At 47.7% G+C, this 60,948-nt stretch overlaps 1 protein-coding gene across 1 annotated transcript; it reads right to left on the bottom strand.

Annotated features, from left to right (window-relative positions):
• Positions 1-567: 567 nt before the first annotated feature.
• LRPAP1 (LDL receptor related protein associated protein 1) lies at positions 568-55,549 on the bottom strand. The gene is made up of 8 exons (XM_063924215.1): positions 55,280-55,549; positions 21,596-21,740; positions 9,222-9,346; positions 7,997-8,117; positions 6,005-6,160; positions 5,802-5,884; positions 4,831-5,007; positions 568-1,029 (listed from the first exon to the last, which is right to left on the bottom strand). Exons 1-8 carry the CDS (start codon positions 55,535-55,537, stop codon positions 961-963), a joined length of 1,134 nt encoding a protein of 377 aa, XP_063780285.1. The 5' UTR covers positions 55,538-55,549; the 3' UTR covers positions 568-960.
• Between the last annotated feature and the right edge of the window lie 5,399 nt (positions 55,550-60,948).

Genomic DNA, 60,948 nt, shown 5'->3' with positions numbered 1-60,948 from the left:
TTTCTGTACGTAGGGCCCCCATAAATTAGTTTTCCTGGGATCCCCACAAACTTTAATCTGTCCAGGTCCAGTTCATGGTGATAAAGATTATTCAATATGGAAGATTCTATTATTTTATTAATAAACAATCATAGTGATATGTTATATGTAGTTAATATTATACGAGTCATTCAAGCCAGTTCTTTGAAATAAAATAAGTTAATATAAGTTATATGCGTCCGCAATTTAAATTGTGGACGCTTCGTTTTAAGGTTGACCCCCTACCAGCACAGCCTGGCTGAGGGCCCACCGCAATTTTTTATTTTTTATCAGTGCAGCTGCATGTGACGTCACGCAGCTGCCCCTAAAATGCTCCTGGCACGCCCCCGTTTGGCACACCATGCCAACAAAATGCTGTGTCGCCGACCCACCTAATACCAGCCACTGCCAATCATGATGTAATGTGAATGACTGCACAGGCGCGATGTATGGCAAACTGTGATGAAGCCGCATTAGCGGCCAACTCTGAATGAGGTCCTAGGTTCCCGAAAGGCGGATTATTACAGAAATCTATCACATCAACCAGGCTTGTTCTGTTTCATAGAAAATATTTATTTAATCTCAATCAACCAATCTCTAAAGGCAAAATAAAGTCAACGGCCTCCAATTATACACAAAACACAGTGTAATAAATGAATATATGACAAAACAGTAGAATTCCCAGCGATACGGAATGCGGCGAGTGATGCTCATCGATTTGGGCGAACTCTACAGACACTAGCAGAATTAGCTGATAAAAAAAAATATCTACACGTGCTATGGACAGATTAGACCATTAGACCAACAGCAGACATGGGACGCAACAGGATGAACACATCTGCCGTGGAGAGACGACTCTGGCCCGGGGCGATGCCAGGTTGTTTTTAGAGCAGCTGCAGAGCACATTTGGAGAAAATGTCTATGATCTTACATCCTGTGTCCTCAGAGCTCATTGTGTGACAGTCCATCTTTGGATACGCGGCTCGTTAGGTCTTGAAGATGTTTCTTCACCTAAATGAAATGAGAACAATAACAGATACATATAAAGTGTTATTCTGCTTTATAACCTACACAACACGTCATAGCCAGGTAGATAACGGTGCATCAGTGCACGTTTTATAAATAACTCCCGTCTCTGAAACGGTCAGATAATTGGTTGTCTACAGAATGTGCAGGAGAGGTCAGAACGGGAACGAGCTGTGAGAAAGCTAAGAGCGGAATGTACCAGACATGATAAAAGGAGGACACAAGGGCACGGGAAAGCATGTAGTAGGAGAATATGGGGAGGGCAGTGACAATCAACTTACAACAAAGAAAAACATTTGCTGGTAAATGGTTAGATGACGGGATAAAGAAACACTTTGCGGTAATGTAATAATTGCTGAAACAGAACTTCCGCTTATGATGAATCTCCTTTAAAAATGAAGTCCGGAGAGGAAAACACCTGGGGCAGTCTCCAGTCTACTCCAAGACCAGAATAGGGACTCACTTTCAGATACCTGGAGGGGGAGCGTGCGCAACACCCCCCCCCCCCCCCCCCCCACACACACACACACCTTCTGCCGATGGGAAAGGTAACAAAGATTATGGGTTCTGACACAATGCTAGAGTCTTTACTATCATTCTGAATATATCACAGGGAAGATCACCCCGCTGGCAGATTACATGGGGGGAGGGGTTTGTTTTGGGTGCAAGATGTGTGGTTTGGGGTCCAATGACTTAGGGACCTGTATGCACCACACCACACAGCCTGCACCCATTATAGATATACCACTGGACTCATTCCCTATTGCTAACGATCTGCATGCTAGAATACTCACGCTCTGATCACAGTAGGAGGCCAACATAAATCACAAGCCGGTAGATAGGAGATTTGTACTTGTGAAATAAAAGTGTGACCCATTTTAATGTAAAGTATTTTAATTTATAGGCCTAAGGGGTACATTTACTAAGCAGTAATAAGAGCAGAGAAGTGAGCCAGTGGAGAAATTTCCCCCTCAACCAATCAGCAGCTATGTATGATTTTATAGTATGCAAATTATAGATGTTACTTCAGTGCCGATTGGTTGCCATGGGCAACTTCTCCACTCTTATCACTGCTTAGTAAATGTCCCCCTTAAACTATAATGCATTCATGCAAATAAAAATACACAAAAAAAAAAAAAAACTACTCACCTGGGAAGTGGCTGCAATGCATAAGCCGTCATACACTATTTTATAGAACTTTTACTGTAGTAAATATTTAGTATATAATAAAAGGCATATGGCCTGATGTAGATGTGGTTGGAGGTGCTATCACTTCCTTGGAAGCAGCAGTGATAGAGCTGTATGGTAATGCAGAAGAAGGCATCTATTAAACGCAGACTCCTCCAGCTGCAGTAGTGATCCGATGCTGCATCGGATCACTGCAACACAATCGTCCGGCTTACAGCACCCATGGTGACACACAAGCCAACCGTCGCACAGCTCTGGAAATCTCCGTGCAGCCGCGGAGGTCCCTGGCCTCTTCTTTTCCCTTCCGTTTAGAGAAACGGAGGCCGTCGCCGCCCCCAAACAGCATGAGACTGGCAATCACGAATAACCCCCATAGTCTACTCTTACATGTTAATAAATAGAAAGTCAGGGAATCTGGTCCCACTTGTTAGAAAATAAAATAACTTCTCACAAACATGTTTTTTCTTTACCACCATAGGATTAAAGGATAACATAACACGCTGGCACACATTTTTGTCACATAAGTAAACTACACTAACATGCATAATAGGGAATATTTCATTTAGCGCAGCCCTGGCCAACCTGCAGTTCTCCAGATGTTGTGAAACTACACATCCCAGCATGCCCTGCCACACTTTCAGCATTCCCTAATAGCAAAACTGTTGCAGGGCATCCTGGGACTTGTAGTTTCACAACAGCTGGAGAGCCACTGGTTGGCCAGGCATGATTTAGAGCAGGGATGGGGAACCTTCGGCCCTCCAGCTGTTGTTGAACTACACATCCCAGAATGCCCTGCCACAGTTTTAGCATTCCCTAATAGCAAAACGGTTGCAGGGCATCCTGGGACTTGTAGTTTCACAACAGCTGGAGAGCCACAGGTTGGCCAGGCCTGATTTAGAGCATGCTCCACAGCCTTTCATGTCCTCACTTCATAAGCCATTCCCAGCAGGTTAGAGATGTTATTTATAGCAGCACAGAAGTAAAATTATTTTAAAACAGAAATGCTTAAATATGAAATAGACAAAAATACTATTTTGTCTATTATAGTACAGTAGCCAATAGCAACATCATTTGCTTATATCTGTGACAAAACAGCAAAAGACAAAATATATGAGCAGTTTATGACTAAAGACCTATACAGAAAAAGTACAATGAATAATAAATTGCTCTCTCGTACTCCACTGATAAACAGCATTTTTACCGGCATTATGGAGGATCTGCCATTAGGATGAAAATGTTAAAATAACCCAAGACAATTTTCAAGCAAAACCAGCAACACGATGTCGATCACGAAGCAGGGAGATTTTAATGCATAAAGCCCATCACAAATTTTAATTTCATAATGGCAGCTGCCCTTTATATTACAGTGCTGATGTCAAAATAAATCCAGAACATCAATAACTCTGGTCCTTTAAGGCAAATCAAAACCCATCAGACAAATGTCAGGAGGCGCACAGCATCTCACTGCTGCTGAATACAGATGTTGTTCTCCCAAGATTACAAATACTCATAAAAAGGTAAGGACACACAAGTATTCCTCCCTCCGGCAAACACCTGTTGTATATACTCAGCTGAACCTACAGATGATGTAACAGGGAATAACGAAGGTATTATAGATCCACGCTGGTACTTGCGGGATATGGCTGGACAAAATGACCACTGGAACCAATAGAGGCAATGTACCAGGGAACGTCTGTCTGCTGGGGTGCTGTAATCTCAGAGTGATCCAGTGTAACCTGGATCTAACAGTCACTTAACCACCTGCATGGCGACCACAGGGCTTTCCCTGACATAGTCGCATCTGATGCAACCTATCAGAAAGCCTAATGTGCGGCTGCAGGAAGAGAATCTTTCTGCAGCTGCCGCCATCAGTGACCTCATGGTCACTCCGCTTCTTGGTTCCCTCCCCCACGTACCTTCCATGCTGCCAATCACTGCTGATCGGTCAGCCCGGCAGCAACCCCCACCCCGCAGCTGCAAACGTTTTTTTATATACAGTATAAAATTGTAATGGGCATATTGTAAACTCTACATTTGGTGGGGAAGAAAGAAAACAAATGACAGTTGAATATGACCTGCGGTCTGTGAATAACTAGAGGAAGAATTATGGCACAATGTCATTCTTTTCACAGTCCTTTTTGAAATAAAATAAAATGTATGTCACTATCCTAACTACAGTAAGACCCATCCATCCCTCTGCACCAAAGCCAAAACAACGTTAAACAGATCAGGTTACATAAACTGTTTTTATTTAAATTGCATCAGTTTAGCCGATAAATAGGCAAACTGTGTGATGGGTTAGGAGGAGGAGGAGGAGGAGGATTAGGAGGAGGAGGAGGAGGATTCGGAGGAGGATTCGGAGTCGGAGAATTCGGAGTAGGAAGAAGAGAGAGAGAGAGAGAGAGAGAGAGAGAGAGAGAGAGAGAGAGAGAGAGAGAGAGAGAGAGAGAGAGAGAAGAAAAAGAAAAGAAAAAAGGAGAAAAAAACAGAGCAGAAGAGAAAGAAAGAGAAGAAGGAGAAGGTCAGCAGGACTAGGACATGCAGCTTGCTCATATTAATATAAGAGATAACTGAGTAAATACGGCTGCGTGCACTCACCTTGTACCCCAGCTCCTTGATCTTCTGTGTCAGGGTGTTATACTTCTCTTTGCTTTTCATAATGTGCTCCTTGTCCCCGCTTTCCGCAATGTGCTTCAGCTTCTCCTGTGAGATCTCCAGCTGCTTCTGATAATGTTGGTGTTTCTCAATTTTTGTTTCAAAATGTTTTAATTCCTCCTTCAGGACACGGGGCGAGAGCAAGAGAAAGAGAGAAGAGCATGAAGAGAACACGGGTCAATACAATTACCAACCCAGCCCAGAACAAACATTGATCTGATCGATATATTAATGCTATTCCAGCAAGCTCTAAGCAACATCATCTCTAGGGATAAATGTCAGGATACTATTAATACTGGAAGTTGTTTAAAGGGCAACTAAACAGAACATTTCCAGAAATGAACAATGAAAGTAAATTACATTGCTTAGCGTCACGTGGTTGCACAGTTACTGAAAACACACGGATGGTTCAACAGGTTCAAGGTATAACTTTTAGAAACTCAACTTTGATCTAGGGGACGCTGCATAAAACCCACAGTGTGTAATAGTCAACAGGATAAACGTTCTTCCAGATTGTAACGGGATAATTCCGTGAATCAGCCATCCCCATAATGTCCCGCCTGCTAATTATAGCCAGATCTCATTTATTTTATAACAGGGATCCAATCCTTTATAATATCCAGTTTATGAATTTGCCATCATCACTTAAGGTGATAAACAACTGCGGAGTTTAACCACCCTTACTGTAAAGAACCCTTCCTATGCAGATGGTTAAACTTTATCTTTAACCTCCCATCTTTGGTTCAGTTGTAACATATTCGCACCAGTATAGACAGCTGAAGCCCCTCTCACGGCAATAAGGTTTTCACTAAAAGCACCCACCATCCCATCAGGGGATATGCCAGATAAAAAAAGTGATCTGTACTAGGACTGGTAGTAGTATTATTATTATTATTATTATGTTCCTTTCTTACCTTGAATGATTCCAGTTCGTCATCAGAAAAGTTTGCCACTTTTGCCAAATCCCACAAGTCATTTACTCGAGGCTCATTAAATTCTGAAATGAGTATATTCAACAAACAGAGTGAGCATTAAACCACCTATCACACACACAACTATGACAAATTTGCACCCATCCTGAAAACACTGAACTCAACGACAGATAACAGGGACGTACCTCTCCCCCCCGTGTAACCTTCATGACTGATCTTCCGCAGGCGTTCCATCCCTTGGTTGATGCTTCGCAGCTTCTCTTTGAGATCTCCGTGCTTGCTGTGCAGATCTCCTGCCTTCAGCTCGTGCTCATCCGGGTCGATAACATTTTTGTGAATTTCTGTTAATAACAAATGAAAAGCGTTAAAAACCGGAGAAGGGTTTAGCTGCAGCACATTTACTTCTAAAACTCCTGAGAATATAATACAGGAGTGCAATGGCCTCCCTCCCCCTCAGTTACGCCAGCAATAAGACAGAAATAATTACTCGCACTGCCTGCCTTTGTGGGGGCTCACAGAGATTTGTCCTCCCCCTCTGCCCCCTCACATGCCCTTTCCCACTGGATTTCTCGCTCATTGCTTGCCCACTGTTATTCTTTATCTGCCACCTCACTAAGCACCCACCCTCTCCATCTATGGCCAATCCTCTTCTCTTGAGACCACATAAACACCAGCACAGTCCGTATATACACATATACAAACATATAAGGAAACTGTTTTAGAGATTTCAAGACATCAACACAAACTGTGACATCAGAAGAGCGTACGGTAAGTTTGTTCTGACTTCACGTTACCATTTTTTGTCCATTCCGCTATAAAACAAATGTCAGTTAAGGTTGAGGATTAAAACTTCCAAGATTCATTTGCCAGCGGCTTATCCCAAACCCCTAGGCTCCTTTACTTTGCTGTCATCACCTGCACTTCGCCCTGCAAAGAGCCAGTATTATTTTCTGAAATCCTCCTGCAAATAACAGGAACGCATTACACTTGTTCTAAGCCCTTAGCGGTTCCACGCTGCCTCTGGCACAGTGTCTCATCTGTCCACAAAGGCTTTCTATTCGCTTTAATTGTTTCTGTACCGAAACATATCTCAGCTCTTGTCCGTTATTTACACAAAGAAAAAAAAAAGAAAAAAAGAAAAAAAAAAACACCTTATATGTTCAATCTGATTGTCCTAAAATACAATTCCACCCTCCAGAGCTGATCATTTCAATGGAGGGACAACTAATTATTATATTCGAAAGGTAAAACACAAGAAGTGAATGCAGCAATAGCGGCACTGAAATGAATATATGCTTAATAAGCTTTAAAGTCACATCTTAAGATCTTAAAAACAGGTTTAAAATGATTATAAGAAAGCAACTGGATATAGGACTTTTCTGTCATACAGAGAGGTCATTGTCACCACAACATCAGGCATCAGCGCCTCACAAAATTACTCTGTGCCGCTGGGGGCCCTGCACATTCCACTGTGTAACTCTCAGTCTATGGCCTCCTGCTTACTACAATCCACCACCCATTTCATGTTACTGCCCCAGACCGATCACTTAGGGGTCAATTCATGAAGCAGTGAAAAGTGTGGAGAAGTGAGCCATTGGAGAACCTGCCCATTGCAACCAATCAGCATTGAAGTAACATTTCTAATTTGCATACTATACAATTGTACGAAGCAGCTGATTGGTTGCCATGGGCAACTTCTCCACACTTTTCACTGCTTCATGAATAGACGCCTCAGTCATTACCACCTCTCCAGAGTAATGCAAGACAATGAGTAGTTCAAGTGGTAACTCAAGATTCCAGTGCACCTCTGTTAAAAACATAAAAGTTGAAATAACTATTTCTGGGGCACGTGCATGCACACACACAGCAACAGCCATCCCTAGAGTGTTTGACCAGTGCATGGCGAGCACCTTATAATGGACACTCAGCTGACTGGCCACATTTTCAAAGAGGGCAATGGTGATGCATTGTAAATGGCTGGCGGACGTTTTGCGACATAACTCTGAAACAAAGCAACCTATCACAGCACCAATATAATCCTGCACACCTATGGACCAAGAGCTTTAGTTTGGTATATGATGTGTCCTGCTGAGACAACGGCATCGTAGTCACTCATGAAAATCGTCCTTATGCTATTAAATATAGATAACGGATAATTGGTATAAGGGGGATTGTACCTTCTGTCCTGCTCACAGTGTCCAGGAGAATGTTGTACTCATTTGTCTTCTCCTTCTGATGGAGGAACTCCCGCCACAGGTTATCCAGCTCGTCTTCTGAGAATTTCCCAGAACTCTTTGCCTACAGGAAGAAAAATACAATGATGTAATGCGCAACAGACTGACCTAAAAAATAAAATGCAAATAGAAGACTCGTTCAGCTTCCGGTTGCTCTATACTATAAAGGTCTTCACCCTCACAGCATGTTCACACCCATCTGCTGTAAATTGAAAATAAATGGTTTCTAAGGGGCTATTCACAAGCTGAAAGATACCAGGGAGGGCCCTGTGCTAGTGTGGACCAGTCATACCGACATTCTTCCTAGTAGACTAAGCCATATACTTAGGGGTAAGTTTACTGAAGCTTCTAAAACAGAGAATTGGTAATGTTGTCCATATCAGATTCTGTCTATCATTTCTCTACTACCTTTTAGAAAATGATAGACAACATCTAATTGGTTCTCTGTTTTAGAAGATTTAGTAAATTTACCCATAAGTATGCTACTGTTTGGTCAATCTAATTTGCACATTTGGGATCGTCTCCTAACTAGAATGAGACTAATGGTATTAAGAACTGAAGGAAGGAGAGGGGGCAACCTACACAAGATGGCTGGTTCCAGGTTTACTCAGGACAAAGCTGCCATTTTAGCACAGTACATTGTATAACTCCAGCATTGCACCAAATCTCCAGTATGTATCCTCAGCAGGTTAGCACAGTGGTCCACTATGCTTCCCAGGCCACAGGTGTACCAAAGGAGGTCGTCCAAGTTAATTACTTGTCTGGAGCAATAGGCAGAAGAGTATGACCATGTCTTCCCTAGAAGAGGGAAAAAGTTGGAATCTGCAGGGTACTTTATAGGTAGTAAAGCAAATCACTTGTAAAGGTCCAAATGCTACATTTAATGTCCACACACTCATGGCAATAACAGTGTGGCCTTTTCATTCTCTAGTAATTGCATACAGCCAAAGGGAGGAATGGTACCAAAGCACAAAAGTACCGAAACTGGGGGAACACAGTACAGCAACTATCAAATCGGTATCTCCCTTTCATAATACACTCTTGCGATACACATCGTAGACACTGCCCCAGAGGCTGCTGCCTGGACCGTAAGCAGCCCCCGCGGAGTTATTCCAACTGACAGGACGTCGTCTTCTTCTTCTAGCCAACTGTGACATTTAACTCTTACCTTGTTCCACAGCTTCTCCAAACGTGGATCGTTTAATGCATCATTTTCTGAGCCATCTTTTATAAAGTTACTGTCTTCTGTCTGTGTTTTCTTTTTGCCATCCAAACCATACTTGGTCATTATAACTATTGGGAAAGAGCCATAAAACCATACATTATGGAATGGACTGTGTTGTGTATAGACCACAGGTTTTAATACTATGGATTCAGTTATTCTAGATCACCTCACACTACTACCATTAAGCCAAAATAAGCTTATAAATATTCCTAATGAAATGTAGACTCTCTGAGCACACGGTCATCAGTGCAAAAATCAGCTTTGGATCTGCCACGTGCCTTGATTTGCGCAACTGCGTCTAGATTCCAGCCTACGCCCACATAGCTTGGAGATGGCGATCTTATACTTTTAAGTGCAAAATCAGAGGCGCAAAGCGAGTCCCGTTATATGATAAAAATAAGAATTTACTCACCGGTAATTCTATTTCTCGTAGTCCGTAGTGGATGCTGGGGACTCCGTAAGGACCATGGGGAATAGACAGGCTCCGCAGGAGACTGGGCACACTATAAGAAAGATTTGGTACTACCTGGTGTGCACTGGCTCCTCCCTCTATGCCCCTCCTCCAGACCTCAGTTAGGATACTGTGCCCGGAAGAGCTGACACAATAAGGAAGGATTTTGAATCCCGGGTAAGACTCATACCAGCCACACCAATCACACCGTATAACTCGTGATATTAAACCCAGTTAACAGTATGAAATATAACTGAGCCTCTCAACAGATGGCTCAACAATAACCCTTTAGTTAGGCAATAACTATATACAAGTATTGCAGACAATCCGCACTTGGGATGGGCGCCCAGCATCCACTACGGACTACGAGAAATAGAATTACCGGTGAGTAAATTCTTATTTTCTCTGACGTCCTAGTGGATGCTGGGGACTCCGTAAGGACCATGGGGATTATACCAAAGTTTCCAAACGGGCGGGAGAGTGCGGATGACTCTGCAGCACCGAATGAGAGAACTCAAGGTCCTCCTCAGCCAGGGTATCAAATTTGTAGAATCTAGCAAACGTGTTTGCCCCTGACCAAGTTGCAGCTCGGCAAAGTTGTAAAGCAGAGACCCCTCGGACAGCCGCCCAAGATGAGCCCACCTACCTCGTGGAATGGGCTTTCACTGATTTAGGATGCGGCAATCCAGCCGCAGAATGCGCCAGCTGAATTGTGCTACAAATCCAGCGAGCAATAGTCTGCTTAGAAGCAGGAGCACCTATTTTGTTGGGTGCATACAGGATAAAAAGCGAGTCAGTTTTCCTGACTCCAGCCGTCCTGGAAACATAAATTTTCAAGGCCCTGACTACGTCCAGTAACTTGGAATCCTCCAAGTCCCTAGTAGCCGCAGGCACCACAATAGGTTGGTTCAAGTGAAAAGCTGATACCACCTTAGGGAGAAACTGGGGACGAGTCCTCAATTCTGCCCTATCCATATGGAAAATCAGATAAGGGCTTTTACATGACAAAGCCGCCAATTCTGACACACGCCTGGCCGAAGCCAAGGCCAATAACATGACCACTTTCCACGTGAGATATTTCAGATCCACGGTTTTAAGTGGTTCAAACCAATGTGATTTTAGGAAACTCAACACCACATTCAGATCCCAAGGTGCCACAGGAGGCACAAAAGGGGGCTGAATATGAAGCACTCCCTTTACAAAAGTCTGAACTTCAGGCAGTGAAGCCAGTTCTTTCTGGAAGAAAATCGACAGAGCCGAAATCTGGACCTTAATGGAACCCAATTTTAGGCCCATAGTCACTCCTGACTGTAGGAAGTGCAGAAAACGACCCAGCTGAAATTCCTCTGTAGGGGCCATCCTGGCCTCACACCACGCAACATATTTTCGCCAAATGCGGTGATAATGGTTTGCGGTTACTTCTTTCCTGGCTTTTATCAGCGTAGGAATGACTTCCTCCGGAATGCCCTTTTCCTTTAGGATCCGGAATTCAACCGCCATGCCGTCAAACGCAGCAGCGGTAAGTCTTGGAACAGACAGGGTCCCTGCTGTAGCAGATCCTGTCTGAGCGGTAGAGGCCATGGGTCCTCTGATAACATTTCTTGAAGTTCCGGGTACCAAGCTCTTCTTGGCCAATCCGGAACCACGAGTATCGTTCTTACTCCTCGCCTTCTTATTATTCTCAGTACCTTTGGTATGAGAGGCAGAGGAGGGAACACATAAACCGACTGGTACACCCACGGTGTCACTAGAGCGTCCACAGCTATCGCCTGAGGGTCCCTTGACCTGGCGCAATATCTCTTTAGCTTTTTGTTGAGGCGGGACGCCATCATGTCCACCTGTGGCCTTTCCCAACGGTTTACTAACAGTAGGAAGACTTCTGGATGAAGTCCCCACTCTCCCGGGTGTAGGTCGTGTCTACTGAGGAAGTCTGCTTCCCAGTTGTCCACTCCCGGAATGAACACTGCTGACAGTGCTAGTACGTGATTTTCCGCCCATCGGAGAATCCTTGTGGCTTCTGCCATCGCCACCCTGCTTCTTGTGCCGCCCTGTCGGTTTACATGGGCGACTGCCGTGATGTTGTCTGATTGGATCAGAACCGGCTTGTTTTGAAGCAGGGGCCTTGCCTGACTTAGGGCATTGTAAATGGCCCTCAGTTCCAGAATGTTTATGTGTAGGGACGACTCCTGACTTGACCAAAGTCCCTGGAAATTTCTTCCCTGTGTGAATGCGCCCCAGCCCCGAAGGCTGGCATCCGTGGTCACCAGGACCCAGTCCTGTATGCCGAATCTGCGGCCCTCTAGAAGATGAGCACTCAGCAGCCACCACAGTAGAGACACCCTGGTCCTTGGAGACAGGGTTATCAGTTGATGCATCTGAAGATGCGATCCCGACCACTTGTCCAAAAGGTCCCACTGGAAGGTCCTTGCATGGAACCTGCCGAATGGAATTGCTTCGTATGAAGCCACCATTTTTCCCCAGGACTCGTGTGCAGTGATGCACCGATACCAGTTTTGGTTTTAGGAGGTCTCTGACTAGAGATGACAGCTCCTTGGCTTTCTCCTGCGGGAGAAACACTTTTTTCTGTTCTGTGTCCAGAATCATCCCCAGGAACAGTAAGCGTGTGGAAGGAACCAGTTGTGACTTTGGAATGTTTAGAATCCAGCCATGCTGTTGTAGCACTTCCCGAGATAGTGCTACTCCGACCAGTAACTGCTCCCTGGACCTCGCCTTTATTAGGAGATCGTCCAAATACGGGATAATTAAAACTCCCTTTTTTCGAAGGAGTATCATCATTTCTGCCATTACCTTGGTAAACACCCTCGGTGCCGTGGACAGTCCAAACGGTAGTGTCTGGAATTGGTAATGGCAATCCTGTACCACAAATCTGAGGTACTCCTGATGAGGAAGGTAAATTGGGACATGCAGGTAAGCATCCTTGATGTCCAGGGATACCATGTAATCCCCCTCGTCCAGGCTTGCAATAACCGCCCTGAGCGATTCCATCTTGAACTTGAATCTTTTTATGTATGTGTTCAAGGATTTCAAATTTAAAATGGTCTCACCGAACCGTCCGGTTTCGGTACCACAAACAGTGTGGAATAGTAACCCCGTCCTTGTTGAAGTAGGGGTACTTTGACTATCACCTGCTGGGAATACAGCTTGTGAATTGCCTCTAGTACAGCCTCCCTGCCCGAGGGAGTTGTCGGTAAGGCTGATTTGAGGAAACGGCGGGGGGGAGGCGCCTCGAATTCCAGCTTGTACCCCTGAGATACTACTTGAAGGATCCAGGGATCCACCCGTGAGCGAACCCACTGATCGCTGAAATTTTTGAGGCGGCCCCCCACCGTACCTGGCTCCGCCTGTGGAGCCTCACCGTCATGCGGCGGATTTGGAAGAAGCGGGGGAGGACTTTTGTTCCTGGGAACCTGCTGCGTGGTGCAGCTTTTCCCCCCTTCCTCTGCCTCTAGACAGAAAGGACCCGCCTTTTCCCCGCCTATTTTTCTGGGGTCGAAAGGACTGTACCTGATAATACGGTGCTTTCTTAGGCTGTGAGGGGACATGGGGTAAAAATGCTGACTTCCCAGCTGTTGCTGTGGAAACAAGGTCTGAGAGACCATCCCCGAATAACTCCTCACCCTTATAAGGCAAAACTTCCATGTGCCTTTTAGAATCTGCATCCCCTGTCCACTGCCGAGTCCATAAGCCTCTCCTAGCAGAAATGGACAATGCACTTATTCTAGATGCCAGCCGGCAGATCTCCCTCTGTGCATCTCTCATGTACAAGACTGAGTCTTTTATATGCTCTACGGTTAGCAATATAGTGTCCCTGTCCAGGGTGTCAATATTTTCTGACAGGGAATCTGACCAAGCAGCAGCAGCACTGCACATCCACGCTGAAGCAATAGCTGGTCTCAGTATAACACCAGTGTGTGTATATATATATATAGACTTTAGGATAGCCTCCTGCTTTCTATCAGCAGGTTCCTTTAGGGCGGCCGTATCCGGAGACGGTAGTGCCACCTTTTTAGACAAACGTGTGAGCGCTTTATCCACCCTAGGGGGAGTTTCCCAACGTGACCTATCCTCTGGCGAGAAAGGGAACGCCATTAGTAATTTTTTTGAAATCACCAATTTTTTATCAGGAAAAGTCCACGCTTCTTCACACACTTCATTTAATTCTTCAGATGGGGGAAAAACTATTGGCAGTTTTTTCTCCCCAAACATAATACCCTTTTTTGAGGTACCTGGGTTTATATCAGAAATGTGTAAAACCTCTTTCATTGCCTCAATCATGCAACGAATGGCCCTAGTGGACATTAAATTTGACTCATCGTCGTCGACACTGGTATCAGTATCCGTGTCGACATCTGTGTCTGCCATCTGAGGTAGTGGGCGTTTTAGAGCCCCTGATGGCCTTTGAATTGCCTGGGCAGGCACGAGCTGAGAAGCCGGCTGTCCCGCATTTGGCATGTCGTCAAATTTTTTATGTAAGGAGTCGACACTTGCACGTAATTCCTTCCATAAGTCCATCCACTCAGGTGTCTGCCCCACAGGGGGTGACATCACATTTATAGGCATCTGCTCCGCCTCCACATAAGTCTCCTCATCAAACATGTCGACACAGCCGTACCGACACACCGCACACACACACAGGGAATGCTCTTAAAGGAGACAGGACCCCACAAAAGCCCTTTGGGGAGACAGAGAGAGAGTATGCCAGCACACACCAGAGCGCTATATAATGCAGGGACTAACTGAATTATGTCCCCTATAGCTGCTATCATATTTACTGCGCCTCAAATTTGTGCCCCCCCTCTCTTTTTTACCCTTTTCTGTAGTGTAGACTGCAGGGGAGAGTCAGGGAGCTTCCTTCCAGCGGAACCGTGAGGGAGAAATGGCGCCAGTGTGCTGAGAGAGATGACTCCGCCCCTTTTTCGGCAGACTTTTCTCCCGCTTTTTTCTGTATTCTGGCAGGGGTAATTACCACATATATAGCCTCTGGGGCTATATATTGTGGTTATTTTGCCAGCCAAGGTGATTTTATTGCTGCTCAGGGCGCCCCCCCCCAGCGCCCTGCACCCTCAGTGATCGGAGTGTGAAGTGTGTATGAGGAGCAATGGCGCACAGCTGCAGTGCTGTGCGCTACCTTGGTGAAGACTGAAGTCTTCTGCCGCCGATTTTCCGGACCATCTTCTTGCGTCTGGCTCTGTAAGGGGGACGGCGGCGCGGCTCCGGGAACGAACACCAAGGACGGGTCCTGCGGTCGATCCCTCTGGAGCTAATGGTGTCCAGTAGCCTAAGAAGCCCAAGCTAGCTGCAAGCAGGTAGGTTCGCTTCTTCTCCCCTTAGTCCCTCGTTGCAGTGAGCCTGTTGCCAGCAGGTCTCACTGTAAAATAAAAAACCTAACATATACTTTCTTTCTAGGAGCTCAGGAGAGGCCCTAGTGTGCATCCAGCTCGGCCGGGCACAGAAATCTAACTGAGGTCTAGAGGAGGGGCATAGAGGGAGGAGCCAGTGCACACCAGGTAGTACCAAATCTTTCTTATAGTGTGCCCAGTCTCCTGCGGAGCCCGTCTATTCCCCATGGTCCTTACGGAGTCCCCAGCATCCACTAGGACGTCAGAGAAATAGGATTTTGGTACTTACCGATAAATCCTCTTCTCCTAGTCTGTAGAGGATGCTGGGGACACCAAAAGGACCATGGGGTATAGACGGGATCCGCAGGAGCTTGGGCACACTAAAAAGACTTAATCTGGGAGTGAACTGGCTCCTCCCTCTATGCCCCTCCTCCAGACCTCAGTTATAGGAATTGTGCCCAGGAGAGACGGACATTTCAAGGAAAAGATTTTTGTTTAAACTAAGGGCTACAAACCGACCAGCCCACACCACAAACATACTGTACCACCGGAGTAACTTTAAACCAGATAACAGTATGCATTAACACCAGCAACAAGCTGAAACAAAACAATACACAACCCGTGTATAAACTAATTTAACCAGCAAGAAAACACTGCAAGTAATAGTCCGCACCGGGACGGGCGCCCAGCATCCTCTACGGACTAGGAGAAAAGGATTTATCGGTAAGTACCAAAACCCTATTTTCTCTTACGTCCTAGAGGATGCTGGGGACACCAAAAGGACCATGGGGATTATACCAAAGCTCCAGAACGGGCAGGAGAGTGCGGACGACTCTGCAGCACCGACTGAGCAAACGCCAGGTCCTCATCGGCCAGGGTATCAAACTTATAGAATTTAGCAAACGTGTTAGAACCCGACCAAGTAGCTGCTCGGCAAAGTTGTAACGCCAAAACGCCTCGGGCAGCAGCCCAAGATGAGCCCACTTTCCTGGTAGAATAGGCTTTCACCGACTTCGGCACGGTAGTCCGACCGAAGAATGAGCCTGCTGGATCGTACTACAAATCCAGCGTGCAATAGTCTGTTTTGAAGCAGGATGACCAATCTTGTTGGCAGCATACAAGACAAACAACTCCTCAGTCTTCCTAGCAACAGCTGTCCTAGTGACGTAGATCTTCAACGCTCTTACAACATCCAGAGATTTTGGAATCGCCACCGCTTCCGTAGCCACCGAAACCACAATAGGTTGGTTAATGTAAAATGAAGAAACCACCTTCGGCAGAAATTGTTGACGAGTCCTCAATTCTGCCCTATCAGAATGAAAAATCAAGTACGGGCTCTTATGAGATAAAGCCGCCAACTCTGACACCCGCCTGGCAGACGCCAGCGCCAAAAGCATAACTACCTTCCAAGTGAGAAACTTCAACTCAACCTTATGCAAAGGTTCAAACCAGGAAGACATGAGAAACCGTAAGACCACATCAAGGTCCCATGGAGCTACGGGAGGCACAAACGGAGGATTGATATGCATTACTCCTTTCACAAAAGTCTGAACCTTTGGGAGGGCAGCTAACTATTTTTGAAAGAAAATAGACAAAGCCGAAATTCTGCACTTTGATGGAACCCAATTTTAGGCCTGCATATACCCCTGCCTGTAAAAAGTGGAGAAAGCGACCCAAGTGAAAATCTTCCGCAGGAGCCATTTTAGACTCACACCAGGAAACATACTTCCTCCAAATACGGTGATAATGTTTCGCCGTAACCTCCTTCCTAGCCTTAATGAGAGTTGGAATGACTTCCCTGGGAATACCCTTACAAGCTAAGATCTGGCGCTCAACCTCCATGCCGTCAAACGCAGCCGCGGTAAGTCTGGAAACACGCATGGCCCCTGCAACAACATATCCTCTCTTAGAGGAAGTGGCCAAGGATCTTCCATCAGTAAGTCCTGAAGATCCGGGTACCAGGCCCTTCTTGGCCAGTCTGGAACGACGAGAATCGCCTGAACCCTTGCTCGTCGAATGATCCCCAGTACCTTTGGAATGAGAGGAAGTGGAGGGAACACATACACCGACTGGAACACCCACGGAGACACCAGGGCGTCCACTGCAGTGGCTTGGGGGTCCCTTGACCTGGAACAATACCTTGGGAGCTTCTTGTTGAGACGAGACGCCATCATGTCGATCAACGGAATTCCCCAGCGTTCTGTCACCTCTGCAAAAACCTCTTGGTGAAGAGCCCACTCTCCCGGATGGAGATCGTGTCTGCTGAGGAAATCTGCTTCCCAGTTGTCCACTCCTGGTAGGAAGACCACTGATAGGGCGCACACGTGTTGTTCTGCCCAGCGAAGGATTCTTGTGGACTCCTCCATTGCCGCTCTGCTCCTCGTTCCGCCTTGACGGTTTATATGCGCCACCGCTGTGATGTTGTCTGACTGCACCAGGACAGGTCGACCCTGAAGAAGGCTTCTTGCTTGCAGCAGGCCGTTGTAAATGGCTCTTAACTCGAGGACATTTATGTGGAGACAGGCTTCCTGAAGCGACCATTTCCCCTGGAAGTTTCTTCCTTGGGTGACTGCGCCCCAGCCCCGGAGACTTGCATCTGTTGTTAGAAGTACCCAATCCTGGATACCGAATCGGCGTCCCCCTAGGAGGTGATGACCTTGTAGCCACCGCAGGAGAGAAATTCTGGCTCTGGGAGATAAATTTATCTTCCGGTGAATGTGCAGGTGAGACCCGGACCATTTGCTCAGCAAGTCCCACTGAAACACTCGGGCGTGAAACCTGCCGAATGGGATGGCTTCGTACGCCGCAACCATCTTCCCCAGAACCCGAGTACATTGATGGATCGACACACTCGTCTGCAGTTCCAGAGCCTTTTCTTCTGGAAGAAATACCTTCTGTAATTCCGTGTCCAGAATCATGCCCAGAAAAGGAAGCCGAGTGGTCGGAATCAACTGGGATTTTGGCAAATTGAGCACCCAACCGTGCTGTCGCAGAACCGACAGTGACAACTCTACACTTCTCAGCAACCGTTCCTTGGACCTCGCCTTTATCAGGAGATCGTCCAAGTACGGGATAATTGTAACCCCTTGTTTGCGAAGGAGAACCATCATTTCCGCCATGACTTTGGTGAAAATCCTCGGAGCCGTGGAAAGCCCAAACGGCAACGTCTGAAATTGGTAATGAGAATCCTGTATCGCAAACCTGAGAAAGGCCTGATGTGAAGGATATATCGGGACATGTAAGTAGGCATCCTTGATGTCGACTGACACCATAAACTCCCCCCTTCCAGGCTGGCAATCACTGCTCGAAGAGATTCCATCTTGAACTTGAAAACTTTCAAGTATGGATTGAGGGATTTTAGATTTAGAATTGGTCTGACCGAACTGTCCAGTTTCGGCACAACAAAGAGGCTCTAGTAGAACCCCTCCCCCCGCTGGGACGAGGGAACGGGAATAATGACCCTCTGTATACACAGTTTTAGAATCGCTGCTAGCACCACCTCCCTGTCCGGAAGAACTACTGGTAATGCCGAAATGAAGAACCGGTGAGGGGGCATCTCCTGAAACTCCAGTTTGTATCCCTGAAACACGATCTCTAGTACCCAAGGATCCAGGCCTGATTGAATCCAGACCTGACTGAAAATTCGTAGACGGCCCCCCACCGGTTCGGACTCCCCCATGGAAGCCCCAGCGTCATGCGGTGGACTTGGTAGCAGCAGGGGAGGACTTTTGGTCCTGGGCGCCTGAACCTGCAGGAGGTTTCCTTCCCCTTCCTCTACCCTTTGAAGCGAGGAAGGACGAGCCTTTTCCACGCCTGTATTATTGTGACGAAAGGACTGCATTTGCGGATGTGGTGCCTTTTTCTGTTGTGTGGGAACATTAGGAAGAAAAGAGGACTTACCCGCAGTCGCGGTCAGGTCAGCCAAGCCGTCCCCAAACAAGACAGTACCTTTGAAGGGTAGCGCTTCCATAGCCCTCTTGGAGTCGGCATCAGCATTCCATTGATGGATCCACCGCGCCCTCCTGGCTGATATCGACAGACGTCCCTCGCCGCGTCTTTTATGTAATCTGCAGCGTCCTTAATATAACCGAGAGTTAGAAGGACATTATCTTTATCAAGAGTATCCATATCATTAGCTAAATTCTCAGCCCACTTAGCAATAGCACCTCTCACCCATACCGACGCCACAGCGGGTCTGAGCAATGCACCCGAATTAGCTAAAATGGACTTCAGAGACGTCTCCAGTTTGCGATCCGCCGGATCTTTGAGAGCTGCCGTGTCAGGAGACGGAAGTGCCACTTTCTTAGACAAACGAGATAGAGCTTTGTCAACATTTGGAGATGCCTCCCATTTTTCCCTGTCATCAGAGGGGAAAGGATACGCCATGTAAATCCTCTTGGGAATCTGCCATTTCTTATCCAGCGACTCCCAAGCCTTTTCACAAAGAGTATTCATTTCATGAGAGGGGAGAAATTTCACCTCAGGTTTTTTTCCCTTGAACAAGCAAATCCTTGTTTCCTGTACCGCAGGTTCATCAGAAATGTGTAAAACGTCTTTTATAGCTACAATCATGTACTGAATACTCTTAACTAACCGTGGATGTAACGCTGCCTCAGTGAAATCGACCTCGGATTTAGAGTCCGTGTCGGTATCAGTATCTACCACTTGAGTAAATGGCCTCTTTTGCGACCCGGATGGGGTCTGCACCTGAGACAAAGCTTCTTCCATGGACTTTTTCCACACCTGGGTCTGTGCCTCAGACTTATCTAACCTCTTTGATAAGGAAGCTACATTCGAGTTTATCGTACTTAGCAATGCTAGCAAATCAGGTGTCGGCTGCGTCGACAGTCCCAACTCTAGCCCCGCATCCACTCCCCCAATAACCTCCTCCGGTGAATAACCTTCAGCCTCAGACATGCTGACACGGAGTACCGACACACCACAACACACAGAACGTCCCAGCTAGGTGAAAGGCCCACAATAAAGCCCAGATAGAGGACACAGAGGGAGTATGCCAGCTCACACCCCAGCGCCCATATATCGCAAGAAACGATATATGTACCCAGCGCTGCCTTATGTTACTATTAAGCACCACACTGCGGCCCCCCTCTGAAAATGCCCCCCCCCCCGTTACTTGGGAGAGAAGCGTGGAGGTCCCGGCAGCGTCTATCCCTCAGCCGCGTGTTGCAGGGAGAATGGCGCCCGTGAGCTGCGGGACGAAGCTCCGCCCCCTCCCCGGCGCGCTTCGGCCCGCCAATTTCAAATCTGTAAAAAAATGCCGGCGGGGGTCTGTAAACGGTGCACCCACAATCTTTTTGTCGCCCAAACAACCTCCAGTAACATGCTGCCCAGGGAGCACCCCCCCCCCAGCGCCCTGCACCCAGTGAAAACCGTTGGTGATGTGCGTTACCGCTGTGCTGTACCTTCCGTTACTGAAGTCTTCTGCCGTCCTGAAGTCTTCTGATCTTCTCATACACACCCGACTTCTGTCTTCTATGAGGGGGTGACTGCGTGGCTCCGGGAATAAGCAGCTAGGGCGCACCAAGTGATCGAACCCTCTGGAGCTAATGGTGTCCAGTAGCCGAGAAGCAGAGCCCTTAACTAAGAAGAAGAAGTAGGTCTGCTCCTCTCCCCTCACTCCCACGCTGCAGGAAGCCTGTAGCCAGCGGGTCTCCCTGAAAATAAAAAACCTAACATAAAGTCTTTTCTAGAAAAACTCAGGAGAGCTCCCCTAGTGTGCATCCAGTCACTCCTGGGCACAAAGTCTAACTGAGGTCTGGAGGAGGGGCATAGAGGGAGGAGCCAGTTCACACCCAGATTAAGTATTTTTAGTGTGCCCAAGCTCCTGCGGATCCCGTCTATACCCCATGGTCCTTTTGGTGTCCCCAGCATCCTCTAGGACGTAAGAGAAAGTGCATTTACACTATAGTTCCACATGTAATAAATACAGCCCCTCTTTCTCATAACCGACATAAGAAATAAATGAGACTATACAGAGGAAGAAGACGATGAAGAGGCCTACTTACTAGAACGAAAAAATGAATGGAGGAAGAAGAGGCAAGCATTCCCATTACCATAGACCCCCCACCCCCCTCCCCTCCAAGGTATATAATTCAGTCTGTGATAAGTACAAAGTATGATTAGAATGATGCTTGTGGCTACATATAAAAGTATTTTAGAATAATCAGTTCTCATTTCATGGATGTAGGTCCACTTTAACTCCTGTTCATCCAATATTCAGTCTCCTGGTTATTAATCCTCTCCAGGTTGGTGGAACTGATTGTCTGGCTATGACATAATGATCTCTGGAAGCGGACCGCGATTGCTGAATAACCAGAGGACTGCAGGCTACATTTTATGGGAGATTAGCTGGGTGAGTGCACTGAGGCTCATGCATGCTAATGGGCCTGATCCAACTAAATCATCCCTGGAAGAGGCACATTCCACAAGAGGATTAGGGTAAAGGTTAAGAAAATTGATACTTGTAATCATAACAAGCTATTTACCATTGAGAGATCGCCTGAGCTTAGCTTCTTTTTCTCCGTCATCATCTAACCCTTCCGCCTTCAGCTTCTTCCAGTTTAGTTCGTCCTTTTCCTGCATCTTTAGATCGCTGTGGAGCTCTGCGGCTTTTACAGCAGAAAGCTGGAGCTAAATAAATTACAGTGAGAAGGTGAGAAGATGGTGACATGTTTTCAGAGACCAAACCAGCCAAGTAAAAATGAAGGTCTCTACACTCTACCACCACCTGCCGAACAGCTATTATTTCTCTCTCATTCATTTCTAAGCCCACAATAAGCAGTAGGGATGAGCATCGAAGAGCGACCTTTCAAACAGATCATTCTTCCACCCAGACTTATCAGGATTTCTGGATAGATCCTAAAATCCCAATGCTTGTGCCAATCTTACCTGTTCCCCGGGCATCTCTCCACTGCGCATGTGGGACCTTTCCCTAACTCCCCAAATACGTATGTGCAAGAAAAAAATAAAAATAAAGCAAAAATCCCATTGCACTGGTTACATTCTTATATCACTAACATATAACCAATTATTCCATAAATTAGTTAATGTTATGACCCATCAATTAAAATCTCCAAAACGTTGATATATCTCTAGTTAAGGGGTGCTACTACAGATACAACGGAGATCATTTACAAGAAAAAGACATGTCCATCGCAGGTGCACTATTTTAAAATTTAACTTATAATTTTAAGTTTAAAATACTATTCAATGTGTAGCTTGTCAGCAAAATATTAAAATGTAAAGCAAGGGGTGTGAAAAGAAACGTACAGAAGTGAATAATAAAAGATTATCTAAAACCGCGTTCCTTATTTGTCTTTTACTCCGTCATACACGCTATATAAGTGGGATATGCAAGAAATCTTATTTCATTAGGTGTTCAAATGACCTTTATCTAAGGGAGATCAAAAGGTCAAATATTCCTTACTGTATCTCCATTGATAGTGAAATCTGTGTTGGTGTGAATAATTGTTCATAGAACTCTCTTCAAGATATACGGTCACATTTATATTCCCTTATAAGTCTTAGCTAGTCATACGTCTCCATTTATTGACCTATGTGAGAACTTCTGCACATTTTCGTTACTACACTATATAATTAGCAGGTAATGAATATCATGTAATTAGTAACTTATTCCACTTCCAATAAATATCCTGCATAACATGTAGTTCCCAGTGCGATTAGTCAGTTGCCGAACATCATTCACCCTCTAATGAATTATATCTGATATATAATAAGATTTTACTTACCGATAAATCTATTTCTCGTAGTCCGTAGTGGATGCTGGGGACTCCGTCAGGACCATGGGGATTAGCGGCTCCGCAGGAGACAGGGCACAAAAATAAAGCTTTAGGATCAGGTGGTGTGCACTGGCTCCTCCCCCTATGACCCTCCTCCAAGCCTCAGTTAGGATACTGTGCCCGGACGAGCGTACACAATAAGGAAGGATTTTGAATCCCGGGTAAGACTCATACCAGCCACACCAATCACACCGTACAACTTGTGATCTGAACCCAGTTAACAGTATGACAACGTAGGAGCCTCTGAACAGACGGCTCACAACAATAACAACCCGATTTCTTTGTAACAATAACTATGTACAAGTATTGCAGACAATCCGCACTTGGGATGGGCGCCCAGCATCCACTACGGACTACGAGAAATAGATTTATCGGTAAGTAAAATCTTATTTTCTCTAACGTCCTAGTGGATGCTGGGGACTCCGTCAGGACCATGGGGATTATACCAAAGCTCCCAAACGGGCGGGAGAGTGCGGATGACTCTGCAGCACCGAATGAGAGAACTCCAGGTCCTCTTTAGCCAGGGTATCAAATTTGTAGAATTTTACAAACGTGTTCTCCCCCGACCACGTAGCTGCTCGGCAGAGTTGTAATGCCGAGACCCCTCGGGCAGCCGCCCAGGATGAGCCCACCTTCCTTGTGGAATGGGCCTTGACAGATTTAGGCTGTGGCAGGCCTGCCACAGAATGTGCAAGTTGAATTGTGCTACAAATCCAACGAGCAACCGTCTGCTTAGAAGCAGGAGCACCCAGCTTGTTGGGTGCATACAGTATAAACAGCGAGTCAGATTTTCTGACTCCAGCCGTCCTTGAAATATATATATTTTCAATGCCCTGACAACGTCCAGCAACTTGGAATCCTCCAAATCGCTAGTAGCCGCAGGCACCACAATAGGCTGGTTCAGGTGAAACGCTGACACCACCTTAGGCAGAAAATGAGGACGCGTCCGCAGTTCTGCCCTGTCCGAATGGAAAATCAGATATGGGCTTTTATACGATAAAGCCGCCAATTCTGACACTCTCCTGGCTGAAGCCAGGGCCAGTAGCATGGTTACTTTCCATGTAAGATATTTCAAATCCACCGATTTGAGTGGCTCAAACCAATGGGATTTGAGAAAATCCAAAACTACATTAAGGTCCCACGGTGCCACTAGGGGCACAACCGGGGGCTGTATATGTAGTACTCCTTTTACAAAAGTCTGGACTTCAGGAACTGAAGCCAATTCTTTCTGGAAGAAAATCGACAGGGCCGAAATTTGAACCTTAATGGACCCCAACTTGAGGCCCATAGACAATCCTGTTTGCAGGAAATGTAGGAATCGACCCAATTGAAATTCCTCCGTGGGGGCCTTCCTGGCCTCACACCACGCAACATATTTTCTCCAAATGCGGTGATAATGTTGTGCAGTCACCTCCTTCCTGGCTTTTACCAGTGTAGGAATGACCTCTTCCGGAATGCCTTTTTCCCTTAGAATTCGGCGTTCAACCGCCATGCCGTCAAACGCAGCCGCGGTAAGTCTTGGAATAGACACGGTCCCTGCTGAAGCAGGTCCCGTCTTAGAGGTAGAGGCCACGGATCTTCCGTGAGCATCTCCTGAAGTTCCGGGTACCAAGTTCTTCTTGGCCAATCCGGAGCCACGAGTATCGTTCTTACTCCCCTTTGCCGTATAATTCTCAGTACTTTTGGTATGAGAGGCAGAGGAGGAAACACATACACTGACTGGAACACCCACGGCGTTACCAGAGCGTCCACAGCTATTGCCTGAGGGTCTCTTGACCTGGCGCAATACCTGTCCAGTTTTTTGTTGAGGCGAGACGCCATCATCATGTCCACCTTTGGTTTTTCCCAACGGTTCACAATCATGTGGAAGACTTCTGGATGAAGTCCCCACTCTCCCGGGTGTAGATCGTGTCTGCTGAGGAAGTCTGCTTCCCAGTTGTCCACTCCCGGAATGAACACTGCTGACAGTGCTATCACATGATCTTCCGCCCAGCGAAGAATCCTTGCAGCTTCTGCCATTGCTCTCCTGCTTCTTGTGCCGCCCTGTCTGTTTACGTGGGCGACTGCCGTGATGTTGTCCGACTGGATCAACACCGGCTGACCCTGAAGCAGGGGTTTTGTCAGGCTTAGAGCATTGTAAATCGCTCTTAGCTCCAGTATATTTATGTGAAGAGACATCTCCAGGTTTGACCATACTCCCTGGAAGTTTCTTCCCTGTGTGACCGCTCCCCAGCCTCTCAGACTGGCATCCGTGGTCACCAGGACCCAGTCCTGTATGCCGAATCTGCGGCCCTCTAACAGATGAGCACTCTGCAACCACCACAGAAGAGACACCCTTGTCCGTGGCGACAAGGTTATCCGCTGATGCATCTGCAGATGCGATCCGGACCATTTGTCCAGCAGATCCCACTGAAAAGTTCGTGCGTGGAATCTGCCGAATGGAATCGCTTCGTAAGAAGCCACCATCTTTCCCAGGACTCTTGTGCATTGATGCACAGACACTTTCCCTGGTTTTAGGAGGTTCCTGACAAGTTCGGATAACTCCTTGGCTTTCTCCTCCGGAAGAAACACCTTTTTCTGAACCGTGTCCAGAATCATTCCCAGGAACAGCAGACGTGTCGTCGGGGTCATTTGAGATTTTGGAAAATTCAGAATCCACCCGTGCTGTTGCAGCACTATTTGGGTTAGTGCTACTACGTCCCCCAGCTGTTCCCTGGACCATGCCCTTATCAGGAGATCGTCCAAGTAAGGGATAATCAATACGCCTTTTCTTCGTAGAAGAAACATCATTTCGGCCATTACCTTGGTAAAGACCCGAGGTGCCGTGGACAATCCAAACGGCAGCGTCTGAAACTGATGACAGTTTTGCACCACGAACCTGAGGTACCCTTGATGTGAAGGGCAAATTGGGACATGCAGGTAAGCATCCTTGATGTCCAGGGACACCATAAAGTCCCCTTCTTCCAGATTCGCTATCACTGCTCTGAGTGACTCCATCTTGAACTTGAATTTTTGTATGTACAGGTTCAAAGATTTCAGATTTAGAATAGGTCTTACCGAGCCGTCCGGCTTCGGTACCACAAATAGTGTGGAATAATACCCCTTTCCCTGTTGTAGGAGGGGTACCTTGACTATCACCTGCTGAGAATACAGCTTGGGAATGGCTTCCAATACCGTCGCCCTGTCTGAGGGAGACGTTGGCAGAGCAGACTTTAGGAACCGGCGAGGGGGAGACTTCTCGAATTCCAACCTGTAACCCTGAGATATTATCTGCAGGATCCAGGGGTCCACCTGTGAGTGAGCCCACTGTGCGCTGAAATTCTTGAGTCGACCCCCCACCGCCCTTGAGTCCGCTTGTAAAGCCCCAACGTCATGCTGAGGGCTTTGCAGAAGCCGGGGGGGGGGGGGGGCTTCTGCTCCTGGGAAGAAGCTGCTTGGTGCACTCTCTTACCCTTTCCTTTGCCTCGGGGCAAATATGACTGTCCTTTCGCCCGATTGTTCCTATAGAAACGAAAGGACTGCGGCTGAAAAGATGGTGTCTTTTTCTGTTGGGAGGGGACCTGAGGTAAAAAGGTGGATTTCCCGGCTCTTGCCGTGGCCACCAAATCCGATAGACCGACCCCAAATAATTCCTCCCCCTTATACGGCAATACTTCCATATGCCGTTTGGAATCCGCATCACCTGACCATTGTCGCGTCCATAAACTTCTTCTGGCAGATATGGACATCGCACTTACTCTCGATGCCAGAGTGCAAATATCCCTCTGTGCATCTCGCATATATAGAAATGCATCCTTTAAATGCTCTATAGTCAGTAAAATACTGTCCCTATCCAGGGTATCAATATTTTCAGTCAGGGAATCCGACCAAACCACCCCAGCACTGCACATCCATGCAGAGGCGATGGCTGGTCGCAGTATAACACCAGTATGAGTGTATATACTTTTCAGGGTAGTTTCCAGCCTCCTATCTGCTGGATCCTTGAGGGCGGCCGTTTCAGGAGACGGTAACGCCACTTGTTTTGATAAGCGTGTGAGCGCCTTATCCACCCTAGGGGGTGTTTCCCAGCGCGCCCTAACCTCTGGCGGGAAAGGATATAATGCCAATAACTTCTTTGAAATTAGCAGTTTTCTATCGGGGTTAACCCACGCTTCATCACACACTTCATTCAATTCGTCTGATTCAGGAAAAACTACAGGTAGTTTTTTCAGACCCCACATAATACCCCTTTTTGTGGTACATGCAGTATCAGAGATATGTAAAGCCTCCTTCATTGCCGTGATCATATAACGTGTGGCCCTACTGGAAAATACGTTTGTTTCTTCACCGTCGACACTAGATTCGGTGTCCGTGTCTGGGTCTGTGTCGACCGACTGAGGTAAAGGGCGTTTTACAGCCCCTGACGGTGTCTGAGACGCCTGTACAGGTACTAACTGGTTTTCCGGCCGTCTCATGTCGTCAACTGATTTTTGTAATGTGCTGACATTATCACGTAATTCCATAAATAAAGCCATCCATTCCGGTGTCGACTCCCTAGGGGGTGACATCACCATTACCGGCAATTGCTCCGCCTCCACACCAACATCGTCCTCATACATGTCGACACACACGTACCGACACACAGCAGACACACAGGGAATGCTCTTATCGAAGACAGGACCCCACTAGCCCTTTGGGGAGACAGAGGGAGAGTTTGCCAGCACACACCCAAGCGCTATAAATATATAGGAACAACCCTATAGAAGTGTTGTCTCCCTTATAGCAGCTTAATATATATCAAAAACGCCAAAAAAAAGTGCCCCCCCCCTCTCTTTTTTACCCTGTTTCTGTAGTGCAGTGCAGGGGAGAGTCCTGGGAGCCTTCCTCGCAGCGGAGCTGAGCAGGAAAATGGCGCTGTGTGCTGAGGAGATAGGCCCCGCCCCCTATTTCGGCGGGCTCTTCTCCGGAGTTTGTGAGACCTGGCAGGGGTTAAATACATCCATATAGCCCCAAGGGCTATATGTGATGTATTTTTTAGCCAGAACAAGGTATTCTCATTGCTGCCCAGGGCGCCCCCTGCAGCGCCCTGCACCCTCCGTGACCGCTGGTGTGAAGTGTGTGACAACAATGGCGCACAGCTGCAGTGCTGTGCGCTACCTCATGAAGACTGAAAAGTCTTCTGCCGCCGGTTTCTGGACCTCTTCGCTTTTCGGCATCTGTAAGGGGGTCGGCGGCGCGGCTCCGGGACCGGACTCCATGGCTGGGCCTGTGTTCGATCCCTCTGGAGCTAATGGTGTCCAGTAGCCTAAGAAGCCAATCCATCCTGCACGCAGGTGAGTTCACTTCTTCTCCCCTAAGTCCCTCGTTGCAGTGAGCCTGTTGCCAGCAGGACTCACTGAAAATAAAAAACCTAAAAACTTTTTCTAAGCAGCTCTTTAGGAGAGCCACCTAGATTGCACCCTGCTCGGACGGGCACAAAAACCTAACTGAGGCTTGGAGGAGGGTCATAGGGGGAGGAGCCAGTGCACACCACCTGATCCTAAAGCTTTATTTTTGTGCCCTGTCTCCTGCGGAGCCGCTAATCCCCATGGTCCTGACGGAGTCCCCAGCATCCACTAGGACGTTAGAGAAATAAATTATATATATATATATATATATATATATATATATATATATATATATATATATATATATATATATATATATATATATAGAGAGAGAGAGAGAGAGAGAGAGAGAGAGAGAGAGAGAGAGAGAGAGAGAGAGAGAGAGAGAGAGAGAGAGAGAGAGAAATAATCGGGTAGTAAATACCATATTAAACCCCACTTGTGAGCCTGTAGTCTTTTAATGTTAACAGGATTCAATACCTAATAATCTTTATCCTTATATTGGAGATCAATAAGTGGTCAGACACCTATTTTGATACACTTGTTGCTCTCCCAATAGTTCTCAGTGACTTGAGTTAGTATTTGTAACTTAATGTAGCTAACTACTGTAGTTGCTAGTAAAGTAGCTAACTATCATCCAAAATGAAACCTATAAATATTATTACTTGTGCTGGGCATACATGCTACAATTATCTGCCCGATTCGCCCTTTATCAGCGAATCACACATATAATTGCAACGTGTATGTGGCGATCGGTCAGGCATGCCGTATTGTCCAGCACGACCTTCCAATGCAATATTTTTAAGCGTCATGTTGGGCGTATCATGCAGTGTATGCCCTACAGTGACCAACCGACGCACATTTCCCTGTTTCTTCACATGGGAAGGAATGGGGAAATGTTTCCACCTCAGGGACGGAGCACCAATATCCTGTGACACGCAATGTGAGAGATCTCATATGGGAAGGAATAGGGAAATGTCTCCTCCCCGGGGGCGGAGCACCAATATCCTGTGACACGCACTGTGAGAAATCTCATATGAAAAGGAATGGGGAAATGTCTCCTCCCCGGGGGCACGCCACGTGATATACAATATGAGAGATCTGACAGTGTATGGCAGCACAGAGACCAAAGGTAACCCTGAAGGAGCTGCAGAGTTCCACAGCAGAGACTGGTGTATCTGCGCATGTGACCACAATAAGCCGTACACTCCATAGAGCTGGGCTTTATGGAAGAGTGGCCAGAAAAAAACACAGTGTTAAAAATAAGAAGGCACGTTCTGAGTTTGCCAAAAGGCATGTGGACGACTCCCCAAATGTATGGAGGAAGGTGCTCTGGTCAGATGAGACTAAAATTGAACTTTTTGGCCACCAAGGAAAACGCTATGTCTGGCGCAAACCCAACACATCCCATCACCCCAAGAACACCATCCCCACAGAGAAACATGGTGGTGGCAGCATCATGCTGTGGGGATGTTTTTCAGCAGCAGGAACTGGGAAACTGTTTCGAGTCGAGGGAAAGATGGATGGTGCTAAATACAGGGATATTCTTGAGCAAAACCTGTTTTAGTCTGCCTGTGATTTGAGACTGGGACGGAGGTTCACCTTCCAGCAGGACAACGACCCGAAGCATACTGCTAAAGCAACACTCAACTGGTTTAAGGGGAAACATTTAAATGTGTTGGAATGGCCTAGTCAAAGCCCAGCTCTCAATCCAATTGAGAAGCGGAAACCATCCAACATGAAGGAGCTAGAGCAGTTTTGCCTTGAGGAATGGGCAAAAATCCCAGTGGTAAGATGTGGCAAGCTCATAGAGACTTATCCAAAGCGACTTGCAGCTGTAATTGCCACAAAAGGTGGCTCTACAAAGTACTGACTTTAGGGGAGTGAATAGTTGTGCACAATTAAGTTTTCTGTTATTTTGTCCTATTTGTTCTTTGCTTCACAACAAAATTTAAAAAATCTTCAAAGTTGTAGCCATGTTCTGTGAATGAAATGATGCAAACCTTCAAACAATCCATTTTAGTTCCAGGTTGTGAGGCAACAAAACATGAAAAATGCAAAGGGGGGTGAATACTTTAGCAAGGCACTGTACAGAGATGCTGATCCCATATTGATCCAGAAGAGCAATACAGAAACGCTGATTGGTGATCCTTAATTAGCAGGGCCCTTGATGCTCTGTGTCCAGGACGACCACAGATTGGCTGCTACAGTACTTACCCCTCCTTGTCACTGCCACTAAGATTACTGATGCTGAGTGAATTACTTATTGTTTTCTTTGAAATAGTTGTACCTGCTAATTCCATGGTCTTTATGAAGCACTCCACAAGTGGTCCTTGGCTCACGGGCAACTCTTCTGATTCTTTTCACTCCTCTGTCAGAAATCTTGTGAGGAGCACCTGGTCGTGCCTGGATTATGGTGAAATTACGTTCTTTCCACTTCCGGATTATGGCCCCAACAGTGCTCACTGGAACATTCAGAAGTTTAGAAATCCTTCTGTAACCAATGCCATCAGTATGGCATTGGGTCACAAATGTCTTGAGAGAGCTCTTTGCTTTTACCCTTCATGAGATGTTTCTTGTTTAACACCTTGGTACTGAGACACCTTTTTATAGGCCATCAGTTGGGACTGAACCAGTTTATATTAATTTGCACTGACAAGGGGCAGGATTGCTTTGTAATTACCAATAGATTTTAGCTGGTATCTTGGCTTTCCATGCCTTTTGGCAACTCCCTTTCTTCAAATTTTTCCCTGTGTCATGTCCCATTATTACACATAAAACTTTCATGTAACAGCCAAGCACAGTAATTCCAACAGAAAATCCCTCCACACCACCCACGTCACTAGATGATACAGGTGATGCTTGTGTCACTGACAAGCTGCAGCCACTTCCCCCTTCCGCAGGTTCTGGCAGCTCCATGGTGCTATTCCACCTGCGGCCCACCTCTTCTGGTACTCGCACACTTACTCACTGTGTCTGTCTGTTGGCATCCTTCTCCTGAACAGCATAGGTGAGGTCATGTCATCACCGACAAGATGAGAGGGGGCTGGAGGGACACAGAGAAGCTGCTGGAGGTACACAGGGCATGGAGCTGCTGGAGGGACACAGGCAGTGAGCTGCTGGAGGGACACAGGCAGTGAGCTGCTGGAGGGACACAGGCAGTGAGCTGCTGGAGGGACACAGGCAGTGAGCTGCTGGAGGGACACAGGCAGTGAGCTGCTGGAGGGACACAGGCAGTGAGCTGCTGGAGGGACACAGGCAGTGAGCTGCTGGAGGGACACAGGCAGTGAGCTGCTGGAGGGACACAGGCAGTGAGCTGCTGGAGGGACACAGGCAGTGAGCTGCTGGAGGGACACAGGCAGTGAGCTGCTGGAGGGACACAGGCAGTGAGCTGCTGGAGGGACACAGGCAGTGAGCTGCTGGAGGGACACAGGCAGTGAGCTGCTGGAGGGACACAGGCAGTGAGCTGCTGGAGGGACACAGGCAGTGAGCTGCTGGAGGGACACAGGCAGTGAGCTGCTGGAGGGACACAGGCAGTGAGCTGCTGGAGGGACACAGGCAGTGAGCTGCTGGAGGGACACAGGCAGTGAGCTGCTGGAGGGACACAGGCAGTGAGCTGCTGGAGGACACAGGCAGTGAGCTGCTGGAGGGACAGAGGCAGAGATGTGTTCATGGGCAACTACAACTGTGGGCATTATGTGTATCAACGGCACTCATATGCGCATTAAGTGTAAGGGGCACTACTACTGTGGGCATTGTGTGTAAGAGGCACTACTATTGTGGGCATTATGTGTAAGGGGCACTACTGTGTGACATAATATGTATAAGGGGTGTACTGTCTAGCGTAAGGTGAATAAGGGGCACTACTGAGTGACGTAACATGAATAAGAGGCACTATTATGTGGTGTAACATGAATAAGGGGCACTACTGAGTGACGTAACATGAATAACAGGCACTATTATGTGGTGCAATATGAACCAGGGGCACTACGTTCGGTGTAATGTGAATAAGATTGCGCTACTGTGTGGCGTAATTTGAATTGGGGCTACTTTTGTGTGGCCACACCCCTTTATCAGGTCCCCCACCAGAGATATAAGAGGTCAATTTAGGTGAAAAACAAGCAGTTAAAGTGCTCTAATAAAAATAAAAAAAATAGACACGATAGAGAACTCAAAATTTGTTTGGCAAATCTTTGTGTGTATATAACTATTCCCAAACAAAATTACAGTTCCGAAATGCTATTCCTTCCCACTGAAATATAATCCAAAAAACAGCTTTTTTTTTTAAATCTGACAATTAACGGTGTCTTTTAATTTCAGTCATAAGGAAGTGAGGTAGGGAAAAATGACAAAACTGTAGCTTGAAATGTGCATAAAAGAAACGTTTTTTTATCCCAGCTTTCCATGACTTTCTGAGCCGAGATACTGCATTTACCCCAAATGTCCGCAACAGTGAGAAATGTCATAAACCATGATACAAAAAATAAGAATTTACTTACCGATAATTCTATTTCTCATAGTCCGTAGTGGATGCTGGGACTCCGTCAGGACCATGGGGAATAGCGGGCTCCGCAGGAGACAGGGCACATCTAAAAAAGCTTTTAGGTCACATGGTGCGTACTGGCTCCTCCCCCTATGACCCTCCTCCAAGCCTCAGTTAGGTACTGTGCCCGGACGAGCGTACACAATAAGGAAGGATCTTGAATCCCGGGTAAGACTCATACCAGCCACACCAATCACACCGTACAACTTGTGATCTGAACCCAGTTAACAGTATGATAACACAAACGAAGTAGCCTCTGAACAGATGGCTCACAACAACAGTAATAACCCGATTTTTGTAACAATAACTATGTACAAGCATTGCAGACAATCCGCACTTGGGATGGGCGCCCAGCATCCACTACGGACTATGAGAAATAGAATTATCGGTAAGTAAATTCTTATTTTCTCTAACGTCCTAGTGGATGCTGGGACTCCGTCAGGACCATGGGGATTATACCAAAGCTCCCAAACGGGCGGGAGAGTGCGGATGACTCTGCAGCACCGAATGAGAGAACTCCAGGTCCTCTTTAGCCAGAGTATCAAATTTGTAAAATTTTACAAACGTGTTCTCCCCTGACCACGTAGCTGCTCGGCAAAGTTGTAATGCCGAGACTCCTCGGGCAGCCGCCCAGGATGAGCCCACTTTCCTTGTGGAATGGGCCTTTACAGATTTAGGCTGTGGCAGGCCTGCCACAGAATGTGCAAGTTGGATTGTACTACATATCCAACGTGCAATCGTCTGTTTAGACGCAGGAGCACCCAACTTGTTGGGTGCATACAATGTAAACAACGAGTCAGATTTTCTGACTCCAGCTGTCCTTGAAATATATATTTTTAATGCTCTGACAACGTCCAGTAACTTGGAGTCCTCCAAGTCGCTAGTAGCCGCAGGCACCACAATAGGCTGGTTCAAGTGAAATGCCGAAACCACCTTAGGGAGAAATTGAGGACGTGTCCTCAATTCTGCCCTGTCCGAATGGAATATCAGATATGGGCTTTTGTATGACAAAGCTGCCAACTCCGAAACTCTCCTGGCTGAAGCCAGGGCCAACAGCATGGTTACCTTCCATGTAAGGTATTTTAAATCTACCGATTTTAAAGGCTCAAACCAATGAGATTTGAGAAAATTTAGAACCACGTTCAAATCCCACGGTGCCACTGGAGGCACTATTGGGGGTTGTATATGTAGTACACCTTTGACAAAAGTTTGTACTTCAGGCACTGACGCCAATTCCTTCTGGAAGAAAATTGATAAGGCCGAAATTTGAACTTTAATGGACCCCAATTTGAGGCCCATAGACAATCCTGCTTGCAGGAAATGTAAGAATCGACCCAATTGAAATTCTTCCGTTGGAGCCTTCTTGGCCTCACACCACGCAACATATTTTCTCCAAATGCGGTGATAATGTTGTGCGGTCACTTCTTTCCTGGCTTTAATTAAAGTAGGAATAACTTCCTCAGGAATGCCCTTCTCTTTTAGAATCCGGCGTTCAACCGCCATGCCGTCAAACGCAGCCGCGGTAAGTCTTGGAACATACAAGGTCCCTGCTGAAGCAGATCCCTTCTTAGAGGTAGAGGCCACGGATCCTCCGTGAGCATCTCTTGAAGTTCCGGATACCAAGTTCTTCTTGGCCAGTCCGGAGCTACCAGTATTGTTCTTACTCCTCTTTTCCGTATAATTCTCAGTACCTTTGGTATGAGAGGCAGAGGAGGGAACACATACACTGACTGGTACACCCACGGTGTTACCAGAGCGTCCACAGCTATTGCCTGAGGGTCTCTTGACCTGGCGCAATACCTGTCCAATTTTTTGTTGAGGCGAGACGCCATCATGTCCACCTTTGGTTTTTCCCAACGGTTCACAATCATGTGGAAAACTTCTGGATGAAGTCCCCACTCTCCCGGGTGAAGGTCGTGTCTGCTGAGGAAATCTGCTTCCCAGTTGTCCACTCCCGGGATGAACACTGCTGACAGTGCTACGACATGATTCTCCGCCCAGCGCAGAATCCTTGCAGCTTCTGCCATTGCACTCCTGCTTCTCGTGCCGCCTTGTCGGTTTACGTGGGCGACTGCCGTGATGTTGTCGGACTGGATCAACACCGGCTGACCCTGAAGCAGCGATTTTGCCAGGCTTAGAGCATTGTAGATCGCTCTTAGCTCCAGTATATTTATGTGAAGAGACGTCTCCAGGTTTGACCACACGCCCTGGAAGTTTCTTCCCTTTGTGACTGCTCCCCAACCTCGTAGGCTGGCATCCGTAGTCACCAGGACCCAGTCCTGTATGCCGAATCTGCGGCCCACTAACAGATGGGCAGTCTGCAACCACCACAGGAGAGACAACCTTGTTCTCGGTGACAGTGTTATCCGCTGATGCATGTGCAGATGCGATCCGGACCATTTGTCCAGCAGATCCCACTGAAATGTTCGTGCATGGAATCTGCCGAATGGTGTACTGACACAGTTCCTGGTTTTAGGAGGTTCTTGACAAGTTCGGATAACTCCCTTGCTTTCTCTTCCGGGAGAAATACCTTTTTCTGAACCGTGTCCAGAATCATGCCCAGGAACAGCAGATGTGTTGTCGGGGTCAATTGAGATTTTGGAAGATTTAGAATCCACCCGTGTTGCTGAAGCACTACTTGCGTTAGCGCTACACCGACTTCCAGCTGTTCTCTGGACTTTGCCCTTATCAGGAGATCGTCCAAGTAAGGGATAATTAATACGCCTTTTCTTCGTAGAAGAACCATCATTTCGGTCATTACCTTGGTAAAGACCCGAGGGGCCGTGGACAACCCAAACGGCAGCGTTTGAAACTGATAATGACAGTCTTGTCTCACGAACCTGAGATACCCTTGGTGTGAGGGGTAAATCGGGACATGTAGATAAGCATCTTTTATGTCCAAGGACACCATGAAGTCTCCTTCTTCCAGATTCGCTATCACTGCTCTGAGTGACTCCATCTTGAACTTGAATTTCTTTATGTACAGGTTCAAGGATTTCAGATTTAGAATAGGCCTTACCGAACCGTCCGGTTTCGGTACCACAAATAGTGTGGAATAATACCCCTTTCCCTGTTGTAGGAGGGGTACCTTGACTATCACCTGCTGAGAATACAGCTTGTGAATGGCTTCCAAAACCGACGTCCTTTCTGAGGGAGACGTTGGTAAAGCAGACTTTAGGAACCGGCGAGGGGGAGACCTTTCGAACTCCAGCATGTAACCCTGAGATACTATCTGCAGGACCCACGGGTCCACTTGTGAGTGAACCCATTGATTGCTGAAAATCTTGAGTCGACCCCCCACCGTTCCTGAGTCCGCTTGTAAAGCCCCAGCGTCATGCTGATGGCTTTGTAGAAGCCGGGGCGGGCTTCTGTTCCTGGGCAGGGGCTGCTTGCTGCCCTTTCTTACCCTTTCCTCTGCCTCGCGGCAGATAAGACTGTCCTTTTGGTCGCTTTTTATAGGAGCGAAAGGACTGCGGCTGAAAAGACGGTGTCTTTTTCTGTTGGGAGGGGGTCTGAGGTAAAAAAGTGGATTTGCCGGCAGTTGCCGTGGCCACCAGGTCCGAAAGACCGACCCCAAACAATTCCTCTCCTTTATATGGCAATACTTCCATATGCCTCTTGGAATCCGCATCACCTGACCACTGTCGCGTCCATAAACTTCTTCTGGCAGATATGGACATCGCGCTTACTCTTGATGCTAGAGTACAAACATCCCTCTGAGCATCTCGCATATAAAGGAAAGCATCCTTTAATTGCTCTAGAGTCAATAAAATACTGTCCCTATCCAGGGTATCAATATTTTCAGTCAGAGAATCCAACCACACTACCCCAGCACTGCACATCCAGGCTGAGGCTATTGCCGGTCGCAGTATAACACCAGTATGTGTGTATATACTCTTCAGTGTAGTTTCCAGCCTCCTATCTGCTGGATCCTTGAGGGCGGCCGTATCGGGAGACGGCAACGCCACTTGCTTTGATAAACGTGTGAGCGCCTTATCCACCCTAGGGGGTGTTTCCCAGCGCGCCCTAACCTCTGGTGGGAAAGGGTATAATGCCAATAACTTCTTGGAAATTAGCAGTTTTCTATCGGGGTTAACCCACGCTTCATCACACACGTCATTCAATTCCTCTGATTCTGGAAAAAATACAGGTAGTTTTTTCACCCCCCACATAATACCCCTTTTTGAGGTACCAGCAGTATCAGAGATCTGCAAAGCCTCCTTCATTGCCGTGATCATATAACGTGTGGCCCTATTGGAAAATACGTTTGTTTCTTCACCGTCGACACTAGATTCATCTGTGTCGGTACCCGTGTCGACTGACTGAGGTAAAGGACGTTTTAAAGCCCCTGACGGTGTCTGAGACGCCTGAACCGGTACTAACTGGTTTGCCGGGCGTCTTATTTCGTCAACTGACTTTTGTAATGTGCTGACATTATCACGTAATTCCATAACTAAAGCCATCCATTCCGGTGTCGACTCCCTAGGGGGTGACATTACCATCATCGGCAATTGCTCTGCCTCCACACCAACATCGTCCTCATACATGTCGACACACACGTACCGACACACAGCAGCCACACAGGGAATGCTCTAATCGAAGACAGGACCCCCTAGCCCTTTGGGGAGACAGAGGGAGAGTTTGCCAGCACACACCAAAAGCGCTATAAATGTATATAAACAACCCTAGAAGGTGTTGTTTACTATATATGCGCTCTTAATATATAAATATCGCCAATTTATGCCCCCCTTCTCTTTGTTACCCTGTTTCTGTAGTGCAGTGCAGGGGAGAGACCTGGGAGCCTTCCTCACCAGCGGAGCTGAGCAGGAAAATGGCGCTGAGTGCTGAGGAGAATAAGCTCCGCCCCTTTTTCGGCGGGCTTTTCCCCGGTTTTTAAGAAACTGGCCTGGGTTAAAATACATACATATAGCCTTAATGGCTATATGTGATGTATTTATTTTGCCACTAAAGGTAATTATATTGCTGCCCAGGGCGCCCCCAGCAGCGCCCTGCACCCTCCGTGACTGAGTCAGTGAGCCGTGTGACAACAATGGCGCACAGCTGCCGTGCTGTGCGCTACCTTCAAGAAGACTGAGGAGTCTTCTGCCGCCTGCTTTCCGGACCTCCGTTCTGTCGTCTCTTCAGCGTCTGTAAGGGGGATCGGCGGCGCGGCTCCGGGACGAACCCCAGGCTGACCTGTGTTCCGACTCCCTCTGGAGCTAAGTGTCCAGTAGCCTAAGACTCCAATCCATCCTGCACGCAGGTGAGTTGGAAATCTCTCCCCTAAGTCCCTCGATGCAGTGATCCTGTTGCCAGCAGGAATCACTGAGATTGAAACCTAAAAAAAAACTTTTCTAAACAGCTCTTTAGGAGAGCCACCTAGATTGCACCCTCTCGGACGGGCACAAAAACCTAACTGAGGCTTGGAGGAGGGTCATAGGGGGAGGAGCCAGTACGCACCATGTGACCTAAAAGCTTTTTTAGATGTGCCCTGTCTCCTGCGGAGCCCGCTATTCCCCATGGTCCTGACGGAGTCCCAGCATCCACTAGGACGTTAGAGAAATGGCCACCATCTTCATATGAAGGAAAAGTCATCACACACACAAAAAACATAAAATAATGGTCAAGCAAGCAGGGCTGGACCACTCCACATGGATTGACCCATAAACCCTGCCTTAGGCAGTGCTCCTCCCAAGACCCTGTCACTGCTGGTACTTGGTAGAGATTATGGGCCTAATTCAGAGTTGATTGCAGCAGCAAATCTATTAGCAGTTGGGCATAACCATGTGCACTGGGTGGGAGAGAGTTAGATTTGGGTGGGGTGCAGAGAGAGTTAGATTTTGGTGGAGTGTGTTCAAACTGAAATCTAAATTGCAGTGTAAATACAAAGCAGCCGGTATTTACAGAAACAAAATGACCCACCCAAAGTGCACACGGTTTTGCCCAACTGCTAACAAATTTACTGCTGCGATCAACTCTGAATTACCCACTATGGGGGTCATTCCGACTCGTTCACACGCAGCGGTTTATCGCTGCAGTGCGAACGGTTGCGGAATGCGTGACATTGCCCGGCGACAGGGGTCGCCGGGTTACGTCGCGTCTAGAGAAGGAAGCGGTCGCACAGCGGACCGCAAAGAAGATTGACAGGAAGAAGGCGGACCTGGGCGGATCCGGAGCGTTGAAGACAGTTTTCGGGGAGTGGTGAGGAAAACGCAGGCGTGTCCAGCAGAACGGAGGGCGGATGTCTGACGTCAGAGCCGGCTCCAGCATCACTGAGATCGTCGCACAGGGTAAGTATGTCCAGGGCTGGTCTACATCTGCTTGAAATTTGTTTTAGGTTAGCAGGGCTGCACAAGCGATCGCAGCCCTGCTAAGCTAAAATACACTCCCCCATAGGCGTGGACTAGTTGATCGCAGCAGCAGCAAAAAGTTGCTGGCTGCGATCAACTCGGAATGACCACCTATGTACCCAGCATAGTACGGTACAGCTAGAAGACTTTAATTTGCATACATTTTCAGTCGTGACCACTGAAAGCTTTTATATTATGTAATAGGATCCCCTATCAGAGACAGCAAAGCCTGAAGAATGGACAGTATCAGAGATCATTATTTATGTCTGCAGCAAATTCTGTTCAGTTGAACATTGACTTCAAATCTGATCGAAGCAAGTAGTCGTGGGGATATTCAAAGCGAAAAACAACAACTTCATAGGAATGTTAGATGATATTTCAAGAGCATTTTAAGAAGGAGTTGGGAGGACGGCAGCCCATTTACTCTGCCGTGTGCTGGGGCTGAAGAACGGCTGGGGATACAAAGCAAAATACCACCTGCAAACACTTGTCAAACTACCTATAAGTGTGGAATGAGGCCAAAACGGGATGGTATAGGGATCCCAGTGCTTGGGACGCCAGTAGTTAGAAGACTGACAGCGGCATCCCGACACGCAGAATCCCTAGACCTGCTAGATAAGTATTCTAACCCTCCCCCGCTACCCCCATGACCCTCCCTCCCCACAGCCTAATTCTAACCATCCCCCCTTAGTGCCCAACCCTTAACCTCCCTCCCCGCAGCCTAACAGCACCATCCGCCGCAGCCGAACCCTAACCCTCCATTTAGTTCCTTAACCTAACCCCAACCCTCCCCACTTAGTGCCTAACCCTCCCCGCAGCCTAACTCTAACCCTGCCCCCTTAGTGCCCAACCCGTACCCTCCCTCCCCGCAGCCCCCCCTTTAGTTCCTTAACATAAACCTTACCTTCTGCGTCATAACTACGATCAGGATGCTGCCAGGATTCCGAGGCCGACATTGTGATCAATGCTGAGATCCCGGTGTCAGTCTTCTGACCAGTGTCGGGATTCCGGCGTCCGGATTCCAACTGCAGGCATCCTGAACGCTAGTATGCTAACCGGCCTGTCCACCACCACATAACTGACCCTAAGGGTGACATGTAAGCACAATTTATTTAACTAGATATTTTTGTTCCAAATTGATCAATAAAAAAAACTTTTAGTCTAGGGTTGCCGTGAAAAAAATGTCGATACTCTAGGGTGCAGGGATTCAGGAAAGTTTGGGAGAGAAAAAAACAAAACAAAACAAACACCTGGTCCTGCGGGACATACTTTGGCCAATCAGCAGCACACCGTCATCAGCTGGCAATGAGGCTGCTAACACGGACTGGCCATTGACTCAGCAGGAGGAGGAGACTGGGGGCTGTGCTCCCCTCTGATTCACAGGATTTAGTGCATACTCCTGCAGTAACAGAGTGCTTCTGGGCAGAGGAAGTTGGATGCCATATGAATTGCATATGGGGGTGTTTGATAGGCATTATTAAGGGGCATGTGGGGCGCTCTAATGGACTATACAGTATTACAAATGTTATGCACCCCATTTCCAGCCTAAGTTAGCCAATTCCCCAGGAGTCCACTAATTGCTATGCTTAGGGTAGACTCTGGGCTGACGGACAACTAACAAATAAAGCATAGTTCAGTGATGGGGAACCTTTGGCACTGTAGCTGTTGTTGAACTATACATCCCAGCATGCCCTGCTACAGTTTTAGCATGGCCAAATAGCAAAACTGTAGCAGGGCATGCTGGGATGTGTAGTTCGACAACAGCTGGAGTGCCAAAGGTTCCCCATCACTGGCATAGCTTATGTTTAAAATCTGTGTACTATCTAGCGTGGCAGGAAGCAGAGTATGGTCATGTTCTCAGAGTGTAGGAATGATCAGAACACTGACACAGTTGACGGCTAGAACTTTATGTAATATGTTGAAATAACGTTCCCTGATTTAGGGGGACATTTACCAAGCAGTGATAAGAGCGGAGAAGTGAGCCAGTGGAGAAGTTGCCCCATCAACCAATCAGCACTGAAGTAACATCTATAATTTGCATACTATAAATTTATACAGAGCTGCTGATTGGTTGATGGGGCAACTTCTCCGCTCTTATCACTGCTTAGTAAATGTCCCCCTAAAAATGGAAAACAATTTGGATAGTAATAGGTGAGTGGCGAGCACATTATTTACAGGTTGAGTATCCAAAATGCTTGGGACCAGAAGTATTCTGAATATTGTCTGTTTCCGTATTTTGGAGTATTGCATGGCATACTGAGAGATATGGTGGGAATGGGACTCAGGCCTAAACATAAAATGCATATACACCTTATACACACAGCCTGAAGGTCATTTTATACAATATTTTTAATAATTTTGTGCATCAAACAAAGTCTGTGTACCTTGAACCATCACAAAACAAAAGGTGTCACTATCTCCGTCGCACTCAAAGGTGGGAATTAAATTGTTTTTCCCCGGGGCTGCCACTAGATGGTGCCCAACGTTTCAATTACATTTTTGCTCCATTTGGGTGAGATTATCCGCTGGGAGACACATTTCAGCTCACAGCCCCCCGTGCTGGCGAGCAGGAATAGGCGAAAAGTGACCCATTTGGACTCCCAAATGGCACTTTTCGCATTGCACTCACCATTTTAGGGGTCTATTTACTAAGCCTTGGAAGGAGATAAAGTCAACGGAGATAAAGTACCACCACAGACTGGGTTTGAAAAATGAGTTAGGAACTGATTGGCTGGTACTTCATCTCTGTTGAATTTATTTCCATCCAAGGCTTAGTAAATAGACCCCTTAGTCAGGTTTAGCTGCTTCATGCGGCTAAACCTAACATTTCTGGGCTGCTCCCTGGTCTCCCTTTACTTTATACGGGAGATCGGGCATGATAAAACAACAGAATCGCCACCAAATGATTCTGCATTTCGTAGTTTTGGATATAGGAGATTCAACCCGTATACTGTTTGTGATAAATACTGTACATAGCAGCAATTAGGGTGGCACACTTCCAGCTCACACTAGTGTGCCTCCAATGTTTCAGATGTTTATTACACCTTTCATCAGGGAGTGCACCCAGGTACTATACTTCTGGAAGTATGCTGGAACCTACATTTTTGTAATGTCTAAAATGAAGGGTCCCTGGAAGCCACAGCATTAAAAGCTCTGTGCAATCACTGCAAAAGACTGAGCTTCGGGGTTCATTCCGAGATGATCGCTCGCCAGCAGTTTTTAGCAGCCGTGCAAATGCATTGTCGCCGCCCACCGGGGAGTGTATTTTCACTTTGCAGAAGTGCGAACGCCTGCAAAAAATTTTTGTGCAAAACAAGACCAGCCCTGCCTGTATTTACTTATCCTGTGCGATAATTGTAACGTTGGTGGGTTGGCTTTTGACGTCACACACCCGCCCAGCGTGCGGCCAGCCACGCCTGCATTTTTATAAGCACTCCCTGAAAACGGTCAGTTGACACCCTGTCAATCTTCTTGCGGCCGCCAGTGCGAATGAAAACGTCGCTAAAACCTGTGCAAAACCACAAAGGCCTTTGTACCCATACATCGCGCGTGCGCATTGCGGTGCATGCGCAGAAATGCTGATTTTTTAGCCTGATTGCTGCGCTGCGAACAACGGCAGCTAGCGATCAACTCGGAATGACCCCCTATGTTTGAAGGTAATATATACACTGATGAAGAGAAAGCTCTTTCCTAACAGGAAAGGTCACACAACCACTGTTCTACTTGGGGATATGAAGCCAAACCTTGAGAGATAGTCTAACCACTGTAATATTTCTAAGCGTAGGTATCATTATCAACTGTGTGACGGGAGGAATTCCACACCACCAAACACTAATCAGTAACCAATAGAACAGCGTAGGGAATGTGGAGTGGGATAATTGATGACAGATCTCTAATTAACCACTGAGTAATTATCGCTCTTGTGCTCCCCTCATCACTATAACAGATTTTGTTTGACCTTTAACGAAAAGTGCAGCCTGACAAAGTTTCTGCTATAGTGACTTCCCTGCGCTTTGCCTGTTTATCTAATAATGGAGGTTATATAACAGGGGGGAGATGAGAGACAGGATTGAAAACTATATAACCTGGGGCTAAATTTACAGGAATTAAATTGTTACTGAAACAAGAGGAAAATGAAAAAAGATAGAGATTATATCCATTTGTGTTGCTTTTTTAAAGCTGGTATTGTTTCCCACTGGAAATAATGTACTTTGCCAGGTTTGACGAGAGAGGGAATAAAATAAGCCGTATGTGACACTATTAATAAGCAGGAGAAATGAGAACAAATTTTAGGGAGAAGTTTAAAGCAGACTTGTCACCAGACCCTAGGGGGTGTGGATCATAGGGTCGACAGTGTCTAGGTCGACACAGTCATTAGCTCGACATGGAAAAGGTCGACATGAGTTTTTTTTGGTGTCGCTTTCTGCGTAAAGTGACCTGGAACCCCAATTAGTGCACCGTGTCCCCTTGCATAGCTCGCTCACTATGCTTCAGGCACGGAGCCTCGCTCTGCTACCGCTGCACCCGGCACAGGTTACTATTCCCAATCGTAGTCCACGAGGATCGTAAAGTATGAAAAAGTCGGATTTTTATTTTTAAATATGAAAAAAAAAAACCTCACGGCAACCGCTTCATGTGTCGACCGTGGCCATGTCGACCAACAGTTGTCGACCCAAGCACCAGATACAGTCCTAGAATGTAAATAATTTTATTTTTACTACATTTGTCCTTATGATACGGTCAGGATCCCGGTAGTCAAAATACAGATGTAGGAATCCAGACACCCCTCGGATTGCCGGCGTCCCAAATGAGATCACATTCCTGGCGCCGACATCCTGTCACAGATGAAAGCCACGCGCAGCGGTGGGGGGTTAGGTTTAGCTTGTGGGTGGAGGTCTAGATTTAAGCTGCAGGGACGGGGAAGGGGGGGGAAGTTAGGTCTGGGCTGCGGGAAGGTTGCGCGGGGCTAGTTTTAGCCACCACAGGGGAGGGTTAAGATTAGGTTGCAGCAAGGGAGGGTTGGGGGGGGGGGGGGGGGGTTGGAGTGTAAGCAATACTCAGGATTCTAACCATCTGAATGCCGCAATGGGTATTCTGCCCGCCGGCATCCCAAAAGCCGACACTTCAGTCCCAACCCATGTCTTTGTTCAGGGACCCTGTTCAGCCAGGAGAGTGCATCTTACCCAGCACCCTGATACTCTATGTAGAGTGATCCTAGTTTTATTGTATATCTTGCTAACAATATAGTGCACACAGATGGTTTGTTGATAGGTCAAACGTTTCACTGGAAACCCACATACAGTATACCCGCAGTGGTTTCACAATAAAAATAAAGAATTGCTTCATCTCACAGCTGCAGTGTCTCAATGACTTATAATGGCCAAAGACAATAGTATGAAAGAATCATACTGACTGCAAGAGGAAAACTGACCCCAGATTAAACAGAAGGATAGTGAAAATAGAAAAAATTACAAAATAATAATTAAAAACAAAACAAACAAACAAACAAAAACCACACAACTTCCAAAAGGGATTACAAGCAGAACTCTAAGGCCATGGGCGACCCCGACAGTCAAAATACAGACGCCAGAATCCTGACACCACTCGGACTGCTGACACCAGCATCCCGAACAGGGTCACAAGCCTGGCGCTGAAATCCCAACCGCAGGGATCCCGAACGAGTAAATGCCGGAACGTCTGACAGGTACGCCACGGGGGAGGGGTGTTAGGTGTAGGCTTGGGGGGTGTGTTTCAGGTTTAGGCACCCCCAGGGAGGGTTAGGGTTAAGCTGCGGGGAGTGGGATAGTTTTAGGCTGCGGGAAGGGGGGGGGGGGTTTGGAGGGGTTGGGCTTACTGACCGACAGGATTTCCTATCACACCCACACATACAATGTATTTGCCTTAGGGTGTGTACACACGGTGAGATCCTTGCTATGCCCGATTTTCACTTGCGATTTCCCTTGAACTCCCTGGAGCCCAGCACCACTGATTTTGACTAACTTTTCTTGAGATATGGACTATGTGTGCTTACAATTTTGGCTTATGCGAGATGTCATTGACATGTGAGATGAACTAGATAGTACACCGATCTAGCAAGGATTGACTTGCCTGCACAGACCATCTTTTCTTGCGATGCCGCCCTGGCGGGACCGCGCATCGGGATCGCAAGGTGACTTTCACCTTGCGATCTGCACTAACTTTTCTTGCGATTTTGACTATATAGTCAAAATCGAAAGAAAATATCTCACCGTGTGTACACACCCTAAGTTTTCAAATTGGTAATTAGACATAAGAGAAAGCCAAATTATTAATGAGTATGCATATATGTGTATAGGACTTGTTACATTCAGCAGATGTATAATATGATGGAATACTATTATCACCATGCTAAGTACAAGGCTACATCTTTACCACATGCCACACTGCAACTTAAAATGTCCCTAAGATCTGTCACGTGCCTTCTTTAGCCTCTACCTATTAAATGCAAAATAATTTACTGAATACGTTATGGACACAGAAACATTGGACACTTACTAGGCACAGGATGCCTTTTACACATTCAAGTCTTTGGTTAATAAGTTACTTGTCTCTACTTTAAAAGACAGTTGGGGGAAGGGACAGTCGTGCTTCTGACTGTCCACGTGTTTTATGATTGGCAGCCACCAGCACTGGTTTTACCTATCACTTTGACCATAAATAATTTGATTGGTCCTGGGCCACCATCCCGAGGAACCCCTGCAAGAGCCTTGCAGCACCCCAGGGTGCCTAGCACGCCGGTTGAGAACCACTGTTCTAGAGTATACATCCTACCTAATAGAAGGCTAACGCTGCTCCTCAGCTCTATGGGGGGAAATTCAAGTGTACTGCGCATCGGCGGCCACTAGATGGCTCCTGACGGACCAATTGAAGTGTTGCTCCATTCGGCCACGCACACGCCGCCAGCGCTGACATTACTGTTATTTTGTGCCATCATGTTGGCAGGCTGGTAACTAGTGGATTATAATATGGATGATGCCTCACATAGGTTGCAGATTAGTGACTGCTGCATTCATATTCCATCACCTGTTTAATAAACATCATGTAACATGGGGATCAATACTCCCTATGCTTGCATCATATCGAGCTGCTTGCTCAACAGATGAACTTCCAGAGTTCCAGGGAGAATCTGCCCAAAGTCATAGCAATGATTTAACATAAAATAGGGGTTACTCAGTACACACGGGGTATTTGCTGGGGTGACATCTTGTTCATATTGCCCTTTCTATGTACATCATGTTTCTGCCCTATTGTTAATAATGCTACTTGGTATCATTGGGTACAATAAAACACTGGCCGGGTGGTAACCATAGAACAGTAATGGGTAACACTTGTAAACTCCAGCTCCTACCTGCTTTGTTGTAGGGATGGCCATTGGTGGGTTATCCATTGATGTATAACCTCGGTGGGGTAAAACCATCTGGAAGGGATCCATCAATGGTTTTACCCATCGATGGTCATCCCTGCATTACTGTGTAATGAAATGCAGGCCAATCACAGTGTGGGGGCGTGGCTTTGCAGGTGTCAGGGGGCGGGGTTAAGCTCAGTTCTCTGACACTTTAAAAACGAAAAAATTCAGTTGCACTGAACCATCGGTGGCGGGAAACCATCTTGTTCTCACCCATCAATGGTAAAAGTATTCAACATCAGCCACAGACCATCAATGATTTTGAATCATCGACGGTCGATGGCCATCCCTACTTTGTTATCATATTTGTTTTTTTTATAGCCATACTTGCCCAGACCTATTTTCTTCCCTCCAGCAGAGTGCCCGGATGGAAGGATGCATCCGCTGATGGGGTGGGGAAGGCCAGTTGTTGTCATTTGGAGAATCCCCTTGCAGCATTATGGTGTGAACTGCAGGTTAAAATGAGGCAATTCTCATAGAACTGCATCACATTTGCCCTGCCCATCCCCATGGGCTCACAATTTAAGGTAATATACTGCACTGCCCGTCCTGCCCATTTTGCTATGAAGTGGGAGGTTAAACCACTCTGCCAGATGTTTCTTCGGAGCAGGTGAGTCAAGTTATAGCTTGTAACACTTGTCTAGTAGGCCTGCTGGTATGTTACTACAGAAAGGTGTCAATGTTATTGATTAAATGCTTCAATTTAACTTACTAATGATATGAAGAGTAATGTGTGGCACTTTTAAAGGTTAAGGGGCCATGTGATGCAGCCCACAAAGCTTATGGCACTAGGTGGCTGCCCAGCACCGACACAGATACTTGAAGAGGGCAGGGGATTAAAACTCCAGAGGGTAGAGGAGATGTATAGAATCTCAGCTTCTGTCTATCTAGTGGTCTATAAAATGACAAGTATACAGGGCAAGTCAGCGCCACTAGGGAGGCCAGTGCCAGGATCGGCGGGATCCCAGGATTTAGGCCAAAAAATGGCCGGGATTGGATCTTGCAGGGCTTACCTTCCCCATTGTTTTTTTTAGTGCCAAGCAGCGTTGATGTCCTCAGAAGGCACAGACACTACCCAGCTCCCTCCTTCGAGCTCCCCCAGCAGTGCGGACTGTGCAGCGTGACATGATGTCAGAGATAACGCTGCACAGTCTGACGCCAGCCACCCGGACTGAACCTCACTGCCTGCAGCCCGCAAGCCCTCCCATCCACTATGGTGAGTCCGACGCCAGGACCACACCTCGCTGCCCACCCACGATTATTATTACTATTATTAGTATCCTTTATATGGCGCCACAAGGGATCCGAATCGCCCACTACACAGTACATAATCAAATGAGCAAACAAGAAAATGGTATTTGTGTGGGCTGGGCGGGTCTTCAACCCAATAACGGGAATCCCAGGATTTACCTTTTTTCAATCCAGATACCTGGGATTGCAAAAAAGGATTGGGACTGGCCTCCCTAAGCGCCAGCTAAGTCCCGCCTTGGTGTGAAAGGGTCGACCCAGGTTGTGCATCCTGGGTCCGTCCCAGGTTCTCGATCTGGACTTTGAGCAGGTTATTCCAGAGTCAGACTAAAAGGCTGCTGCTTGCGGCCTCAAGAGCACTAGGAGATGACGTCATGTGTCCTGTGTGAGAGGTGACGAACCAGGACCATCAGGTGGTGTGAAAGGGGTAAGTATATCTGAAGCCCAAGCTCCGATCTATGGACCCGGTTCAGTAAGGATTATAAGTAGCAGAATTTGCAATCATTTTGATCGCATGCTGGGGGCCGCCCATGGCAGGGTTAAGGATAAGTATGCTATCCACCGATCCCCCCCATGAGACAAAGCTGGAATTGTGATTGCACCGTGATTACTAAAAAATAAGATTTTACTTACCGATAAATCTATTTCTCGTAGTCCGTAGTGGATGCTGGGGACTCCGTCAGGACCATGGGGAATAGCGGCTCCGCAGGAGACAGGGCACAAAAATAAAGCTTTAGGATCAGGTGGTGTGCACTGGCTCCTCCCCCTATGACCCTCCTCCAAGCCTCAGTTAGGATACTGTGCCCGGACGAGCGTACACAATAAGGAAGGATAATGAATCCCGGGTAAGACTCATACCAGCCACACCAATCACACCGTACAACTTGTGATCTGAACCCAGTTAACAGTATGACAAACGTAGGAGCCTCTGAAAAGACGGCTCACAACAATAACAACCCGATTTTTTTGTAACAATAACTATGTACAAGTATTGCAGACAATCCGCACTTGGGATGGGCGCCCAGCATCCACTACGGACTACGAGAAATAGATTTATCGGTAAGTAAAATCTTATTTTCTCTGACGTCCTAAGTGGATGCTGGGGACTCCGTCAGGACCATGGGGATTATACCAAAGCTCCCAAACGGGCGGGAGAGTGCGGATGACTCTGCAGCACCGAATGAGAGAACTCCAGGTCCTCTTTAGCCAGGGTATCAAATTTGTAGAATTTTACAAACGTGTTCTCCCCCGACCACGTAGCTGCTCGGCAGAGTTGTAATGCCGAGACCCCCCGGGCAGCCGCCCAGGATGAGCCCACTTTCCTTGTGGAATGGGCCTTGACAGATTTAGGCTGTGGCAGGCCTGCCACAGAATGTGCAAGTTGAATTGTGCTACAAATCCAACGAGCAATCGTCTGCTTAGAAGCAGGAGCACCCAGCTTGTTGGGTGCATACAATATAAACAGCGAGTCAGACTTTCTGACTCCAGCAGTTCTTGAAATATATATTTTCAATGCCCGGACCACGTCCAACAACTTGGAATCCTCCAAATCGCTAGTTGCTGCAGGCACCACAATAGGCTGGTTCAGGTGAAACGCTGACACCACCTTAGGCAGAAAATGAGGACGCGTCCGCAGTTCTGCCCTGTCCGAATGGAAAATCAGATATGGGCTTTTATAGGATAAAGCCGCCAATTCTGACACTCTCCTGGCTGAAGCCAGGGCCAGTAGCATGGTTACTTTCCATGTAAGATATTTCAAATCCGCCGATTTGAGTGGCTCAAACCAATGGGATTTGAGAAAATCCAAAACTACATTAAGGTCCCACGGAGCCACTGGGGGCACAACCGGGGGCTGTATATGTAGTACTCCTTTTACAAAAGTCTGGACTTCAGGAACTGAAGCCAATTCTTTCTGGAAGAAAATCGACAGGGCCGAAATTTGAACCTTAATGGACCCCAATTTGAGGCCCATAGACAATCCTGTTTGCAGGAAATGTAGGAATCGACCCAATTGAAATTCCTCCGTGGGGGCCTTCCTGGCCTCACACCACGCAACATATTTTCTCCAAATGCGGTGATAATGTTGTGCCGTCACCTCCTTCCTGGCTTTTACCAGTGTAGGAATGACCTCTTCCGGAATGCCTTTTTCCCTTAGAATTCGCCGTTCAACCGCCACGCCGTCAAACGCAGCCGCGGTAAGTCTTGGAATAGACACGGTCCCTGCTGAAGCAGGTCCCGTCTTAGAGGTAGAGGCCACGGATCCTCCGTGAGCATCTCTTGAAGTTCCGGGTACCAAGTTCTTCTTGGCCAATCCGGAGCCACTAGTATCGTTCTTACTCCCCTTTGCCGTATAATTCTCAGTACTTTTGGTATGAGAGGCAGAGGAGGGAACACATACACTGACTGGAACACCCACGGTGTTACCAGAGCGTCCACAGCTATTGCCTGAGGGTCTCTTGACCTGGCGCAATACCTGTCCAGTTTTTTGTTGAGGCGGGACGCCATCATATCCACCTTTGGTTTTTCCCAACGGTTCACAATCATGTGGAAGACTTCTGGATGAAGTCCCCACTCTCCCGGGTGTAGATCGTGTCTGCTGAGGAAGTCTGCTTCCCAGTTGTCCACTCCCGGAATGAACACTGCTGACAGTGCTATCACATGATCTTCCGCCCAGCGAAGAATCCTTGCAGCTTCTGCCATTGCTGTCCTGCTTCTTGTGCCGCCCTGTCTGTTTACGTGGGCGACTGCCGTTATGTTGTCCGACTGGATCAACACCGGCTGACCCTGAAGCAGGGGTTTTGCCAGACTTAGAGCATTGTAAATCGCTCTTAGCTCCAGTATGTTTATGTGAAAAGACATCTCCAGGCTTGACCATACTCCCTGGAAGTTTCTTCCCTGTGTGACCGCTCCCCAGCCTCTCAGACTGGCATCCGTGGTCACCAGGACCCAGTCCTGTATGCCGAATCTGCGGCCCTCTAACAGATGAGCACTCTGCAACCACCACAGAAGAGACACCCTTGTCCGTGGTGATAAGGTTATCCGCTGGTGCATCTGCAGATGCGATCCGGACCATTTGTCCAACAGATCCCACTGAAAAGTTCGTGCGTGGAATCTGCCGAAAGGAATCGCTTCGTAAGAAGCCACCATCTTTCCCAGGACTCTTGTGCATTGATGCACAGACACTTTTCCTGGTTTTAGGAGGTTCCTGACAAGTTTGGATAACTCCTTGGCTTTCTCCTCCGGAAGAAACACCTTTTTCTGAACCGTGTCCAGAATCATTCCCAGGAACAGCAGACGTGTTGTCGGTGTCAACTGAGATTTTGGAAAATTCAGAATCCACCCGTGTTGTTGCAGCACTAATTGGGTTAGTGCTACTCCGTCCTCCAGCTGTTCTCTGGACCTTGCCCTTATCAGGAGATCGTCCAAGTAAGGGATAATTAATACGCCTCTTCTTCGAAGAAGAATCATCATTTCGGCCATTACCTTGGTAAAGACCCGAGGTGCCGTGGACAATCCAAACGGCAGCATCTGAAACTGATAATGACAGTTTTGCACCACGAACCTGAGGTACCCTTGATGTGAAGGGCAAATTGGGACATGCAGGTAAGCATCCTTTATGTCCAGGGACACCATAAAGTCCCCTTCTTCCAGATTCGCTATCACTGCTCTGAGTGACTCCATCTTGAATTTGAATTTCTGTATGTACAGATTCAAAGATTTCAGATTTAGAATAGGTCTTACCGAGCCGTCCGGCTTCGGTACCACAAATAGCGTGGAGTAATACCCTTTTCCTTGTTGTAGGAGGGGTACCTTGACTATCACCTGCTGAGAAAACAGCTTGTGAATGGCTTCCAATACCGTCGCCCTGTCTGAGGGAGACGTTGGCAAAGCAGACTTTAGGAACCGGCGAGGGGGAGACTTCTCGAATTCCAACCTGTAACCCTGAGATACTACCTGCAGGATCCAGGGGTCCACCTGTGAGCAAGCCCACTGTGCGCTGAAATTCTTGAGTCGACCCCCCACTGCTCCTGAGTCCGCTTGTAAAGCCCCAGCGTCATGCTGAGGGCTTTGCAGAACCCTGGGAGGGCTTCTGTTCCTGGGCAGGGGCAGCTTGCTGTCCTCTCTTACCCCTTCCTCTGCCCCGGGGCAGATATGACTGTCCTTTTGCCCGCTTGTTCTTATAGGACCAAAAGGACTGCGGCTGAAAAGACGGTGTCTTTTTCTGTTGGGAGGGGGTCTGAGGTAAAAAGGTGGATTTTCCGGCAGTTGCCGTGGCCACCAGATCCGATAGACCGACGCCAAATAATTCCTCCCCTTTATACGGCAATACTTCCATATGTCGTTTAGAATCCGCATCACCTGACCACTGTCGCGTCCATAAACTTCTTCTGGCAGATATGGACATCGCATTTACTCTCGATGCCAGAGTGCAAATATCCCTCTGAGCATCTCGCATATAAAGAAAAGCATCCTTTAATTGCTCTATAGTCAATAAAATACTGTCCCTATCCAGGGTATCAATATTTTCAGTCAGGGAATCCGACCAGACCACCCCAGCACTGCACATCCAGGCTGAGGCGATGGCTGGTCGCAGTATAACACCAGTATGTGTGTATATACTTTTTAGGGTAGTTTCCAGCCTCCTATCAGCTGGATCCTTGAGGGCGGCCGTATCAGGAGACGGTAACGCCACTTGTTTTGATAAGCGTGTGAGCGCCTTATCCACCCTAGGGGGTGTTTCCCAGCGCGCCCTAACCTCTGGCGGGAAAGGGTATAATGCCAATAACTTTTTTGAAATTAGCACTTTTCTATCTGGGTTAACCCACGCTTCATCACATACATCATTCAATTCCTCTGATTCAGGAAAAACTACAGGTAGTTTTTTCACCCCCCACATAATACCCCTTTTTGTGGTACTTGCAGTATCAGAGATATGCAAAGCCTCCTTCATTGCCGTGATCATATAATGTGTGGCCCTACTTGAAAATACGTTTGTTTCTTCACCGTCGACACTAGATTCAGTGTCCGTGTCTGGGTCTGTGTCGACCGACTGAGGTAAAGGGCGTTTTACAGCCCCTGACGGTGTCTGAGACGCCTGGGCAGGTACCAACTGGTTTTCCGGCCGTCTCATGTCGTCAACTGATTTTTGTAATGTGCTGACATTATCACGTAATTCCATAAACAAAGCCATCCACTCCGGTGTCGACTCCCTGGGGGGTGACATCACCATTATCGGCAATTGCTCTGCCTCCACACCAACATCGTCCTCATACATGTCGACACACACGTACCGACACACAGCAGACACACAGGGAATGCTCTTATCGAAGACAGGACCCCACTAGCCCTTTGGGGAGACAGAGGGAGAGTTTGCCAGCACACACCCAAGCGCTATAATATATATGGGAACAACCTTATATAAGTGTTGTATCCTTATAGCAGCTTAAATATATCAAATATCGCCAAAAAAAGTGCCCCCCCTCTCTGTTTTACCCTGTTTCTGTAGTGCAGTGCAGGGGAGAGTCCTGGGAGCCTTCCTCACAGCAGAGCTGAGCAGGAAAATGGCGCTGTGTGCTGAGGAGAATAAGCCCCGCCCCCTATTCCGGCGGGCTTTTCTCCCGGAGTCTGAGATATCTGGCATGGGTTTAATACATCCATATAGCCTCAAGGGCTATATGTGATGTATTTTTTAGCCATAAAAGGTATTATACATTGCTGCCCAGGGCGCCCCCAGCAGCGCCCTGCACCCTCCGTGACCTATGGTGTGAAGTGTGTGACAACAATGGCGCACAGCTGCAGTGCTGTGCGCTACCTTCATGAAGACTGAAAAGCCTTCTGCCGCCGGTTTCTGGACCTTCAATCTTCAGCATCTGCAAGGGGGGTCGGCAGCGCGGCTCCGGGACGAACCCCAGGGTGAGACCTGTGTTCCGACTCCCTCTGGAGCTAATGGTGTCCAGTAGCCTAAGAAGCCAATCCATCCTGCACGCAGGTGAGTTGAACTTCTCTCCCCTAAGTCCCTCGATGCAGTGAGCCTGTTGCCAGCAGGACTCACTGAACATAAAAAACCTAAAAACTTTTTCTAAGCAGCTCCTTAAGAGAGCCACCTAGATTGCACCCTGCTCGGACGGGCACAAAAACCTAACTGAGGCTTGGAGGAGGGTCATAGGGGGAGGAGCCAGTGCACACCACCTGATCCTAAAGCTTTATTTTTGTGCCCTGTCTCCTGCGGAGCCGCTATTCCCCATGGTCCTGACGGAGTCCCCAGCATCCACTTAGGACGTCAGAGAAATAGGGTAGCCTCCTGCCGGCGCAGCCTGACTGCGACCGCAGGAGGCTCGCCGCCATCTCTGTGTTCGCAGCGACTGCATGCGACGTCACGCATCCGCCCGATCACGCCCCCGTTCGACTGGCCCCACCCCTGTTTTCATGCCACCACCCCCGCAAAGCTCTGCCTAGGAAACGGAGCGTTGCCGCCCCCTCCCCTCTGCCTGATTGACAGGCAGAGGCATTCGCATTTGCTGCAGGCACATGCGCAGGATGGGCCCTGCGCCCGCATCCTCTTTAGAATTTGTTCAATTGGATCGCGTTTTGCGATCCAGCCTGAATGGGGGGCTATATTCAGTATCATGGGTCAGAGCCAGGGCTTCAGAGTGGAAGAAGATTGGTTGCTATGGGCAACTTCTCCACTTTTTCTCCCCAAAGATTAAAAATATAAAAAAAGAAAGAAACTCGTCTTATCAGCCTGGTATGTAAAAGGTTTCTCATACCCCTTTTCCACCTCTGAAGCACGGGTCGCAGCCGGGAGCCTGATACGGCTGCGACCCGTGCTACAGCCCCCTTTCCCACAGCGCTCACAACCCGGCATATTGCCGATTGGCGACGCTGCTGCTGACGCGGTAGGGGCGGCGCTGGGAGATCACATGATCTCCCAGCGCCGCCCTCTCGTACACTGTGAACGGGAGGAGCAGTGTCGCATCGAGACGGCTCCTGTACACAATACACAGCTTACCGGGTTGAACACGTGTTCAACCCGTCAAGCTACCCGGGTAGGATTCCCGGATCACTTGATCCGGGAATATGCAGGGGGACCTTTTCCACTAGGAAAAAACACGGGTAAATGCACGCCCCCACGCATTTACCAGTGTTTTAAAAGCTAGTGGAAAAGAGGTATAAATAGACAGTTCATTGGCTCCCTACACAGATTAGAAGGGATTGCAACACTACACTACATTGTAACCTAGCTTGGATCACACAGTATACAGCACCTGCACACTGACACAGCCAACAGGGTAGCAGGTATGAATGGAGATACATACACACACATATATACACACAACAGTGTGGTACCAGTAGTGAGCACCGCATTCTGCCCATGGTGCAATGCACAGATAGTAACAGTCACATGACCCCCGCACTCACCCGCTGGGCTTTCTCCCAGACCTGGTTCAGCCTCTGTATCCGAAACTCGCCGCTCTCTCCCCCTGCCCGGTTCTCGTTCACCTCCCGGGAGTATTTCCCCCCGCCCTGTGCCCAGGCCCCCGGCAGCAGGGAGAGGGAGCAGAGCAGGGCCAGGCAGCACAGCAGCATAGCTGACATGTCTGCACGGTAGAGCGGAGGGGCACAGGGACGCAGGAGACACCGCGCCGTAGCAAAGTGTCTGGCCTGCGATGAATCCATTCCTGCTGCTAATTGGTCACCTCCTAACACGGCACACGAAGTCGCTCCTCATTGGCGGGCGGCAAGCATGTGGTCCTGCCCCCTAGAAAATGTTAACCCTAGCAGCGCTAGAGGGGTGAGCAGCAGCACTGTTATAGCACATCAGTACTACATCAGTACCTGTGGAGGAATGCGAAGATGACATGGGATCCGGCCAGAGCTGTGTCTGGCTCAGTGCATATCCAAGAGCCGGGGACGCAGCATATTACATTGAATACGTGTTATTATGATGCATTAACTAAAATGCATTTTCTCTATCGTCCTAAGTGGATGCTGGGGTTCCTGAAAGGACCATGGGGAACAGCGGCTCCGCAGGAGACAGGGCACAAAAAAGTAAAGCTTTTACCAGATCAGGTGGTGTGCACTGGCTCCTCCCCCTATGACCCTCCTCCAGACTCCAGTTAGATTTTTGTGCCCGGCCGAGAAGGGTGCAATCTAGGTGGCTCTCCTAAAGAGCTGCTTAGAGAAAGTTTAGCTAGGTTTTTTATGTTACAGTGATTCCTGCTGGCAACAGGATCACTGCAGCGAGGGACTGAGGGGAGAAGGAGTCAACTCACCTGCGTGCAGGATGGATTGGCTTCTTGGCTACTGGACATCAAGCTCCAGAGGGACGATCACAGGTACAGCCTGGATGGTCACCGGAGCCGCGCCGCCGGCCCCCTTGCAGATGCTGAAGACAGAAGAGGTCCAGAATCGGCGGCTGAAGACTCCTGCAGTCTTCTAAAGGTAGCGCACAGCACTGCAGCTGTGCGCCATTTTCCTCTCAGCACACTTCACACAACAGTCACTGAGGGTGCAGAGCGCTGGGGGGGGCGCTCTGAGAGGCAAATAAAAACCTTATTAGAGGCAAAAAATACCTCACATATAGCCCACAGAGGCTATATGGAGATATTTAACCCCTGCCTAACTTCAAAAATAGCGGGAGACGAGCCCGCCGAAAAAGGGGCGGGGCCTATCTCCTCAGCACACAGCGCCATTTTCTCTCACAGAAAAGCTGGAGAGAAGGCTCCCAGGCTCTCCCCTGCACTGCACTACAGAAACAGGGTTAAAACAGAGAGGGGGGGCACTGATTTTGGCGATATTGTATATATATAAAAGATGCTATAAGGGAGAAACACTTATATAAGGTTGTCCCTATATAATTATAGCGTTTTTGGTGTGTGCTGGCAGACTCTCCCTCTGTCTCCCCAAAGGGCTAGTGGGTCCTGTCCTCTGTCAGAGCATTCCCGGTGTGTGTGCTGTGTGTCGGTACGTGTGTGTCGACATGTATGAGGACGATGTTGGTGAGGAGGCGGAGAAATTGCCTGTAATGGTGATGTCACTCTCTAGGGAGTCGACACCGGAATGGATGGCTTATTTAGAGAATTACGTGAGAATGTCAACACGCTGCAAGGTCGGTTGACGACATGAGACGGCCGACAATCTATTAGGACCGGTCCAGGCGTCTCAGAAACACCGTCAGGGGTTTTAAAAACGCCCATTTACCTCAGTCGGTCGACACAGACACAGACACGGACACTGAATACAGTGTCGACGGTGAATAAACAAACGTATTTCTCATTAGGGCCACACGTTAAGGGCAATGAAGGAGGTGTTACGTGTTTCTGATACTACAAGTACCACAAGAAAGGGTATTATGTGGGAGTGAAAAAACTACCTGTAGTTTTTCCTGAATCAGATAAAATAAAATGAAGTGTGTGATGATGCGTAGGGTTACCCCGATAGCAAATATTGGCGTTATACCCTTTCCCGCCAGAAATTAGGGTACGTTGGGAAACACCCCTTAGGGTGATAAGGCGCTCACACGCTTATCAAGTGGCGTTACCGTCTCCAGATACGGCCGCCCTCAAGGAGCCAGCTGATAGGAAGCTGGAAAAATATCCTAAAAAGTATATACACACATACGGTGGTTATACTGCGACCAGCGATCGCCATCAGCCTGGAGATGCAGTGCTGGGTTGGCTTGGTCGGATTTCCTGACTGAAAATATTTTATTCATGTAGAGCATTTAATAGGATGCATTCTATATATATGTATGTGAGATGCACAGAGGGATATTTGCTCTCTGGCATCAAGATAAGTGCGTTGTCCATATCTCCCAGAAGATGTCAGGGACACGACAGTGGTCAGGTGATACAGATCCCATACGGCAGATGGAAGTATTGCTGTATAAAGGGAAGGAGTTATTTGGGGGTCGGTCCATCGGACCTGGGGACCACAGCAACAGCTGGGAAATCCAACCTTTTTTTTACCCCAAGTTACATCTCAGCTAAAAAAGACACCGTCTTTTCAGCCTCAATCTTTCCTTTCCCATGAGGGCATGCAGGCAAAAGGCCAGTCATATCTGCCCAGACATAGAGGTAAGGGAAGTAGACTGCAGCAGGCAGCCCTTTCCCAGGAAAAGAAGCCCTCCACCGCGTCTGCCAAGTCCTCAGCATGACGCTGGGGCCGTGCAAGCGGACTCAAGGTGGGGGGGTAGTCTCAAGAGTCTCAGGGCGCAGTGGGATCACTCGCAAGTTGACCCCTAGATCGTACGAGTATTATCCCAGGGGTAAAGATTGGAGAGTCGAGACATCTTCTCCTCGCAGGTTCCTGAAGTCTGCTTTACCAACGGCTCCCTCCGACAGGGAGGCAGCATTGGAAACAATTCACAAGCTGTATATCCAGCAGGTGATAATCAAAGTACCCCTCCTACGACAAGGAAAAGGGTATTATTTTTCCACACTATATTGTGGTACTGAAGCCAGACGGCTTGGTGACACATAGTCTAAATCTAAAATGTTTTGAACACTTACATAAAAGGTTCAAATCGAGATAAAGTCACTCAGAGCAGTGATAGCGAACCGGAAAAAAGGGGACTATATGGTGTCCCTGGACATCAAGGATTACCTCCATGTCCAAATTTTGTCCTTCTCATCAAGGGTACCTCTGGTTCGTGGTACAGAACTGTCAATATCAGTTTCAGACGATGCCGTTTGAATTATCCACGGCACCCCGGGCCTTTTTACCAAGGTAATGGCCGAAAAGATGTTTCTTCAAAGAAAAAAGGCATCTAAATTATCCCTTACTTGCACGACCTAAAAAGGGCAAGTTCCAGAGAACAGTTGGAGGTCGGAAGAGCACTATCTAAAGTAGTTCTTCGACGGCACGACTGGATTCTAAATATTCCAAGAATCGCAGCTGTTTTCCGACGATACGTCTGCTGTTCCTAGGGATGATTCTGGACACGGTTCAGAAAAAGGTTTTTCTTCCCGAGGAAAAAGCCAAGGAGTTATCCGACCTGTCAGGAACCTCCTAAAACCAGGAAAGGTGTCTGTACATCAATGCACAAGAGTCCTGGGAAAAATGGTGGCTTTTTACGAAGCAATTCCATTCGGCAGATTCCATGCAAGAATTTTCCAAAGGGATCTGTTGGACAAATGGTCAGGGTCGCATCCTCAGATGCACCTGCGAATAACCCTGTCGCCAAGGACAAGGGTATATCTTCTGTGGTGGTTGCAAAAGGCTCATCTATTGGAGGGCCGCAGATTCGGCATACAGGATTTGATCCTGGTGACCACGGACGCCAGCCTGAGAGGTTGGGGAGCAGTCACACAAGGAAGAAACTTCCAGGGGGTATGGACGAACCTGGAAAAGTCTCTTCACATAAACATTCTGGTACTAAGAGCAATCTAAGATGCTCTAAGCCAGGCGGAACCACTCCTGCAAGGAAAACCGGTGTTGATTCAGTCGGACAACATCACGGCGGTCGCCCATGTAAACAGACAGGGCGGCACAAGAAGCAGGAGTGCAATGGCAGAAGCTGCCAAGATTCTTCGCTGGGCGGAGAATCACGTAATAGCACTGTCAGCAGTGTTCTTCCCGGGCGTGGACAACTGGGAAGCAGACTTCCTCAGCAGACACGATATTCACCCGGGAGAGGGGGGTCTTCATCCAGAAGTCTTCCACATGCTAATAAACTGTTGGGAAAGACCAATGGTAGACATGATGGCGTCTCGCCTCAACAAGAAACTGGACAAGTATTGCGCCAGGTCAAGAGATCCACAGGCAATAGCTGTGGACGCACTGGTAACACCTTGGGTGTACAAATCAGTATATGTGTTTCCTCCTCTGCCTCTCATACCAACGGTATTGAAGATTATACGGTGAAGAGGAGTAAGAACAATACTAGTGGCTCCGGATTGGCCAAGAAGGACTTGGTACCCGGAACTTCAAGAGTTGGTCACGGACGACCCGTGCCCTCTACTTCTGAGAAGGGACCTGCTACAACAGGGTCCCTGTCTCTTTCAAGACTTACCGCGGCTGCGTTTGACGGCATGGCGGTTGAACGCCAGATCCTAAAAGGGAAAGGCATTCCAGAAGAAGTCATTCCTACCTTGATTAAGGCAAGGAAGGAAGTCACCGCGAAACATTATCACCGCATTTGGCGAAAATATGTCGCGTGGTGCGAGGATCGGAGTGTTCCGACGGAGGAATTTCAACTGGGTCGTTTCCTACATTTCCTACAATCAGGATTGTCTATGGGTCTCAAATTGAGATCTATTAAGGTTCAAATTTCGGCCCTGTCAATATTCTTCCAAAAAGAATTGGCCTCAGTTCCTGAGGTACAGACTTTTGTTAAAGGAGTACTGCATATACAGCCTCCTGTGGGCCTCCGGTGGCACCGTGGGATCTAAATGTAGTTTTAGATTTCCTCAAATCCCATTGGTTTGAACCATTGAATAAGGTGGATTTTAAATATCTCACATGGAAAGTGACTATGTTACTGGCCCTGGCTTCCGCCAGGAAAGTATCTGAATTGGCGGCCTTATCTTATAAAAGCCCTTATCTAATCTTCCATTCGGATAGGGCAGAACTGAGGACTCGTCCGCATTTTCTCCCTAAGGTGGTATCAGCGTTTCACCTGAACCAACCTATTGTGGTGCCTGCGGCCACTGGCGACTTGGAGGACTCCAAGTTGTTGGACGTTGTCAGAGCCTTAAAAATATACATTTCAAGGACGGCTGAAGTCAGAAAATCTGACTCGCTGTTGATACTATATGCACCCAACAAGTTGGGTGCCCCTGCTTCTAAGCAGACGATTGCTCGTTGGATTTGTAACACAATTCAACTTGCTCATTCTGTGGCAGGCCTGCCACAGCCTAAATCTGTTAAGGCCCATTCCACAAGGAAGGTGGGCTCATCTTGGGCGGCTGCCCGAGGGGTCTCGGCATTACAATTCTGCCGAGCAGCTACGTGGTCGGGGGAAAACACGTTTGTAAAATTCTACAAATTTGATACCCTGGCAAAAGAGGACTTGGAATTCTCTCATTCGGTGCTGCAGAGTCATCCGCACTCTCCCGCCCGTTTGGGAGCTTTGGTATAATCCCCAT

Source organism: Pseudophryne corroboree, chromosome 1, assembly GCF_028390025.1.
Source record: "Pseudophryne corroboree isolate aPseCor3 chromosome 1, aPseCor3.hap2, whole genome shotgun sequence".
NCBI classification, from domain to species: domain Eukaryota; kingdom Metazoa; phylum Chordata; class Amphibia; order Anura; family Myobatrachidae; genus Pseudophryne; species Pseudophryne corroboree.
Note: the sequence above shows the minus strand (reverse complement) of the source record. Positions and strands in the feature narration are given on the sequence as shown.

Excerpts from the sequence above, each read along its gene's own strand:
- LRPAP1 (XM_063924215.1), bottom strand. The coding sequence starts at position 55,537 with ATGGATTCATCGCAGGCCAGACACTTTGCTACGGCGCGGTGTCTCCTG. Across the intron at positions 9,347-21,595 it reads GCTCAGGCGATCTCTCAATG|TTATAATGACCAAGTATGGT; the intron begins GTAAATAGCTTG and ends CTTTCCCAATAG. Across the intron at positions 6,161-7,996 it reads CACTGTGAGCAGGACAGAAG|AAATTCACAAAAATGTTATC; the intron begins GTACAATCCCCC and ends TGTTATTAACAG.